Source organism: Trachypithecus francoisi, unplaced genomic scaffold (genome assembly GCF_009764315.1).
Source record: "Trachypithecus francoisi isolate TF-2019V2 unplaced genomic scaffold, Tfra_2.0 Lachesis_group3, whole genome shotgun sequence".
In the NCBI taxonomy this organism is placed as follows: domain Eukaryota; kingdom Metazoa; phylum Chordata; class Mammalia; order Primates; family Cercopithecidae; genus Trachypithecus; species Trachypithecus francoisi.
This window is the reverse complement of record NW_022681468.1, coordinates 39,214,789-39,286,877: the sequence shown is the minus strand read 5'-3', so window position 1 is coordinate 39,286,877 and position 72,089 is coordinate 39,214,789. Positions and strand designations below refer to the sequence as shown.

The 72,089-nt window shown below is 41.6% G+C and overlaps 1 long non-coding RNA gene and 2 pseudogenes across 1 annotated transcript; 1 reads left to right on the top strand and 2 right to left on the bottom strand.

Annotated features, from left to right (window-relative positions):
- Positions 1-32,999: 32,999 nt before the first annotated feature.
- On the top strand, positions 33,000-36,210 carry LOC117069459. Its single transcript, XR_004431551.1, has 3 exons — positions 33,000-34,548; positions 35,873-36,019; positions 36,116-36,210. It is a non-coding gene; the product is annotated as an uncharacterized LOC117069459 (long non-coding RNA).
- Positions 36,211-41,099: 4,889 nt separating this feature from the next.
- LOC117071016 lies at positions 41,100-45,642 on the bottom strand (annotated as a pseudogene).
- Positions 45,643-64,529: 18,887 nt separating this feature from the next.
- On the bottom strand, positions 64,530-65,601 carry LOC117069458 (annotated as a pseudogene).
- Between the last annotated feature and the right edge of the window lie 6,488 nt (positions 65,602-72,089).

Sequence of the window (72,089 nt, the reverse complement as noted above, 5' to 3'; positions counted from 1 at the left end):
TACCTGCACACCAGCATTGCCTGGAAATATTTTTCCTAAATATGTATTTCAAGGCCCCCTCCCAGATTAACTAAATCAAAATCTCACAGGACAGGGCCCAGAAATCAACATGTAATTTTAGGAAAACAACAACAACAAAAAACACTCTCGAGTAATCTTTGATGCCCAGTCAGAATGAGGGGGCCACTGGGCTCTGCCGATCAGGGCCATACGCAGAGGACACCAATAGGTAACTCATTCTTAACTCAGAGATCAAGAATCCAAATCCACCATCAGCCTTGGAGTGTATTCACCCAGGATATGTGCTTTTTCCTTTTATTTTGGGGGCGCTCTGAGTCAACTAATTCTTGAGTCTTTGAAACCCAGAGGGAGAACAATGAACGTGAACTTGTAGGAGGCAAACTAAAACAACATGCCATCTGCAACAAAATCAGCATAAATTCCCCAAATGGCATCGTGCTGCCAAGACAACTCTCCAAGGCTCCGCTCTCTGCCTCAGTAGAGTACAAGCCCTGGAGAGGTTCGATTATCCTCCACACATGTGCTCCTAGGGAGCCAGGCAAGAGAAGAGACTGGAATGTTCAACAATAAAGTTCCCAGGGTTTAGAATACAGGGAGGGGCAGGTAAGCCAGAACTCGATTGCAATTCTGTTATAGCTTTGATTGCTGATAATTGGTCAATGGTTTGGTTGTGATACTTGCATTATTAACCTAGTTGAAAAAGTAACTGATAGATGGTGCCTTTCTTAGGGACACACATCACAACTGAATATCCATTCATTCATCTGACAGATATTTATCTACCATGTGCGAAACACTGGACAAACCACACAGCCTCTGCTTTTAAGTTGCTTATGGAAAGGGAGGGGTAACATCATTGAGGGGCCACCAGTTAAGGGGTTTAAGGGAATATTGTTCAGCTCAGGAAACATAAGGTCATTTTTAGGGAGCAGATTAGACTTGACAAATTGGTTGTGTAGCTTAAGGTGACAGCAAGTACATTTGGTGGAGGAGGAAAGATGGCACAAACCACACACGGCCGCAGCGGGTGTGGGATTGGTTTGGAGAGCAGTGCTGCATTCTGTTATTTTAGCACAGAAGATTGGAGAGCTCTCAGGGTGAAAAAGGGGGAATGGGAGATTGAAGGACGGCAGGCTGAGAGGTGGGGTGGCCTGTAGACAGCATGGGTGTCCCATGCTCCTGGACATAGCCAGTGAACCTGGCCATCTTTTCCACTCACTCTGCAGAGAGCCTTGGGGTCCTTTTCCACGCTGCGCACTCCACAGCCACCAATAATGCTTTGGAGTTGGCTCATGAGGAAAACTCCTCCAAACCCTTCCCCCATGCTAAGGAATTAGCATTTTATTCTGGAGACAATGACTGGAGAAAACAGTCTTCTTTTTCCCATTTGAAGGGGTGATATAATTAGACAAGATCTTCTGGATGGTTAATCTGCCCACAGAATCTGAAAAGAACTGGGATGGGGCAGGGAATAGGTGAGCCCGGGAGGCCAGCGACGAGAGGATTGCAGCTGTTCGGTGGGAAATGAGGAAGCCCTCACTTAGGGAGGCAGCAGTGACAGAGGGAGCAGGAAGGAGAGGACAGGAGCAAGGGCCCCTTGGAGGGGAGAACTGGAGGGGCTGGGAAGCTCCTGGAATATTGGCGGCTGGGAGGTGGGAGAGATCAGATGGCTTGCATTTCATAGCTGGGATATGATGGTGCCCCAGTGGAGGAAGGGAGCTCAGGAGAAGCAGGCTTTAGGGGGATACTGGATGAATTTATTATGGAATACTGAGCTGAAGAAGCCAGCACCATGTTGGGGGATGGTCAGGAGAAGTTGGGAAGTGTGGGACCAAGATCAGCAAAGAAGAGGAGCTAGAAATGTCCCTTTGGGAGTCATGGACCTACAGGTGATGGTGGGAGTAGATAAATCATCCAGGGAAGGTCTGTAGAGGAATCAGAGGAGGAGAGCACAGGAAGGAAGGCAGAAGACAAGGGCAGCCTGTGTATTGAACCTGTCACAGGACAAATGGTGCTTGTCTTTATCCTCCTAAGTGTAGTTGTTTCCTGACTGTTTGAAAATATCTACTTTCACGCATTAAAAGACTCTGGTGAATGTAGGACCCTCTCCCCAACCCTATTAACCAAGTTCAGGAAAAGACCTAAAACCCAGGTGCCAGTTAACAAACATCCATGATTCATCTCTGTGAACACTGGCTTTTTGTTGGTATGTGGATGCAGACATGTAAACATGGCCTATGCAGATGTGCTCAAGAAATCCCCTCCTGAGTTCTGGAGCCCCGTGCATTGTTTTCCTTAAAATGCCCCTTAACTGCCCCTGTAGCCTAGATGACAGAGCAAGGGAGGGTTCTCCAGGGCCAGCCTAGTCCCTGCCAGGCGACCAGGTGGTGTTATAGGGTCAGAGGAAAGTTTCTGGTACAGAACCTTGGTGCAAAGGGCTTATTTACTCCTTGCTAGAGCATCTTCCATGGCTTGAAGACTGAAATGGGCCACACAGCCAGGCTTGATCCTGAAACATGAGGCCTCCCACAGCCACAGATGCAGAGTGCTTTGGGGCTCAGGGACCAATCAACCCCACCCAGTGTTTAACCCGGTTAGCACCTCGATGCATCCCCAAGCAGGCTGCTGAAACAGATAGCAGGAGCAACATTCTGCAGAGATGTGTGCTGAAAACAACATCCTAATAAACGCAATAGCACTATATACATTCACGGACAAAGGTAGACTCCAACACTGATTGCCCGAATTTCCTTTAAAACGCACCTTGGCCATCTTTGCAGAAACTTTCAGCATCCAGATTCCTCACTGGCCACATTCCCAGCAAGAATTCTGGTCCCTCTGTCTCCAGAAGGAAGTGGTCACCTGCACTTCCTCCCCACTGTCTGTCTTCTACGTCTTAGTCCTCTGGCTCCTCCTCCTTGCTCTGCTCTTTGCAGGATCTGCCTTGGCCTTTCTCACATTCGTCGCCTCCTTGACTGCCGGCTCCCTCTGGCCAGGCGGGGCTTCTCCTGTGCCTACAGCGGCTTCGGGGTGGCTGCTGCATGGCTGGGGCCCCCTGCTTCTTGGCAGGTGACATTCCTGCCCTCTTGGGGAGGTCATGGTGGCTTTCTCACCAGAGATGTCAACCACGCTTACTTTAGCTGGTGAAGGCACTGCCTTCATCCTTGAATTAGGCACAGGGTTTGCCCTTCTGAGGGGCTACAACATCTTCACTCCTCCCCAGCATCGACCTAGGGAGGTAGTAATGACAAAGATTTTCATGGCCATAGTAGTAGTAAGAACCAACACAGATTATACTCACCATGTGCCAGGCCCTATTCTAAGATCCTCACAAGGTGGACTCTTTAAATCCTTATGATAACCCTACAAGGTTGAATAGGCATTATTATTATCATCCTCATTTTATAGACGGGGAAACTGAAGCACAGAGAGATTAAATAACATGCTCAAGTTCCATGTAAAGCCCTGAATGCCAAGACTGAAATGTGTGAAGCTCTGGACAGATGTGGTTGCTGTTATTTCTATTATTAGTTCATGTCTGCCTCTGGTTGGCTGTGATCTTGGGAAACATGCCTTGTCTTTCTCAACCTCAGTTTCCTCCTCTGTAAAGTACAGATCATCTATTCCAATTGTACCCTCCATGCTCTTAGTTCATCTTGTTCCTGCTTTTCTGCAGAAGGAATCCTGTTTTCTCAGATATTCTCTTTCTCTGTTTTTTTTCTGGGTTTTGCAAATAAATTGTTGCTTGACTATTTTGGAAGCTTCCAGAAAGTAACTTGAAATAATGCTCTGGGGCCTTTTGTCAGCTCCCCTTTCTATGAGAGGGCTGTGGAGTCACAGCTGCCCTAGCTGTCTCTAAGAACCTTCATTAAACCAGCGTTTTGATGCTCAATCAATGTTTTCCAACCCAAATTCCCTCTGGGAGAGGAGAGGAAGAGACGAGAGAGCCTAGGTCAGTCCTCAATCACGCTTCTTCTCTCATTACATCTTGGGTCTCCAACGCATTGATTCCCCGCACCCTGGGATTTGGCAGAACAGAGGTTAGCATCAAGGACTCCCCCTTGGCCATCAAAGGATTTCCTTTTCTTGGAATAACCACAGTGACAGAGGGTGCTTTGGTTTTCTTTCCTGATCTGTTGCCATTTATAAGTGATTGAAGTTCTAAGCTTCCAGTCCCCCACTGAGACAGGCAAGCCCATGGGCTGGTCGTGTGGGTTTAATACCACTGTGCTAGCAGGATGTCCTTTGATCCCGTCCTGTAAAGTCTAGGCAAATGACCTCCCAGGGGCTCCAGGGGTCCCAGGCCAGGATGCTGAAGGACAGAGTGTTAAAAAGAGAAGTCTATCTCTGAGTACTGCAAAGCACAATGCAGCGTCCTTGCCAAAGCAACGTGGTGGAAGCCTGCCTGGTATTAATAGCAACAGCAAACATTTATGGAGCGTTTACAATGTGCCAGCTGCCATGCTAAGCACCATTTAATCCTCACAATGACCCTCAGAAGTAGGTATTATTATTATACCCCCACCAATGCTTTGTAGATGGGGACCCTGAGACTGAGAGAGGCTGAGCTACTTGCTGGATCACACAGCTATTGCCAGGCTCCCAGCACCAAGGCTCACACCCTTATCCCCTGCAGTCTGCTGCCTCCCTCCCCAGTCCTTGGTGCTAAGGGCCTCCCAGTGCAGATAAAGCCTGCAGAAGACAGCGGCTGAAGGGCTCCCTTGACCCCGTTCTCGAGTTTGCTCGTCAGGGCTGGGTCTTGGTGCTGGGGATTCAGAAGCTCTGTTATCAGTGTATGTATGGGGGATTGATCCCAGGGAAAGAATGCTTATTGATCTCACAAGAGGATTCAAGACCTCCACATGCAGATGTTACTGCACCGGGGGAATCGTTCCAGCTGCCTGCATGGTAATCCCTCCTGGCAGGTGGTCTGCCCAGGAGACCAACCGACATGGCAGATAGGGAAGTTGCTCAAAGGACATTTCCACCAGCAAACAACTCTTCTCTTCTCTAGAGATCTCTCTGCCTGGTTTATGGATACCAGTCTTTGGAATTCAGAGTACTTTCTGTTTTGATATTTATTGGAGATGGTCCAATGCATTCTTACTCACCAACTTTTATTTTCCAATATTCCTCCTTAGGCCTTAAACCTGTTGTTACAACACTGCTTTGTGAAAACCATGGTGGAATTTCTGAGATTAGTTGTTTTATTTCACACCAATACATTACAAATTCTGCATTCCAAAGAAGAAACAGAAAGGGAAATGGATTAGGAGGCAGGAAAACCTGGTGCCAGGCTCAGTTCAGCCCCAGTGAGCCTTGTGGTTTTGGGCAAGTCAGCCCAGTGAACGGGTTGGACTAGGGTTGGCCCAGATGCCGTGGCCTGGAAGAAGCTCAGCGTGGACTCCCGTCTGGGGCTGGGATGAAGAAGAGACGACTGAGGCATGTGGCTGGGGAATGAGGGGAGCAGGGCTAATGGTGGGGGAGGGGGAATTGAACAGTTCCTGACAACCGAGTACAGGTCCAGGCTGCTTCTGAGTGAGGAGATTTTCGTGGCCGAGGGTCCACCACTGAGTCCCGTTCGGAAGAAACCCACCGGGCCGATGGCAGAGGGTCCCGCTCTGAAGTATGTGGGAAATAAGGAGGAAGATCCAAGATGAACAGTGTGGATGCTCTTCTGGTCACCTTCATTTCACTTCTAAGCCTCAAAGTTGATCAAGACAATTTATTTTTAACTTCCTTGTCATGGTAGGTGGATTATAAACTACCTTCTAGAAAAGTGATTGCCAACCTAGAAATCCGAGGTTTCAGGTCCCATCAGATATTTGAATTCTCTTCAATATTTCAGAAAGTCTCTTGTAAGTTGTACGTTTACACAGATAATAACGTATTTACTAACAAAAATGCCAAGTTTCTCTGCTCTTTGGTTAAAATTATGCTATTAATTTGGTATGATGATTCATGCCTCTAATCCCAGCACTTTGAGAGGCCGAGGTTGGGGGATCACTTGAGCCCAGGAATTCGAGACCAGCCTGGGCAACACAGTGGGATCCCGTCTCTACAAAAATAAAATTTTAAAGAAAGGATTATCCTATTAGTTTAGTGCAGTGACACTGGTGATCTCATGCTAATCTGAAGAGCTGATTGGCAGCCATCTATATTTTGAATAAGTAATAAGTAGGGAAAAGGTAATGACATACACTTATTTTTCTATCATTTACACTCTGCCCTACAAAGTAGATTGGAGTGCCTGGATTACTGCTTGAAATTTTAATTGTAGAAAATTTTTCCTAACATTAAGGCCTTGGGGGAAAAACCTAACGAAAGGAGTATGAGGAAATGAAGGGTTGGAGGGCTCTTTGTAGTTCATTATCTCTCATCTAAAAGGTAGGTGGGGTCAGCAGAGGACACCTAGAGGCCATTTCATAAGGGGGGTGTGTGGGCTTAGCTTCACAGATACGCTGCCAACTTGGGGGCACAGATAACTTCCCTCTACCCTCTAATAAAGCCACTATATGCTTTGTGTTTACCTGGGTTCTTTAACTGTACCATTATGTAAATTTGCAAGAACTGACTCAACTCCCAACCCCTTTCTGAAACTATACCCTACAGACCAGAGTCATCACTTGATTTTCTGAATGGCTGTGGCCATTTCTTCTCTACCACGTTTAGCAGGTAATTAGGCACTGCCTGGGTGTCCTCACTAAGTGTCCCTAGGTTGTACATGTCTCCTGAGGCCTCATGATCATGGTCTCTCAAATCTTCAGTAGCAGAAGATCTGAAACAGTGCCATAAATACCTTAGCATGATATAACCTTTACTATTTCAAAAATGCTGTAGTGGTCATCGCCGTGCACAATCCCTACATCCATCACGTGAGTTAAGCAGGAGGATGTTAATATCCTCATTCTACAAATGAAGACATGGAGGCTCAGCAAGGTTAAGGGAACTGTAGGCAAGTGGTGGGGCTGGAATATTAACCACTGATGTCTCATTTTCTTTCTACTGTGCTGCCTTTCTAGGTATTCAATTCCAGGTGCAGTGGCTTTTAAACTTTATCACCTTACTTTGGTAGGACTGCAACAAATACATTTCTTAGAGGATTCTAGTGGGTTCTGGTTGTTTCCATTGAGTGGTATGGGGCCAGCCCAGGTAGCATTGAAAGTCATGTTGTGGATTTCTTTGTTTAGCAGACTTTATTTTTCCACCTGATACCTGGTCCAGCCAAGGACTGGAGAGCCTCTGACCCTACATTTCTGTTCTGCCAAGAGGACTGAAAACATAAAAGCCATGCTGGATGAATAGGGCTGCCCAGTAGGCAATGAGAAGCGAGGGCTTTTGAACAGGCAGCAATCTCCTTTCGCCTCACAGACCCCAACTGCTTGTTGTTTGGCTGCTTTGTTTGTCTCTGTGTCACTTTCTCATCATTTTGAAACCCTGGTGCATCCCTGAGCTCTGATGCTGGTTTCACCAAGGCAGTAGCTTCTACCCAAAGCCTCACTTCCCTTCTCAGTGAAGTCACAGGGCTGCCCTGGAAGGAGGAGACTGACGTGTCCTTCAAAGGCTACAAGTTCAGGCCCTGCCACTCCTGGGGCAGAAGCCCATTTCACCAGCCAAGAGGAGGATTTTAGCTACACCTGTAAGTTGCCTGCCAAGTCTCAATCATAGGACCCCTGACACACCAACACCCACCTGGGAGACTGAGCAAAGAATCGCTTCTTTCTGAGGCAGCCAAGTGAATAGATGGTGGGAAGCATCTGCCTGAGAAATGCATTTCTCACAGTAAATAACATTTACATGATTGTGCCTGCAAATATCACCGTGGCATTTGCTCAGTTGAATACGGTGCCTCTGCTCACCTGACCTTCCCCTGGCTCCAGGCCCACGATGCTCCTGGGGTCCAGGAACCCCACCTTAGGGAGGGATGCTCCCCTCAGCTCTGTCCTCTGAGGGAGAGACATTTCCTTCTTGACTTGGCAGACGTGTCTCTAGTACACATAGCATCTGGGTTTTGAGCTAATTTTGATCCGAGCGGTCCATGTGGAGACCATGACAGTGAGGATTTTCTTGATGACCCCTTACACTTTCTATTTTCTGCCTCTCATAAGCTGCAACCCTCATGCTGATAGGTCTTTTCCATCTATTTTTTCACTGTATTGCTATGGCACTGTGCCATGTGTGTAAGCTTCCCCGCTTTGTCTTGTGAATGTGTATTGTCTCCTTCGAAAGATGGTCAGCTCCCAGAAGAGAGACCGTATATGTTATTACACTGAGTCATTCGTATACATAAATATGCTGTGCTTATGTATTTATAAGATCTTATGAGCATAAAGAAATATATTGAAGGGTACGTATTAAGGTGTTAACATAGATTATCTGGGTGAGAGGTGGCTAATATAGATGGAAGAAGCAGGAGAATAGGAAAGGGTGGTTAAGCACAAAATTACTGCACTTACCCGCCAACTTCATGAGGAAAAAGTGTTCCTGGCACATCAGTGTGACTTTGGGGGCAAAAAAAAGAGAAAGCCAAGATGATGAATTTTTTGACCACATTTATGTGAAAATCTACATATGGATATATGTAAAGAGAGTCACAGAGTAGAATGAAGGAAGAGCAAAGGAGTACTGAGCACATAATAGACATTCAATAAATATTTGGTGAATGAATGGATGCTGTATGTGATAATTTGTAGATGTGAATTTTCAAGCAGATAATTATTGGCTAATATTAATATTACACCCGCAGTGCCCGCAGTGCCCGCAGTGCCCGCAGTGTGTTCTCGTAATCAGAATCACTAACGTTCTCTGGTTCATGGTTAGGACTATCTGCCTGAGAGAGTCCCAGTTTACTCGAAGGTTACCCTGTTCACCCACCAGAACTAGCTGGGGAGGTTGCTAAAGATGGAAATGACAGGGCCTCAACCCTGCTATACTGACTCAGCATCATGGTGAGGGAGGGAGTGGGACTTGGGAATCTGCATTTTAACAAGCGTCCCAGGTGATTTTTATGCTTATTAAAGCTTTGGAGCCATCACTCTAGGCATTGTTAGTTGCCAGAGTGATATACTGCTTTTATAATTAACTTTATTCAGACAAGGCAAAACAAAGAAACATTATTATTTACTATATTTAAAAAATCATGCCTCATTGTCTGACCTTCCTTTGTTTTATAACTGATATTTAAAAGACCTAATTCATGTGAGCTTTCTAGTGTGTAGACAGAACTTCAAAAGAATCCATCTAACTTGGCAGGAATCAAATACCTGAACCGAAATTAACTCTCTTCTCCTGTGCCAGCTTTGTGCAGTGATCTGCCCAAGTGAAAGAATCATGGGCCTTTTGTCACCCTAAAACAAATTTCCAGAAAGAAAATGAATACACAAAACATAAAAAACCTATGGTGAATAATATAACCAATATATACCCAACTTATGCTTTTTCAAATACATTTTTTCATAAAACATTATTGGAAAAATTGTATAGTCCTCAAACACATCCTCTTTCCCCCTTTCCCAAAGGCAACCACTTTACTGAATTTAGTGATTTTATTACCATCATATAGTGTTTGTAAGTTTTTACTATATATTATATTCATACACACAATTTGGTATAACACATCTTAAACTTTATCTAAACAATATCATATGCTATGCATTTCTCTGCAAATAGTTTGTTTTGTCCAATGATTTACCATGTTGACATATGTAACTCCAGCTCATTTTAACTATTATTAGTATGGCCTAGTGTGATATAGCATTGTGTAGCATAGAATGATATTAGTGTAGTGTGCTGTTGTAGGAATCTGGCACCATTTTTTTTTTTTTTTTTTTTTTTCTGAGACAGAGTCTTGCTCTGTTGCCCAGCCTGGAGTGTAGTGGTGCGATCTTGGCTCACTGCAACCTCCGCCTACCAGGTTCAAGCAATTCTCCCACCTCAGTCTCCATGTAGCTGGGAGTACAGGCGCATGCCACCATACCTGGCTAATTTTTGAATTTTAGTAGAAACGAGGTTCACCATGTTGGTCAAGCAGGTCTCAAACTCCTGACCTCAAGTGATTCTCTTGCCTCAGCCTCCCACAGTGCTGGGATTACAGGCGTGAGCCACCACACTCCTCCCACCATTTTAAATCTATTCTTCTTTATTAACATTTGTTTTCATTTTTTAAAAACTATTATGAATACTGCTGAAATGAGCTCTTTTGGTGAATTTCTCCTGGTGTATGAGAATTTTATGCACCTAGCAATAGACTTGCCTACATGTATCTCCAGCTTTAACAAATATTACCAAATCGTTCTCTAAAGAAATTGCATCAATTCATATAACTGTTTCTTGACTATTGCACCAAGTTTTCTGTGGCCTCAAATTTACGAGCAGAAAACAGACATACAAGCCAAAGAAACAAAATAGCTTTGAAAACTCAATTATTGGGAGAAAGTACCAAACTGTTCTTTTTCCAATCTGGAGGTATTTCTTCCATGTGACCACCTGCCTTCAAATACAATCAGTGCATATTGGTTAAGCCCTGCCGACTAGGCATTTGCAAGTGGAGGGCTCAAAGTACACAGGACGAGAGACTTGTCCTCTGAAGTTTAAAAACTAACTGGAAAGCTAAGACATAAACTATAGATAAAAGTTAATTATTAAATAACAATTTAACAGTAAGAGAGAAGAGATATCCCTGGGCAGTACTGATTCATCACTGAACAAGTCGAGCCTGCATTAATTCCATAGGAGTTCACAAGATGGGCAAGTCAGAGTTTCTGTGATTCTGATTTGCCACAGAATGGTTTCCTAGCAACCATTACTAGCTGAGAATCAGCTAACTCTGCTGTTTTGAACCAGACCTTTCTGTTAGAAAAATGAGTCAAATAAATGCCAGCTTAAGGTAGAATTTCACCACATAAAACTGTATTTGAAATATATGACTTTTGAACAAAGATCTAAAGTAGTTTCCTTCACCAGAACTTAACAAAGGTGGATGTGTGGAAATGGAAGTGGCACCAGATTTAGGGACTTGGGCACCTAATTTTTCTCTGGAGTAGGAGGGTAGGCAGTGGTGACTGAAGAGGCAAAAGATAGTCGACTCAAGGGAAGTGTGGGGGTGGGGGGACAACAGAACCCCACATGGGAATAATGGAATTGAATAATTCCCTAGCCACACCTGGTCCAGGAAATTTTGGAGTTCTTACAGGTACAGGGTTGGGAAATTTGTCATTTGCACATTATTCCTGGAGACTTGCTTCCTATCACCAGCTTCTACTTTGTCCCCAGAGACATTTCTACTTCTACTTTGTCTCCAAGAGACTGTGCATCATATGTTTCCTGGCACAGAAAACTCAGCCTTTGCCTGATCGTTTCTTTCTAGATCTCTCACCACTTCCTACCACCTCTGAGGATGACTGAGCGGAAGAGGAAAGACCTTGAGGCTATTGCGGGAATCAGGCCCAGGGCGGGGCTTGTTTTGAGCTTTTCGAGTACCTTACCGTGCACTTAAGTTGTTTTCATTTTTTAACTATTATGAACACTGCTGAAATGAACTTTTTGGGTGAATTTCTCCTGGTGTATGAGAATTTTGTAGACCTTGCCATGGACTTGTGTATGCGTGTCTCCAGCACCCAGTAGAACCAGACAGAGGAAGCACAATTCATCACTGACAGAGTTTCCAAAGCAAACTCTTTCAGCTCACACATGGCAGAAAGGAATTTCTTGGCCCTTCAGATAGAAACGTAGATTCCCAGAGTTCTGGAGTTGAAAGACACTTTACAGTTCAAATACATAGAATCTAAAGCAACAGACAATTCTGCCTTGTGGTTTATTACATATCTGTGCCCAATGTCTCCTGGAGAGGAAACTGCCTCCTACCTTTCCCCTTTGTACAAAAACAATGATCAGATACTCTGAGTTAAAAAAAAAAAAAAAACCTAGTCAATAAAATTGAGAATGAGATATAAGTTAAGAGATCCTAAAAAATTTTTTTTATTATTCTTAAAATCCCCTAAGGTTTTAAGTTTAGTTGAATTAAGATTAGAGTTTTGTTAATGATTGGTCACTTGAGCACAATTTTCCAGTACCGTAATTTCTATTACATATTGAATTTCATGGAAAGCCTTTAGATATCAATATTGTGCCAATATGAGAAATTTACTGACAAATTTTTTGTTTGTTTGTTTGTTTGTTTTTGAGATGGAGTCTCACTGTGTCACCCAGGCTGGAGTGCAATGGCACGGTCTCGGCTCACTGCAACTTTCACCTCCCGAGTTCAACTGATTCTCCAGGCTCAGCCTCCCGAGTTACTGGGGCTACAGGTGCGTGCCACCATGCCCGGCTATTTTTGTGTTTTTAGTAGAGACGGGGTTTCACTATGTTGACCAGGCTGGTCTTGAATTTCTGACCTTGTGATCCACCTGCCTCGGCCTCCCAAAATGCTGGGATTACAGGCTTGACAAATGTTTTGTTTCAAATGGTAGACTAAGCCATACAAGTGCATTTTAGGTGTTCCTTGACACTGTTTTTTTTTTTTTTTGATATATCAATTTTTATGAAAAGTGATTACTTTCTTTGAATGTAGTCATAAGAGTCTAGGCCCCATCAAAGTTGGTGGGTCTCCTGGTTTCTGTCACCTGAATTCAGCCTCTGTTCTGGTGGATACAGTGGTGTGTGGGATCTGTCTCATACAAGCCTGCAAAGGTTTGTTCAATATTCAGGCATTTTGTGAACCAGAAAGAGTATTCAAAATTAAATGATATAAACTCACACTTCAAAAATTACTTTTAAAACAAAGCTAATAAGTACTCAAAATTCATGACTTCCTAACGATTTGGCTATATTTTACTATTGTCTATGCTCTTGGGTTTTCTTTGTTACACCTGGTGAATCTGTCTGGAAATGCTACTATCTGTGTGCATCTCTTCCAACAGTCTGTTCGGTAACATTATGTTGATACCATGAAACCAGCTGTGGCGGGAGCATTTACACCACTAAAAATGGCAAACACTACAAATCAGGGCTTTTATGGGAGAGCCAGTTGTTAGACATTTACCAACACGCTCTTGGGGCTCATGTCACCTCTGAGGTGACACTGAATTGTGAATCCTGGCCAACATTCCTTCTGCCATCTGGCTCATGGGTTCCCAGTTCTAAGCAAAAGACAGTCAGAAAGAAGGTACTCTGTAGTCACTTCTTAAATTAAAAAAAAATAAAATACCAAAAACCTCATAAAATCCATTTCATAACTGACTGTTAGGTATCATATTTTGTTTTGTGGGATTATTCTGAGGTTTCCACCTGAAACCTCTATTCCCGTGGCTAACGGAGACATCTCTGTAAGGCTGATTTCATCCTTTTGAGTACTTCTTATTTATTTTTCATAGTGGGCCCAGCCGAATGGCTGTTCTGCCTGTTAGGGAGCTGCCTTCCGCAGCTGCTCTGATGCAACACCTTTCACCCACCCCTGGAGAACCAGAGAGCCAGAAGTACCTTTGGTTCACGCTGATTATTAGCAGCTTAGCATCTTGAGTGCTAAACATACTCCCCCCTGCTGGTTAAATCCCTTGTTTTTTCCTCTTGGTTGCACTAAGATAATCACTAAGTATTCATCACACAAGGGCAGTGTGCTAGGTTCTGCTTTGTCAGGAAAACAGGAAGTTTTTTTTTCACTGATGCTCAGAGCCAATCCAGCATGATATGGATTTAATGAGAAGCTGGAAAGAGCCCAGCAGACAGCCAGGTATATGATGAGAGACCTGTTCCCAGTCCACTGGAAGTCCAAAGCAGCTGATACTAAGGCCTGTATGACAACTGGCATTCTTGGTACACTTTTGAAGATGCTGATATATTCTTTAAAAAAAAAAAAAAAACAGAGATGAAAAACTGTACTGTCACTAAGAGTTTGGGGTTAAGTTTCTTGAGGCAGAATAGATATGGATCCAGCCATCCATTCTTGATAACTAATTAAGCAGTACAAAAACCTAGGGTCAAGTCTGCTTTGGCTCTTTGAGACTCTCTTGCCTATGGACAGGGCTCTGGGAATAGCGGGTGTGGAAGGTAAAAGAGAATCCACCTGCTATTGGCTTGCTTCCTGCAGGGTGATGCTTGTTGTAGGGGATACCAAACAACAAGAGGTCATCTTCTATGAGGAGTTTATGACACTGGATGAAACTACCATTGAAACTTTTAAAAAAAGCAACTGTTGGCCACCATGCCATCCCTGGTGATAGGGGTGAAGATGTAGATTTCGTACCTCCAGTGCATTCTACTTCCTCTAGTTTCTAAACGAGGTATCTTAGAAAAGAAAAAGGTATAAAAGGAATCACTGATAGCAACTTAGCACTTCTAGGCCCTGACTACCCTCCCCAGCTTCATACTGAGTCAAACTTCCGTGTTTCTCAGAAGGGAAAAAGAAACTAGAGCAAAGCCACAGTTTCCTGCACAGCTCCGGGAACGTGCTACCCTTGACACCTGCTGTTCTATCCCGTTTTGGGGGGCACGGGGCTGCCCAACCTCTCTGTTTCTCTGCTGCTGTTTCAGAGACTCTGTAATATGCATACTGGCTCCCCAAGAAAAGCAGAAGCAAAAGTGGTAATTTAGTTGGAAATCACATACCACGGGTTGAGTTTCATGCTGTGTTGGTCCCATAGATGCAATTAGTTACCCGAACAGCAGAAAGCTTGTTCTGTTGTTGGCAGGTACCTTGGCACATCACCCATGGAACAGATGGCTACTTGTTCCACAAATTAGATTTCCAGATGATTGCATAAAAGTGTGTCATCCAGCCACTCCTTCCTTGCCCTTCCTGCCTCTCGGACGGATTGGAATGAGTCTAGGTAACTGCACTGACCTTCTGCCAATTAGTCATTCCTCTGGGTGGGAGCACAGAGGAGACAGGGTCTGAGGGAGGCAGGGGAGTCCACTCTATGCAGACATTTAATTAATCTGCAACGTGCATATCATCTTGCCCTTTCCCTCCCACCCCCATCCCAACTTTCCCAAATGATCTATGTACTGACCTGAAGGCACCTGGTTTCCCTTTAATCAGCCTTCATGGCCAGGTTGGAAGGGTTTTCCCTGCTCCAGGTCTACTCTTCTGAGTCATAATGCTGGGATACAAAGAAGAATCCTGCCCCGTTGCTAAGGGGTCAAATAGGAGGTGACTTCTGTGGCAGAACTGCCCACCAGTCTCCTCCTGTCCCTGCACTCTCTTCCCAGAGGACTTACATTTACTCTAATCAGACAAGGGGAGTCCTTTCATCATGTCCCCTTTCTATCTCAATCTCATTGACTAAAAAGGGACCAATTCTGACTGGCCAGAAGCCAATCAGATTTCCTCTCTTGGAAAATGAAGAGGAAGGAATCAGGCTGCTGAGTGGGATCAATGCGCAGGTGCTAGGGTGAAGGTCCAGGCACGCTTGCTGCAGGGGTCTCCAAATGGGCCCAGCTCCAGGGTCTACTTGGTCACCTTCTCCTTGGATCCACTTAATCCAGACCTTTAGAATAAATATCCCATTATTTAAATTTGCACAAGTGGTTTCTGTAAGTAAAATGATTCCTCTCTGGTACAACCCTTACTCTACTTTCTTCATCAAAGGAAAGTCACAGAAACCATGTCACTGCCTTGACTATAACTAGCTGCCAAATCCTGAAATGTCAGATGCCCACCACTGTGCCAGGCAAATCATTCCTGAGCCAGCACCACAGTCAGATTCAGTCATGAATGGAGTGGGACCATATCTGGATGCCCCTCACCTGTGCTCTACCCACTAGTGTAGATCACGTTGCTTGAGTCTTAAAACCATGACATCAGTGTTTTTTCCTCCAGTTGCCAAAGGGACCATGCTGAAGGGACTGACCTTCTGTGTCTTGGGCTTACTCAGTCAGCGATGTTGGGGTCATCATACCAGTTGGGTTGGCTACTGACTGTAGTGCTTGATTGTCTTGACTTTACTATAAGGTGGTTTAAAGTAGAGAGAAGCAGGGCTTCTCATGACAGAGGTAGCTTGGGACATGGATAGTCCTCCAATGAGGAGGCAGCTGGGCTCAGGCACAGAGCTCCTGGAGGTGGGTATAGGACATGCCCTGTCAGCTGGAGAAGTCAGTCCTTTTGGTTTTATTTCTTTGGTTTGCTTGCTTTTGCTTATTTATTTTTTCAAAATTTTCAAACCAACCTGCCTGCCAGGGTGTGTGCCAGGAGCCCATTGGACTCAGTCTTTATAAAAGGGATGGTTAGCTCTGTGGGTCTAATGAAAGTGACCTTCAACATTCCCTACATAGGATGGCAAGGGAGATCAGGAACATGACTCCTCGCTCTCATTCCAGGCTCTAGACTTAGGACCTCTGAGACCAAGCTCTTGTTGGCTCAACCAGTGACCACTGTCTGTTAGCTGCTTGGAGACAGTCCTGTATGGGCCACTGGGGCACTGGGGAGCTGCTGGTCTGCCTTAAGAGGGACTCAGGTGAAGCAGCATGTCTCTTGTCATACTGTATTTGGCCAGGAGAGACTGACTGTGGGTGATGAACTTGTCTCCCTGTCTAGTGTGTTCCTTCTGTACTTGCTGATCTGTTCCTGACAGTGAAGTCCCTGCCATGAATGTGCTAGGCCAGTTCGATCAACCTCTTTGGCCAGAAATGTGTGACTTTGTTTACATAAGACAAGGCGGCCAGGTCCACCCATAGGGAAGAGGCCAAGCAAACTGCAAAATGATCATTTCCAGGTGTGTCCAGTTTTAATTCAGACCCAGCTGCCTCAAGCAATCAGGCCAGTGCCTCTGCGACACCAGGTTAGCTGAGTTTCCAGCAGGCATCAGCCCTTGTTCCCATGGTCTGTGTTCATTTATCTTCTTTAACTTCATGCTGACCTGTTGTTTTATTCCTCAAAACCCCTAGGACTTTATAACCAGATGATTCTGAAATTTAAGTAAGTATACACTTGGAAAGTGGAGAAAATGTATTAAGACTCAGACCTCAAGCAATGGCCAGGTTATAGGCTGCCACAAATCAAAAGCAGGCTTCTTGGCATTTCACACGGAGGGACTGTCTCTGATTGGGGGCAAGTGGTTTGCCCTGCTCTGCTTCTCGGGTGAGTGACCACACTTGACCTTTCTTGTTTGGGAGTGCCTTTGGCCTCATACCTGTGACTCTTTGGAATGCTGGCAATTTAGAAAGGGTTATCTCTTCAACTCACTACCTGAAAGAAAACAAAACCCTAATAGCATGATTTAAAAAAATACAACCAAGGCAAAAATACATCAAAGGACCAACAATCATTGGATCTGCAGTAGGAGTGGGGAGAAATGGTTTTGCAGGACAGTTTCCAAGCCCCAGTTCCTCCCTCTTTTTTTTTTTTTTTTGAGACAGAGTCTCGCTCTGTCACCCAGGCTGGAGTGCAGTGGCGGGATCTCAGCTCACTGCAAGCTCCGCCTCCCTGGTTTATGCCATTCTCCTGCCTCAGCCTCCCGAGTAGCTGGGACTACAGGCACCCGCCACCACACCCGGCTAGTTTTTTGTATTTTTTTTTTTAGTAGAGATGGGGTTTCACTGTGTTAGCCAGGATTGTCTCAATCTCCTGACCTCGTGATTTCCCTGTCTCGGCCTCCCAAAGTGCTGGGATTACAGGCTTGAGCCACCGCGCCCGGCCCCAGTTCCTCCCTCTTTACAGTTCTTGTCATGCAGCGCAATGCAATTCAAGACTGACATCATGTTGATATCTCTGAGACCACATGAGGCCATTTGGTGAGGCAATACCTATTGGGTGTTTGCTTTATAAAAGGCTTGGGATTAAGACCTGAGTGAGGAGAGAAAGGGATCTGAAGACCTGGTTCTTGTATTCACAGAGTTTGCGATCTTACTGGGAGATATACTGAGGTCAACAACTTAGAGGTAGTTCTTGGAAATCATAAACTACAAAATACAAGTGGCATAAGGGGCACCAGGGAGGGGAGGGACTGAAACAGTGAAAATCCACCCATCTTGTCTGGGATATTTGACAAACACATTTTTTGTTAATATACATCCAACTAAGTCCCAGATCTAGCCACATGGATGTAAATATCACAGGGGCCTTTGATGTGCTTAGCTACTCAAATGCTTAGCTACTCAAATGTTTGGCTGATCAACATCACTTGGGAATTGTCACCAGTGGGACTATTAACCAGAGCCTGGTGTTGGTTAGTCACCAGCTTCTTTTCCCTTTGAAGTCTTATGAGGTGAGAATTTATTCCTTGCCTTGCTATCACTGGATAATATCGTTGCACGCCTATATATTGCCATCACTCTTTCACCAATAATGTATGTGAAGTTAGTATTCTTGTTGGATGTAAGGGCAGTCCTATATCTGGAAGTAGGTGCATGGAAAAGAGTATATATTTGAAAGCTTATGTGCACTCACAGCATGTGAGAGGACAAATGATTCCAATAAAGTGTGAATGTTTTGATTTCCAACATTAGTCCCCATGAGGCTGTTTATTTCTTCCTATGTTCTTGGCTGGCAATCCAAGGTAACTGACACCACGTGGACATAGGCTCATTGATTCAGGTCTCACAAGCCAAGCTGCCGGGCTCCCAGGAGATTCTGCTTACTTACCCGAGGTGAATAATATGCTTTGCCTCTTATTTTTTAAGGTACACTTTCATTAAAACAGCGAATCACATGCATTTTCTAAAACTTTACTGCCGACTTTAAAAGATGGCTGGATTTTAGGGCAGTATTTAAGGAAATACACAAGAACCCATGGGCCATGTGGTGAAGCTGTTCAACAAATCTTGGCATACTGGTGAAGATACCCTGGGAAACTTGAAAGACGTAAATCTAGGTCGAGTAAAAAGATGTGCTATGTCCTACAGTGGGTATATGGAGTTTATTATCCAGAAGAGGCAGATTATACCGAAGAAGGGAATAACTTAAATCTTTAGATTGGTTCCAGGGTTGAACATCAATGAAAGGATATTGAGGAAAATGAATTTTAGATGTATATGACTATAATGTTTTTTAATGAGAAAGGATAATCTCTGTACTCTCCTCCCAGATAAAATATTCCTTGGGACCAAGTTGGGAAAAGAATGATGGGCCCATCTAATTCAACATAGGAGGTCCTTTATATGGGGCTGAAAGCAGCTCTCTTTATTAAGGTGACGTGTGACATTATGTATAACCTCGTCTGAGACAATTACGAGCCTAAAGTAAATGGAGTGGCTCTTGCTTAGTTGACTGCCGGCTCAGTAAGGATCTGCCAAGTTTGTGTAACTTAAACTACATTAAGAAAAGCCTTGGACTAGAATAGGGATAGAATAGTTCCATTGTGCCCTCCTCTAAATAGATCACTTCTGGAGTGGTCTGTTCCAGGCTCTTGAAGTGCTACTGATGTTACAACTTGGAGAAATAATACACAAACATGTATGTATGTGTGTGTGTGTGTGTGTATATATATATATATGTTTTTACCATGCTCTAGGGCTCTCAAAGAAGATACATTTTTATTTTTTATTTTTTTATTTTATTATACTTTAAGTTCTAGGGTACATGTGCATAACGTGCAGGTTTGTTACATATGTATACTTATACCATGTTGGTGAGCTGCACCCATCAACTCGTCAGCACCCATCAATTCATCATTTATATCATGTATAACTCCCCAATGCAATCCCTCCCTCCTCCCCTCTCCCCATGATAGGCCCCAGTGTGTGATGTTCCCCTTCCCGAGTCCAAGTGATCTCATTGTTCAGTTCCCACCTATGAGTGAGAACATGCGGTGTTTGGTTTTCTCTTCTTGTGATAGTTTGCTAAGAATGATGGTTTCCAGCTGCATCCATGTCCCTACAAAGGACGCAAACTCATCCTTTTTGATGGCTGCATAGTATTCCATGGTGTATATGTGCCACATTTTCTTAATCCAGTCTGTCACAGATGGACATTTGGGTTGATTCCAAGTCTTTGCTATTGTGAATAGTGCCGCAATAAACATACGTGTGCATGTCTTTGTAGTAGAATAATTTATAATCCTTTGGGTATATACCCAATAGTGGGATGGCTGGGTCATATGGTACATCTAGTTCTAGATCCTTGAGGAATTGCCATACTGTTTTCCATAATGGTTGAACTAGTTTACAATCCCACCAACAGTGTAAAAGTGTTCCTATTTCTCCACATCCTCTCCAACACCTGTTGTTTCCTGACTTCTTAATGATTGCCAATCTAACTGGTGTGAGATGGTATCTCATTGTGGTTTTGATTTGCATTTCTCTGATGGCCAGTGATGATGAGCATTTTTTCATGTGTCTGTTGGCTGTATGAAAGTCTTCTTTTGAGAAATGTCTGTTCATATCCTTTCCCCACTTTTTGATGGGGTTGTTTGTTTTTTTCTTGTATATTTGTTTGAGTTCTTTGTAGATTCTGGATATTAGCCCTTTGTCAGATGAGTAGATTGCAAAAATTTTCTCCCATTCTGTAGGTTGCCTGTTCACGCTGATGGTAGTTTCTTTGGCTGTGCAGAAGCTCTTTAGTTTAATGAGATCCCATTTGTCAATTTTGGCTTTTGCTGCCATTGCTTTTGGTGTTTTAGACATGAAGTCCTTGCCCATGCCTATGTCCTGAATGGTACTACGTAGGTTTTCTTCTAGGGTTTTTATGGTATTAGGTCTAACATTTAAGTCTCTAATCCATCTTGAATTAATCTTCGTATAAGGGGTAAGGAAAGGATCCAGTTTCAGCTTTCTACTTATGGCTAGCCAATTTTCCCAGCACCATTTATTAAATAGGGAATCCTTTCCCCATTTCTTGTTTCTCTCAGGTTTGTCAAAGATCAGATGGCTGTAGATGTGTGGTGTTATTTCTGAGGACTCTGTTCTGTTCCATTGGTCTATATCTCTGTTGTGGTACCAGTACCATGCTGTTTTGGTTACTGTAGCCTTGTAGTATAGTTTGAAGTCAGGTAGCGTGACACCTCCAGCTTTGTCCTTTTGACTTAGGATTGTCTTGGCAATGCGGGCTCTTTTTTGGTTCCATATGAACTTTGAAGCCGTTTTTTCCAATTCTGTGAAGAAAGTCATTGGTAGCTTGATGGGGATGGCATTGAATCTATAAATCACCTTGGGCAGTATGGCCATTTTCACGATATTGATTCTTCCTATCCATGAGCATGGTATGTTCTTCCATTTGTTTGTGTCCTCTTTGATTTCACTGAGCAGTGGTTTGTAGTTCTCCTTGAAGAGGTCCTTTACATCCCTTGTAAGTTGGATTCCTAGGTATTTTATTCTCTTTGAAGCAATTGTGAATGGAAGTTCATTCCTGATTTGGCTCTCTGCTTGTCTGTTACTGGTGTATAAGAATGCTTGTGATTTTTGCACATTAATTTTGTATCCTGAGACTTTGCTGAAGTTGCTTATCAGCTTAAGGAGATTTTGGGCTGAGACGATGGGGTTTTCTAAATATACAATCATGTCATCTGCAAACAGGGACAATTTGACTTCTTCTTTTCCTAACTGGATACCCTTGATTTCTTTCTCTTGCCTGATTGCCCTAGCCAGAACTTCCAACACTATGTTGAATAGGAGTGTTGAGAGAGGGCATCCCTGTCTTGTGCCAGTTTTCAAAGGGAATTTTTCCAGTTTTTGCCCATTCAGTATGATATTAGCTGTGGGTTTGTCATAAATAGCTCTTATTATTTTGAGGTACGTTCCATCAATACCGAATTTATTGAGCGTTTTTAGCATAAAGGGCTGTTGAATTTTGTCAAAAGCCTTTTCTGCATCTATTGAGATAATCATGTGGTTCTTGTCTTTGCTTCTGTTTATATGCTGGATTACGTTTATTGATTTGCGAATGTTGAACCAGCCTTGCATCCCAGGGATGAAGCCCACTTGATCATGGTGGATAAGCTTTTTGATGTGCTGCTGAATCCGGTTTGCCAGTATTTTATTGAGAATTTTTGCATCGATGTTCATCAGGGATATTGGTCTAAAATTTTCTTTTTTTGTTGTGTCTCTGCCAGGCTTTGGTATCAGGATGATGTTGGCCTCATAAAATGAGTTAGGGAGGATTGCCTCTTTTTCTATTGATTGGAATAGTTTCAGAAGGAATGGTACCAGCTCCTCCTTGTACCTCTGGTAGAATTCAGCTGTGAATCCATCTGGTCCTGGACTTTTTTTGGTGGGTAGGCTATTAATTGTTGCCTCAATTTCAGAGCCTGCTATTGGTCTATTCAGGGATTCAACTTCTTCCTGGTTTAGTCTTGGGAGAGTGTAAGTGTCCAGGAAATTATCCATTTCTTCTAGATTTTCTAGTTGATTTGCGTAGAGGCATTTATAGTATTCTCTGATGGTAGTTTGTATTTCTGTGGGGTCGGTGGTGATATCCCCTTTATTGTTTTTTATTGCGTCTATTTGATTCCTCTCTCTTTTCTTCTTTATTAGTCTTGCTAGCGGTCTGTCAATTTTGTTGATCTTTTCAAAAAACCAACTCCTGGATTCATTGATTTTTTGGAGGGTTTTTTGTGTCTCTATCTCCTTCAGTTCTGCTCTGATCTTAGTTATTCTTGCCTTCTGCTAGCTTTTGAATGTGTTTGCTCTTGCCTCTCTAGTTCTTTTAATTGTGATGTTAGAGTGTCAATTTTAGATCTTTCCTGCTTTCTCTTGTGGGCATTTAGTGCTATAAATTTCCCTCTACACACTGCTTTCAATGTGTCCCAGAGATTCTGGTATGTTGTATCTTTGTTCTCATTGGTTTCAAAGAACATCTTTATTTCTGCCTTCATTTCGTTATGTACCCAGTAGTCATTCAGGAGCAGGTTGTTCAGTTTCCATGTAGTTGAGCGGTTTTGATTGAGTTTCTTAGTCCTGAGTTCTAGTTTGATTGCACTGTGGTCCGAGAGACAGTTGTTATAATTTCTGTTCTTGTACATTTGCTGAGGAGTGCTTTACTTCCAATTATGTGGTCAATTTTGGAATAAGTGCGATGTGGTGCTGAGAAGAATGTATATTCTGTTGATTTGGGGTGGAGAGTTCTATAGATGTCTATTAGGTCCGCTTGGTGCAGAGATGAGTTCAATTCCTGGATATCCTTGTTAACTTTCTGTCTCGTTGATCTGTCTAATGTTGACAGTGGAGTGTTTTAGTCTCCCATTATTATTGTATGGGAGTCTAAGTCTCTTTGTAAGTCTCTAAGGACTTGCTTTATGAATCTGGGTGCTCCTGTATTGGGTGCATATATATTTAGGAGAGTTAGTTCTTCCTGTTGAATTGATCCCTTTACCATTATGTAATGGCCTTCTTTGTCTCTTTTGATCTTTGATGGTTTAAAGTCTGTTTTATCAGAGACTAGGATTGCAACCCCTGCTTTTTCTTGTTCTCCATTTGCTTGGTAGATCTTCCTCCATCCCTTTGTTTTGAACCTATGTATGTCTCTGCATGTGAGATGGGTCTCCTGAATACAGCAGACTGATGGATCTTGACTCTTTATCCAGTTTGCCAGTCTGTGTCTTTTAATTGGAGCATTTAGTCCATTGACATTTAAGGTTAATATTGTTATGTGTGAACTTGATCCTGTCATTATGATATTAACTGGTTATTTTGCTCGTTAGTTGATGCAGTTTCTTCCTAGCCTCGATGGTCTTTACATTTTGGCATGTTTTTGCAATGGCTGGTAGCGGTTGTTCCTTTCCATGTTTAGGGCTTCCTTCAGGGTCTCTTGTAAGGCAGGCCTGGTGGTGACAAAATCTCTAAGCATTTGCTTATCTGTAAAGGATTTTATTTCTCCTTCACTGATGAAACTTAGTTTGGCTGGATATGAAATTCTGGGTTAAAATTCTTTTCTTTAAGAACGTTGAATATTGGCCCCCACGCTCTTCTGGCTTGTAGAGTTTCTGCCGAGAGATCTGCTGTTAGTCTGATGGGCTTCCCTTTGTGGGTAACCTGACCTTTCTCTCTGGCTGCCCTTAAGATTTTTTCCTTCATTTCAACTTTGGTGAATCTGGCAATTATGTGTCTTGGAGTTGCTCTTCTGGAGGAGTATCTTTGTGGCGTTCTCTGTATTTCCTGAATTTGAATGTTGGCCTGCCCTACTAGGTTGGGGAAGTTCTCCTGGATGATATCCTGAAGAGTGTTTTCCAACTTGGTTCCATTTTCCCCCTCACTTTCAGGCACCCCAATCAGACGTAGATTTGGTCTTTTTACATAATCCCATACTTCTTGCAGGCTTTGTTCATTTCTTTTTCTTCTTTTCTCTTTTGGTTTTCTCTTCTCGCTTCATTTCATTCATTTGATCCTCAATCGCTGATACTCTTTCTTCCAGTTGATCGAGTCGGTTACTGAAGCTTGTGCATTTGTCACGTATTTCTCGTGTCATGGTTTTCATCTCTGTCATTTCGTTTATGACCTTCTCTGCATTAATTAGTCTAGCTGTCAATTCTTCCACTCTTTTTTCAAGATTTTTAGTTTCTTTGCGCTGGGTACGTAATTCCTCCTTTAGCTCTGAGAAGTTTGGTGGACTGAAGCCTTCTTCTCTCATCTCGTCAAAGTCATTCTCTGACCAGCTTTGATCCGTTGCTGGCGATGGGCTGCGCTCCTTTGCAGGGGGAGATGCGCTCTTATTTTTTGAATTTCCAGCTTCTCTGCCCTGCTTTTTCCCCATCTTTGTGGTTTTATCTGTCTCTGGTCTTTGATGATGGTGATGTACTGATGGGGTTTTGGTATAGGTGTCCTTCCTGTTTGATAGTTTTCCTTCTGACAGTCAGGACCCTCAGCTATAGGTCTGTTGGAGATTGCTTGAGGTCCACTCCTGGCCCTGTTTGCCTGGGTATCAGCAGCAGAGGTTGCCGAAGATAGAATATTGCTCTACAGCGAGTGTACCTGTCTGATTCTTCCTTTGGAAGCTTCCTCTCAGGGGTGTACTCCACTGTGTGAGGTGTGGGGTGTCAGACTGCCCCTAGTGGAGGATGTCTCCCAGCTAGGCTACTCAGGGGTCAGGGACCCACCTGAGCAGGCAGTCTGTCCGTTCTCAGATCTCAACCTCCGCGTTGGGAGATCCACGGCTCTCCCCAAAGCTGTCAGACAGAGTCGTTCACGTCTGCACAGGCCCCCGCTGCTTCCCCTGTTGGTCTTCAGCTGTGGGCTGTCCCCAGAGGTGGAGTCTACAGAGACAGGCAGGCTTCCTTGAGCTGCTATGAGCTCCACCCAGTTCGAGCTTCCCAGCGGCTTTGTTTACCTACTTAAGCCTCAGCAATGGCGGGCACCCCTCCCCCAGCTTCGCTGCTGCCTTGCGGATAGATCGCCGCAGACTGCTGTGTTAGCAATGAGGGAGGCTCCGTGGGCGTGGGACCCTCCCGGCCAGGTGTGGGATATATTCTCCTGGTGTGCCTGTTTCCTTAAAGCGCAGTATTGGGGTGAGAGTGACCCGATTTTCCAGGTGTTGTGTGTCTCAGTTCCCCTGGCTAGGAAAAGGGATTCCCTTCCCCCTTGCGCTTCCAGGTGAGGCGATGCCTCACCCTGCTTCAGTTCTCACTGGTCAGGCTGCAGCAGCTGACCAGCACCAATTTTCCGGCACTCCCTAGTGAGATGACCCCAGTACCTCAGTTGAAAATGCAGAAATCACCGGTCTTCTGTGTCGCTCGCGCTGGGAGTTGGAGACTGGAGCTGTTCCTATTTGGCCATCTTCCTTCAAACGTTTATAAAAGATGAATGTGCACTTACTGAGGATGCTCGCTTTATTTTACCAATGGGCTGCACATAAAAACAGTTGAGAGATCACTGTCTAGACTGTCTGATCCGTGTGGTCATTCTATTTTGAGTTGCAAATTAATTGTCTGAAATCCTTTCTTATGCTCCCAATCAGCTTCTTGGGAGCTTGAGTGTTAGCAGTTGCACTCTTCGATCAGAGAAGTCAGAAGATACATTTATTAACTCCCTGAGCCTCACGATAAACCCAGGATTTCATATTATCCCCATATTGCAGATGAAAAATCTTGAGGCTCAGAGAGGATAAAAAACTGAGGCCAGGAGGTAGAAATTCTAGAACTTAAACACAAGCTCTCTAGCACCAGGACTGGTGTTTTTTACACTATACCATACTGCTTCTCTGCACTGCAAAAAGCCCAAAGGCAGGTGGCCAGGACTGAGGCTTCAGAAAGTCACATTGTAGAGGGAGCTTTTGAAGAACCTGGAGATGCTTGGCCTGAAAAAAGGTTCTTTAGAGGGCCCCTGATAGCAGTTGTCAAATATTTGAAACTTGTCATATGGAAGAGGGAGGACATTTCTTTGTAACTCTCGGGGTCAGAATTAGGACTAATCGATTGGAATTATGTGTGAAGCCAGAGGGTGAATGCAGAACCATGTCTGAAAGGATTGAGAAGTGCTAGAGCTGCAGAACTGTGTCCACACAGGTCATCAAAGCAATGACTGAGAGCAACAGGAGGGCCTGGGAAGGAAAGAGCCTTCCAAGCATTTTGGCAGGTTGGGGGGAGGCCACCAGCGCACACGCACATGCACACACACGCACACACAGACACACACACACACACATGCTGATTTTCATCAGTCTGCAGCCCGCGCCAGCTCAGTTTTGATTTCCCTCCTAGTAGTTGTCTTGTTCTGGGGCCCTGTGCTGGAGGGGAACCCTGGCTGGTCAGTTTCAAAAGTTCATAGTTCAGAGCAGACCACAGATCCCTTGCACGCCCCCACTGGCTTGAGCAAAGCCCCTCCCAATAACAGCTGCTGGTCTCAGGCCTGCAGCGGTTCCCATCTGTTGGTGTTTGGAGTTCTCCCATGCTGGGTCTGTAGCTGCCCAGGACTTCCCTCTACTCCCTCACAGATACTGAGGGTGCTCAGGGCTTGGTGCTTTATCCTGACCTGCTTGTATTTGGGGTTCATGGGGATACCCCATCAGCTAGTTTGTGAAAAATGTTGTCCCTGGCCAGGTTTTTTGGTGTTGCTACTTAGTATCTGTATTTTTAGGTGGGTATTTAGGAAGATCCAAAACCTGTGTGGCCGTCGTCACCACCATCTTGCCAGAATTCTCTAGCCTCTGACTGTTGCTTCTTCAAGCTTCTCTTCTATCAGCTCTCTGGGTGGGTGCTGGGAATCTGCTGATTCCATTGTGTCCAATGGCTTCTTAGAAACTATCATTAGTGTATAAGAACACAAAACTTCTGTGAAGGGGCTCAGAGGTACAAAGTAAGTTAAGCTCTTAGAACATAAAAAAGAGAAAAATGAAAAAGATTTAAAAACAGATATCAAGAGGTGTTTTTTCCCAGTGAGTTATGATCCTGGGCCTGGCAAGATGGGCTGTTTATCCACATTTTGCATTCTTCACCCCAGTAGAGAGCAATTCTCACAGTTGGGTGTCCGGCTCAGTAATCTGTCGGTTTTGCCTGACTAAAGTCACATCATTGATTGATGCCAAATCTTGCTCAATTAAAGGTTCATTTTTCTTTTGGCTGTTGGCAAATGCAACATTGATTATGGGTTATTAGCATCCACCCCCTCAGATTTCGAATGCGCTGGGAGCGTTTGCCTGCATACCAACGACAGCAGCAGCACCTAGGGCCCTCAGCCATCTTTCTAATCTGGGCCTAAGGATACCTGCCAGTATGTCTGACTGCAGGGAAGGGATTTGCTCAGTCAGGCCCTTCCTAGGAAGATTAAAAGGAAGAAAAGGATCTTTTCCCAGTCTCCTTCCCATTCCCAACCCCCTACTCCCACCTCCAAGCCAAGAGAAATGGTGATATTTTGTCATAACATCTGGGCTCTTTTTACTTGTTGGTTCAACAAGTAAAAATTCATTTATTCGTTTATTCATCCATTACGTATTTTTGAGTGCCGGCCTGTAGGGGAAATGAGAAAAGTGCAGAGTCTATGGAAAGATGAGACCGAGTCTCATAAGCCCTGTGTGAAAATAGCATCCTTATTGCAGGAGGGCCTAAGCAGATTGTGGAAACTGAGCCCACCGCTGTGGCCACGCCTTTCCATCATACCGCTTCCTCTGCAGTTCTCTGAGGAGACAGCAGCCAGCAGCCCTGTCCTCCGATAGCCATTCAGTTCTCATTTCCCATCTTCCACCTTGGAATCTCCCTATGGAGAGCGTGTCCTCCAGCCCCTCTATTCACCCCTCGAGGCCTTAAGGCAAGTGTCATTGATGCCAAGGCTTTCCAGGAGGGATAGTAGTTTCTCTTCCCTGCAGGGCTGAGGCCTCTGCAAGGAGCCCTCTTGTGGGGTGGAGTCCATGTCTCCAAGGCTATCCCTCTAGAGTTTCCTTTGCGTTCTTGCCTCTGTTCCTGATGGGACCCACAGGTCTCTACTGTTTACCCAGTGCATTGGTTTCCTCAGGCTGCTGGAATAAATTGCCATACACTTAATGGCTTAAAATAATGCAAATTTATTATCTTATAGTTCTGGAGGTCAGATGTCTTACTGGTCTAAAATCAAGGTCTTGGCAGGGCTGTGTTCCTTCTGGAAGCTGTAGAGGAGATTCCGTTTCCTTGCCTCTTCCAGTTCCTGGAGGTTTCCTGCATTCCTTGGCTTGTGTCCCTCTGCTCCGTCTTCAAAGCCAGCAGTGTAGGATCATCTCTCCTCTCTGAGCTCTGCTTTGTCATCCTGTCTTCCGACTCTGACCCCTGCTCCCTTCTCTTGTGAGGACCCTGTGATGACACTAGATCCAGGATCATTCCCCCATCTAAATCACATCTGCAAAGACCCTTTTGCTATATAACGTAATGTTCACAGGTTCTGGGGATTAGGACATGAACATCTTTTGGGGGCTATTATCGTGTCTGCCACACCCAGCCCTCATTATCCTGACCAAGGCAGGGAGAAAGCTTCAACTCCTCAGCTTAGCTGAGACAAGCCTGACATTTGTCAAAATGATAACTATGAGAGTTAACATGTAATGAGTGCCTGCTTCAAAAATCTCAGGCTGTAGAAAAGTTTTAGACACGTGTTCTCATTTAATTCCTCTCCAACATCTCAGGTAGTTGAGGAGACTGAGGCATGAGAGTTTAAAGAGCTTACTCAATGGAATCAAACCAGGGAGCATCAGAAGCAAGCAGCATATGGCTTCCCTGGAAAGGAAGGTCACCTGGGAAGCTAGCGGAGCGGAGAGATAAAGACTTATTCCCAAATATTGCCTGCAGCAGCAGAACTTTAAGTATTTTATATGAAAGGCAGGGGATAAAACTTCTCAAATGCCTTTGTGGCCAGTGTCAATTAAGCACCATCACTCTAGGAGGTTGCTAATCAGACATTTCTGTCTAAAAAAGTAACGCTGCTAAAGTAAGCACGACTTCTCTATGAGCTACAGAATAACTGTCAAGCTTGTTAGTGGAAATTCTCGCCCCTCCTTTTCCTCGGTGGTTTGTTCAGGACTCTGCTGCAAAAATGCCTCGAGTGCTTTTTCTAGCCACAATCCCCAGACGGGTCTCTTATCTCCTTGCTTACTTTTAGCGTCGATGTGGATCTTCAGGAGTCTAATTTTTCTTTTGGAGGGGAACTAGCAAATCTTCAGAAGAACTCCGCAGTCCTATAATCCTTCTGACTGCCGGGTGAAAGATCGGCCTGGAGACAGAGTTTGCAGGAATGAAAAGGTCCCACAGCTACTTGCCCTAAAGAACATGAGCCCACGGAGAATCCAGGAAATGAAAATAAAATGCCCAGTTTTGATATAGGGCCAAAAGACAAATCTTGTGCATGGTTCAGTGTTAAATAATGTCCTTAATCCTCAGCCTTTGGGACCTGGTGTCTCCACTGAACGTCGATCAGCTCGGGTCAGAGTCTTTGCCTTGGCTGGACTGGCATTCAGTCCAGCCATATTCATATTCATCCAGGCATATTTACTGTGCCCGCTATTTGCAGGCACAGTAAATATTTGCCCTGTCAGACAGTGTCTGACTGCTCACATGTCTTGTTTAAGAGATAAATGTCAGGAATCTCTCTCTTTCTCTCTCTCTCTTTGTGTGAACGACAAGGCGGTATACAGACATCAATATCGTTCCCACTTGCCTAACAACTGTGAGACCTCAGATAAAGATGAAAATCTTCAGAGGTCTCATATCCTGATTGGGTTTGTGTCAAGTCAAAGTGAAGCCACTTCAGCCTCAGCAATATACATGCCATTGATAGCACAGCCTGTTCCAGGCCAGAAGCACTTCTGACAAGTCTGTGTTATTAAAAAGTTAAGGAAAGCAGAGAAGGGAGTACAAAGATTAGATTTTTCAAAGATGAAATTACAAAGCTAATGACACTGAGCCATCTGTTTGGAGAGGTAAGGAAATCCACAATGAGTTTAGGAGATATCAGAAGTCCACAGGAAGGATGAACCTAAGGAGAAAAAAGGAAGAAGAAAAGGAAAATAAGAACACTTCTGCCTCAGAGATATTATGTCATGATTACAGGGATCAAGGATAATTATCCATTCGAAGGAAGCACACATTAGGGTAATGTGTCATTGTTGCAAGCTAAAACCACATAATTGGAAATAACGACATCACACATTCCTAACTACACATTTATAAATATGTAGCAAGTGATCCATGGGGAAACTGAGGCAAGGTTTCCTTCCTCCCTCCCTCTCTCCCCCCCCCCTCTCTCTCTCTCTTTCTTTCTTTCTTGATGGAGTTTTGCTCTTATCACCCAGGCTGGAGTGCAATGGTGCCATCTCAGCTCACTGCAACCTCTGCCTCGTGGGTTCAAGTGATTCTCCTGCCTCAGCCTCCTGAGTAGTTGGGATTACAGGTATGTCCCACCATGCCCGGCTAATTTTTTGTGTCTTTAGTAGAGATGGGGTTTCACCGTGTTGGCCAGGCTGGTCTCAAACTCCTGAGCTCATGAGCTGCCTGCCTCAGCCTCGCAAAGTGCTGGGATTACAGGCATGAGTCACTGTGTATCTTTCTCATGTGTGTACTTATAGAAAACTAGGGGTGATGATTCTGATTGGCCATTGGGAGCTTCTCTCAGGCTGAGGAAGGGGGTGAGAAGCAGCAGGAGACTTTTCTGATTTTGGAGGGAGGGGTTTATGTGCTTACAATAATTATTCCAATTGTCACTAGGCAGGGCCACTCTGAGGAACTGGTAAATGGAGGTTCCATGAGGCTCGGGAGTATCTGTGGTGAATATTTTGCTTCCAGAATGAGTGCCCTCCCCAAACAAAAATTAGAAAATGAGCTTTATTAGAATCATCTTGTGTGCCTCTGAAACCACGGGATGAATTGTTCAGTGCTTAAGAATTTATAAACTACATTTCACAGAACACATGTCCTCATGTGGTACTCCCAGCAACCATAATGGAAAGTTTAGTCATTATTCCTGTTTGAGAGTCGAGGAAACTGAGAGCCAGGGAGTTGCATGATTACTCAAAGTTACACAGCAAAGTAAGTGTCAGAGCAAAGTAAGCATCAGGGCAGGGGAGGACATGGATTGCTTAACTCTAAGTTCTGATGTATTTCATTTGTTTTGTATTTCCATTTATTGCCCCATCTGGCCCCTTGTCCAGTTGGAACCTCTCTCTATTTCTGTCTATGGGGCAGGAAAAAGCCAGAACTTTGGTCCAGAGGCTTCATTAAGACTTTTGACTGAATGTGGAGTGAAGGTTCTGGACCTCCCTGACACTACGATGAGGATCCTCATCTGTGCTGTCTGCCTCGCCCAGGGCCTTGCCCTTCCCATTAACACCAGGCCTTCCTTAGTCTTCACAAACGTGGGCCAAAGTATATAAACATTCTAAAATCAGCAGTTGATGAGGATGTTTATTCATTCAACAGATGTTTGCAGAGCTCCACACTAGACACTGTGCCAGGCACTGGGAATCCAAGTGGTGCCTACCCTCATGAGCTTATGAATGCATCGTGCCCATCATCTGATATGAAGAACTATCTGTATCAAATAATTAAGAATTACTTGATCATAATTTGATGTTAATAGGAAACATAGGAAACATAATTACAAATGGGGAGAATAACTATGAAGGAAGAGAGTACTGTGTTAAAGCAGCATATATCAAAGAGAGCTGAATGAGGAGGAAGAGAGAAGGTAGGCACAATGTGCTCCACTTGCTCTCCAGGTCACAGCAACCTCTTCTAGTTGCTCTGACCCCTAGAGAGCCACAGTGGGTTCCCTTGCCCTCTGACTTTTGTGTGGGTTTAGCCAATGGGAGACACCAGCAGGAGATCAGAGAGTGGAAGGGGAGGGGTGGAAGTGTTTCTAGCCTGGCCTCCTCCCCGTTGGGCTACAGTTTAGCAGTGTTGTGTTCCTTTTCTGGGGGTCACAGCTGCTGTCAGGAGACCCCTCTCCTACAGTCGCATTGTCCTCCTCTTGCGCTTTCAGACCCAGGGGTGGCAACAGGGTCCAGCTGAGGGTGCTTCTCCAGCCCTTGCTGGTCTCCATTGACCCTGTCCAGACGCTGTTACATGCCCCTTCATTAAACTCCCTTCACTCGCCCTCTTGGAGTATGCTGTCTGTTTCTTGCTGGGACTGTGATCAATACTAACAGCTACCCTGAGGAAGTGACTTTTGGTTGCAAATTATCTGAGAGAAGAATTTGGGAGAGGGGAAGAGAGTGTACTAGGTAATGAAGAACACTGTTGGCCGGAGTGAGCAGGACACATTTGAGAAATGAGAATGTGGCTGAGTATAGAGTAGAAGGGCCAGAGCGGTAGAGATGAGACTTGAGAGATAGGTCAGGGCCCAGATCCTAGGTATACAGCTGTGCAAGCTGTGCACTGCACAACTTCAAGCGGAGCTCCACACAAACTGTGAGACAAATGGAGGCCCTGCAGGGGCCAGACCTTGTTGGATCTTACGAGCCATGCTAAGGATTTGGATCTAGATTCTAAGAGCAATAAAAAACCACTGAAGAATTTTAAGAAGGGTGGGATGGGAGGGGGTAGAGAGAGAGAGAGAGAGAGAGAGGAAATCAAATTTGCATTAAAAAAATACCACTCAGCTTCTGTTCATTCAGGACAGAAGGCTCTGTGAGGAGAACTGCTTAAGAAGTCAGTGTTGTTGACCAAGTGAAAGAAAATGGTGGCTTGGACAGGGATAGCAGTGAAATGGAGGGAAATAGATCAACTTAAATATTTCAAAAGCAAAACAGTGTACTTGCTGGCAAATTGGATATAGAAGGTAAGAGGGAAAGAGGTGTTGTGGGTGACTCCATATGAATTCTGTTAGCTGGTTAGATGATGGAAACCCTCTTGAGCTTGGAGAACCAAGTCAGGATCAGTTCAGGGGCAAGGCTGTGACATTGGTTGCCTTGAGGTATCCAAGGGAGTCTTCAAATCCTGAAACGCTGCTGGGAGCATAACTGAGGCAAGGACTGGAAACTGCTGGATTTAGCAACTTGGAGATCATTGGTAGCCTTGGTTTTTTTTTGGTGGAGCAAAGAGTCAGATTGGGGTGGTCTGAGGACTGAGTGAGAGGTGAGCAGATGTTGTCAGTGTGGCTGGACAACATTTTTGAGACACTTGGCTGCAACAGGGAGGAGAGAGGCTGGGTGCTAGTTGACTGATGAGGATGTGGTGAGAGACGTTTTTTCTTTAATGGGAGTACATTCTTCATGAAAATTTAATGGAAATATAGAGCTTGCACGTACAAAAGAGAAAAAGGATCACTGAAAGTAAAGATTCCTGAGAAGGAGGGGATGATGGCATCCAAAAATAGGTAAGAGAACTTGCCTCAGATTGCTTTGATTGAACTTCTTTATTATAGGAGAGGGAAAGGAAGAGAGAATGCACGTGGATGTGGGTGGATTGTAGCTCTGAATGTGTGACTCTGAAGGACTTTCCAGATGGTGATTCCTATTGTCTATATGAAACATGAGACATCATCTAGACATCACCTGCTGAGACTGAGGGGTGAATGTGAGTGGATGTGAGCATGCATGTGCGTACACAAGTGTGTATGTGTGTGTCTGAGCTCCCATGCTCATCCAGAGTTTTAAAAGAAGCCTAGAAGATTTGACATAATATAGTATTAGGTAGAAAGTTGAAATTGACAGGACCAGGAGTCAGTTCCAATCCAGTGCCAGGCTTATGGGCAGGACATCAGCATTTATCGAAGAGAGCAGAGGAGGCTGGGGCTCCTTGAGCGTGGTTTCCATCTTTTCTCTTGCACCCCACCTGCTCCTTAGGGACAGCAGATGAGGAGAGAAAAACCTAAGGATATACTTAAAATGTTACTGTGATATTTATAGTGTTGTGATGAAAATAGAAAATCTGTGGATGTGGCTTAAGTGTGGGGAAAAGAAATTGATCACTCAGGGATCCTGTGCTTCTCTGAAAAGCTGATCTGTGAAGAATTCCTTGTTAAGATGTTAACACATGGATAAGTGATGTAAATATTTCAAGACCACAAGTTGAAGGGTTAGGACTTGAATTAAGAAGGCAAGTTCATATCTGTATATAACAGTGGGATGTTTTTAATAATATGTGCCATCTGTTGGAGAGGTATTATATAATTATTGCCAAGAAGAATCTAACTCCCCGGTCCTGATGCTTCCATGAAGAAATGTTAGCTCTACTCCTTAGGAGGAAACAGCACTGGAGAGACACTGTTGATTCCAAGGTAAAATGTTAGGAAGCCCCCTTGTCTGCAGGCTAATGCCCCGTCTCTTATCTGTCTCTACTGGCTCCAAAGCTAATCTTTTAGACTCCGTTTTTTTTTCTGTATCTCACTTGTGCAGATCATGAAAAGGAGAGGGGGTGATTTATAGCCCCCCCCTCAAACCAACCCAGCCACAATTAAGGGCCTGTTAGTGCCAGGCTTGGATTTTCATACATCATCTTATTTAATCTTAAAACACCTTGCAAGGCAAGTGTTTTTAATTCCAACTTATCTCATTTAATCCTTACGACAACCTTATGGGATCTATGCTATTAACCTTAATTTAGAAACAAAGAAACTGAGGCTTAGAGATGTTAAGTAAATGAAGTCACTCTGCGGGTGAGTGGCTGGCTTCAACCCGGTGTTTTGTTGAAGGCAAACAAAGCCCAGGCTCCTTCTCTATGCCACACTGTAGCTGCCAGGGACGCATTTTTCAAGGCCAAGTCTCAACTGAAGTTGTGAGATTTGGCGGGTCTGGAAGACCTCACTGGAGGTTGTGATTAAAGTTAGAGTCCAATTCTGTACCTGTAATGATGACTTCTCCCGCCTCTCCACAGCCCCTCCTGCACAGCCCCAAACCCTTGGAGGTGATTATTGAATGGAGCAAGACCTATGCTTTGACAGTGCAGATCACAATCACACTCATTCAGAAGTGAGTTAAGACCCCTACCTACCCTGCTTTTCTTGCTTCAGCCTGGTATATCTTCCTTAGGAAACTGGCACATACCTAGAGCCCCCTTTGTGCAGAACTCAGTGACGAAGGCCATGGGGATCTACGAAAGCAATGGGAGACACAGTGGCTGCTTTGCTCAGCTTTATTTCGGGACTTTGTGTGCATTTGAAACTAACATATTTTTCCAACAACACAAGCCCCTCCCAGGTTTTCCTCCATTTGCTGACAAATAACTTCCTCAAGAACAAAGACTGGGACCCAGACCCGAGTTTTTGGCTTGGCCTACGTTGGGCCCCCAAATGCCCTGTGGTCTCCTCTCCTCACTTCCTTTTATTTCTGCGGCCTGGAGAAGGATTTGAGCTCAGTGCAATCAGGAGCCTGCTTGGCTCAGGGCCACTGGGATTTGGACCCAGTTTCCTTCTGCAATCTCTCTTGTAACTCTCCAATTGGAATTTGTTTAAATTGTCTCTAGGTTGTACTGCCTTGCTTCAAAAGACTTGTTCCATTGTGGAATAAAAAGAGTTTTCATAAAATGTAAAGGCTTATGCAAATCGTGTCCTCTCACTACCATTTCTTCCTTCCTAACCTAATCCCTGCTGCCCTTGGCTGAAGTTCAGAGGCTTTAGAGTGGCCAGAGAGGAGCAGGAATCTGAAAGCAACTGTGACCTGGATCACTGCTTACTGAGCACTTACTCTGTGCCAGGAATGGTGCCAAGCTTGTTACCTCATTATCTCATTTTCCTTCTCAATACCCTTAGGGTAAGATGTTATTCATATTCTTATTTTAATAGAGATATTAAGTAACTTGCTCAAGAATACGTAGCTTCTGAAAGGGCTATGTTCTCCTGCTGGCAGAACTGGAAATCCAAGGCCTGTGAGTGCTGTGCTTTCCGGTGAGATGTCTCCTTAGCCAAGAACAAGGATAATGGGGCTTGAGAGTAGAAGAACAACAACAACAAAAAGAAAATATGAATCACCATGATGGGACTTCCTCAAAGAGGCACAAGACTCAAGACCATATCCTGGGTAGTGAAAAGGTATGAACTCTATGGTCAGAAAACTGGGTTCAAATATTGCTTCTGGCACTTAGAACTGTGCAACTGCAGGTAAGATATTCAACCTGTTTTAGCCCATTATTATTGCCATATTGCCGTTGTTGCAATAATAATAATAACAATAATAATTTCCAACAAATCTTACTATCTAGTTTATTTTTCATCTTTTATTTCTGGTGTATATATGAATGTACGGCTCTTGGGAAATGCTGCCAAAATGATAGATATTATTCGTAATTCAATCGTTTATTCAACAAGTATTTATTGAGTGACTACATGGTTATTTTATTGATTTTTACCCCACAGTTACAGTGCTTACAGCTTAAGAACATTTCAAGTACCTGCAAGAATGTTAGAAACTTAAAATTAAATTATTAATTCCAAGATAGAAAGCAAAATTTAATAAATGCTCAATTGAGTGTCTATTAAACTAACATTATGTCAACCAGTTAACTGTTGACAATGCAATGCTTTTATAATTATATATAAATAATAAATATAATACAGTTTACACCACAAAAACAAAACAAATTTAACTTGTTGATGGATACTTTTTTAAGTTTTAAGATAAAACCATGACTGTCAAATAAATATACAAAGTGAACATATGTCAAATATTTTATTTAACTTATTAATTCATGAGGACATCAGTAAGATGTTACAAGTAGTTCAAAGGAGAATTCAAAGAGCAGAGCTATATGTAGGTCATGAAACGAATTTACAAATAAATGCAAAATTGGCTTTTTCCATAATTGTTGGAGTGGAGTGGGAATCAATTGTTCCTCCACCAGACAGAACTAATTTGCATGTTTATAGACAAAAATTGTTTGCTTTATCATTTTATTTTTATAACTTACAGAGTCATAAAATAGCTCAAAGATACGAGAGGTCTAAACCACATAGCATTAGGTAAGCCAAAGTGGTATACTCTAGACAACGCATAGTTTTCCAATAAAAACATCCAGTAATCTCTTTGGTAGCTTTTAGTGCATTTCAAAGTCTTTCATAATTTTTTTCTAACTGTCTCCTTCCCCCCCTTGTGATTACATAATCTCAAAGAAAGACTTCTTGATCACAAAATAAGGCTGATTTCAATTAGGTTTAGCCTGATTGTTTACATAGATGCAGCAAGGATGTTAATTAGCATATCGTTTCTCTTAAGTTTGCCAATCTTTGCAAATCTTGAGCTATATAGTACTGAGCAACAACTAATGCCACAAAATTAACTTATGTCTGGGAGTTTTCATAAAAATCTCAGATGGGTTTAAAAGCCTCTACTATTTACTATCTTGAGGCTAGGAAATCAATTCCAAGAAACTCTCTATACCAAATTTCACCTGCAGTAACCTATGAATTTGGGTGAAATCCGTTTTTCTTAATGGTCCCTGAATATTCTAAAGTTACTGGTCTACTAGAAAATGACCTTTCTAGCCCTCTGAAAGCTAGGGACTCTGTCAGCCAGGAACCAGGCCAGCTTTCCTGGGAGGGCTTTAGAGGCACTGATTCTCTAAGTATAACCAATTTCTGTTTCTTAAAGCAAACTGGTGGGCATATCTGATTAAATGAGCACCATTCTCAGATATGACACTTCAGACAAGGCCTTGATTTCACTATCAATTTGTTTAATTATATTCTGGTGAAAAGCAGGACCAATTCCTACCAAAATTATGCAAATAGCTATATTGCCATGAAAAGTAAGGAGGTTCTTTAAGAGTTTCTGAATTTTGGGAACTGAATGAGAATCAGATATTTCAAATCTGTTTCTTGAAAAAAAAAAATTTTTTTTTTGAGACAGTTTTACTCTGTCACCCAGGCTGGATTACAGTGGTGCAGTCCCGGCTCACTGCAACCTCCGTCTCCTGGGTTCAAGCAGTTCTCTGCCTCAGCCTCCTGAGTAGCTGGGATTCCAGGCATCTGCCACAATGCCCAGCTACTTTTTGTATTTTTAGTAGAGAGCAGGTTTCACTATCTTGGCCAGGCTGGTCTTGAACTCCTGACCTCATGATCCACCCACCTTGGTCTTCCAAAGTGCTGGGATTACAGGCATGAGCCTCTGCGCCCGGCCCCCGCTCAAAAAAAATATTTTTAATTGTACTTTAAGTTCTAGGGTACATGTGCACAACACATGTTTCTTCAATACCTATTTATTGAGAGTTTTTAACATGAAGGGGTGTTGAATTTTATTGAAAGCCTTTTCTGCATCTATTGAGATAATCATGTGGTTTTTGGTTTTGGTTCTGTTTATGTGGTGAATCATGTTTATTAATTTGTGTATGTTGAACCAACCTTGCATCCCAGGAATAAAGCTTACTTGATTGTGGTGGATAAGCTTTTTGATGAGCTGCTAGATTTGGTTTGCCAGTATTTTGCTGAGGATTTTTGCATCAATATTCATCAAAGATATTGGCATGAAGTTTTCTTTTTCGTTGTGTCTCTGCCAGGTTTTGGAATCAGGGTGAGGCTGGACTCATAGAATAAGTTAGAAAGGAGTCCCTCCTCCACAATTGTTTGAAATAGTTTTAGGAATGGTACCAGCTCTTCTTTGTAGAATCTGGTAGAATTCAGTTGTGAATTCATCTGGTCCTGGGCTTTTTTTGGTTGGTGGGCTATTACTGACTCAATTTCAGAGCTCATTATTGGTCTGTTCAGGGATTTAATATCTTTCTGGCTCAGTCTTGGGAGGATGTATGTGTCCAGGAATGTATCCATTTCTTCTAGATTTTCTAGTTTATGTGCATAGAAGTGTTCATAATATTCTCTGATGATTATTGTATTTCTGTGGACTCAGTGGCAATATCCCCTTTCTCATTTCTGATTGTATTTATTTGGATCTTCTCTCTTTTCTCCTTTATTAGTGTGTTAGTGGTCTATCCTATTAATTTTTTCAAAAAAACAGCTCCTGGATTCATTGATCTTTGAATGATTTTCTGCATCTCAGTCTTCTTCAGTTTAGATTTGATTTTGGTCATTGCTTGTCTTCTGCTAGCTTTCAGATTGGTTTGCTCTTTGTTCTCTAGTTCTTTTAGTTATGATGTTAGGTTGTTAAATAGAGATCTTCCTAACTCTTTGAGGTGGGCTTTTAGTGCTATAAATTTCCCTCTTAATACTGCCTTAGTTGTGTCCCAGAGATTCTGGTATGTTGCATCTTTGTTCTCATTAGTTTCAAAGAACTTCTTGATTTCTGCTTTAATTTCATTATTTACCCAAAGGTCATTCAGGGGCAGTTATTCAATTTCCATGTAATTGTATGGTTGTGAGTGAATTTCTTAGTCTTGATTTCTAATTTGATTGTATTGTGGTCTGAGAGGTTGTTTGTTGTGATTTCAGTTCTTTTGCATTTGCTGAGGAGTGTTTTACTTCCAATTATGTAATCTATTTTAGAGTATGTGCCATGTGATGATGTGAAGAATATATATTCTGTTGTTTTGGGGAGTTCTGTTGATGTCTGTCAGGTCCATTTCATCCAGTGCTGAGCTCAGGTCCTGAATATTTTTGTTAATTTTCTGTCTCAATAATATGTCAAATATTGTTGGTGATGTGTTAAAGTCTCCCACTATTATTGTGTGGAAGTCTAAGTCTCTTTGAAGGCCTCTAAGAGCTTGCTTTATGAATCTGGCTACTACTGTGTTAGGTGCATATATATTGAGGATAGTTAGGTATTCTTGTTGAACTGAACCCTTTACCATTATGTAATGCCCTTCTTTGTCTTTTTTTTTTTTTTTATCTTTGTTGGTTTAAAGTCTGTTTTGTCTGAAACTAGGACTGCAACCCATGTCTTTTTCTGTTTTCCATTTGCTTGGTAGATTTGTTTCCATCCCTTTATTTTTAGCCTGTGTTGTCATTACATGTGAGGTGGGTCTTTTGAAGACAGCATACCAATGGGTCTTGGTTCTTCATACAGCTTGCCATTTATGTCTTTTCATTGGGACATTTAGCCCATTTACATTCAAGGTTATTATTGATATGTGTGGATTTGATCTTGTCATCATGATGTTAGCTGGTTACTCTGCAGACTTGTTTATGTGGTTACTTTATAGTATCACTAGTCTGTGTACTTCAGTGTGTTTTTGTAGTGGCTTGTAACAGTCTTTCCATATTCAGTGCTTCCTTCAGGAGCTCTTGTAAGGTGGGTCTGGTGGTAATAAATTCCCTCAACATTTGCTTGTCCCTCAGCATTTGCTTGTATAGGAAATATAGTGATTTTTGTACATTAATTTGGTATCCTGAGACTTTACTAAAGTTGTTTAAAAACTTTACTGAAGTTGTTAACGAATCTTATTTCTTCTTGCTTATGAAGCTTTATTTGACTGGATGTGAAATTCTTGGTTGGAATTCTTTCTTTGGGAATGCTGAATATTGGCCTCCAATTTCTTCTGGTTTGTAGGTTTCTATTGAAAGGTCCCACCATTAGTCTGATAGGCTTCCTTTTGTAGGTGACCTGACCTTTCTCTCCAGCTGCCTTTAACAATTTTTCTTTTATTTCAGCCTTGGAGAATCTGATGATTATGTATCTGGGGGATGATCTTTTTGTGAAGTATCTTAGGGGGTTTTCTGCATTACCTGAATTTAAACATTGGCCTCTCTAGCTAGGTTGGGGAGGTTCTCATGAATGATATCCTGAAATATGTTTTTCAAGCTGCTTACACTCTCCCTATTTCTTTAAGGGACACAAATGAGTCATAGATTTGATCTCTTTACATAATTTCATGTTTATTGGAGGTTTTGTTTGTTCCCTTTCATTCTTTTTTCTCTATTTTTGTCTGATTGTCTATTATCAGAAAGCCAGTCTTCAAGCACTGAGATTCTTTTCTCTACTTGATCTATTCTGCTATTAACACTTGTGATTGCATTATGAAATTATTGTAGTGTGTTTTTCAGCTCTGTCAAGTAAGTTACATTCTTTTCTATATTGGCTATTTTATCTGTCAGCTACTGCATTGTTTTATCATAATTCTTAGCTTCCTTGGATTAGGTTTCAATGTACTCCTGTATCTCAATGATCTTCATTCCTGTCCATATTCTGAATTCTATTTCTGCTATTTCAATCATCTCAGCCTGGTTCAAAACCCTTACTAGAGAGGTGATATGGTTGTTTAGAGGAAAGAAGACACTCTGGCTTTTTTAGTTGTCAGGGTTCTTGTGTTGATTCTTTCTCATCTTTGTGGGCTTATGTTCCTTCCATCTTTGAGGTTGCTGACCTTTGGATTTTTGTTCTTTCCTTTATCCTATTTGATGACTTTGAGGGTTTGATTTTGGTGTAAGGTGGATTCAGCCAGCTGGCTTTGTTTCTGGAAGATTTTAGGTGGCCAACACTCAGATCCTAACTTTGAGATTGCACACTCTAACTCTGGGGGACTTGTACTGGGCCCCAAATTTGTTCTCTGGCTCCTTGAGGTTAGGAATCTACTTTGTTGGTTGGGGGTGGGGAGCAAGGTGCTCTGACACTGCTGGTCACTGCACTCTAATGGGTGGTGTCAGCCAAAGCATTTCTTAGTGCAGTGACAGCAGGATCCTTCCTCATTCACACATGCCAGCAGCATCAGTAGTGGCAGCTGTGGCAGGGTGCTCATGGTGCCGGGGTGCCTGCCTCCCTGCAGGCGTTCACCACAGTGGCAGAGGCAATGCAGCTGTTGAGGACCCTGCTGGCAAATGTGTGAGCAGTCACACTGGTGGTGGTTTTGGCTTGGGGTAGGACACTGGTGGGCACAGGTCTGTGTGACTTCTCTGTGCTCTGTAAATAGGAATTGTCTAAAATCTGTTTCATTTCAGTTTACAAAAGCAGAGTTTACTTAATTGTCATGGGTTAAAGAAGTGTGAGAAGAGAGGGAAATGGCTTTCTTATAGACTCAGAAAACAGAACATTAAAACAAAAACAACAATATTCCAGATAATCCCAATAAAATTTCCCTTATCAGTATATTCAGTCCTATAATTAATTCTTGTTCCTCTGGATGTTGGGTTAGCAATCTCATGAAGCTGTCTGCTTCTCAACTAAAAAGAGTTCTAGAAATCATGCCTTAGCCCATAGGTGCAGTCTGAAAGTTGTGTAAGTTATGTTACATCAAAAGACTGTACCCAAGAGTCTATTCTTTGAAATGTCAATAGTTTGAAGTACCTAGTATAGTCCTTTTCCAGGAAGCTTTATTTAAGACATAAACTCTGGTCTTCACTTTATAGCATCACCTCAGGGATGTATTAGAGTAAAACAAAAACCATTTGTAGGTAACAAAGACATATGGCTGTGGTTAATTTCTTCCTTTTTTTCTTTTTTTAAGGGCTGTTTTGCTTTTAATGAAGGCAGATACAAAATGCATCAATGCAAAAGAATGTTTTATGTACTCATTAACATAGTGAGTAATGTAAATTACATTTTGATAATGCAAAATACAGTATGTTTGTCAGGCCTCAAAAAAGAAACTACAGAGTTAGCTGCAACTTAAGGTAACTAGAAAGGCTCCTTAAGTTGTTTTTACCCACCACCTTTATTATAATAGTTCTAAATTATATCTGGGGAGGGGATTAAAAAATAATACAAAGCTCTTTTCAGCTGTGGTTCAAAGAACTCTAGTGAAGCTGTATGGCAGTGACATTGTAGGACCATGAAGTTACCCCAGAAGTATTTCTAATAACGTAGACAGTTAAGAAGCTTAATAGTTTCAAAGTCTGGAAAGCAGCAAAAATATCTTAGAGAATTTAAAAACATTATAAACCCCTCTTCTCTCTTACAGAGACATTTTAAAGCATGGACATAACTTTAAGGATATTGAAAAAACATCAGTAGTTTTCATTAAGCTTCAATGAACACCCCAAGGCACAAGTGTTGAAAACGGTCTGTTTACAAAAATGTCACTGTGTTGTACTTTTGGAGGTACAGGTATACTGTACTTGCGGTGAGAGGACAACTTTATTCCTAGTTAAAAGCACCAGATGTGTCAAGCTCAGCTTCCATTTACACAGGATGCACCCCAAATCCCTACGATAGTGAATGGTTCAAGTACTAGACCACATTTCCAACATCTTACCTGTTTGCTTAGTTGGTACTGAGGTTCTTTTAAACCCTGTAGGTCTGTAGAATATTTTGAAAGGCCAGAACTACCCTGAAAATAGTCTTGAAATAATATAGAGCCTTTCTAAAAGAGCTCACTGGATACTTTAATAGCATTTACATAAAGAAATAAAGACGATAGCTGAGTTTCTTTCAAGTGAAGATGAAAAATAATGTAGAACTAGCACGTAGGCTAAAATGTTTGGTAGTCGATGTCCAAAATTGCCAAGCTTGTTAATATATATTTTTGGTAATTGCTATTGGCAATTACCAAAATAATTTTTTGTGTAAAATATACAATATGTTAACAGAACAGAAAAATCATTATTTTAGACCACTAACAGAAGAAAACCCACAGCAAGAGAAGCATCTATAGGGCAATTAAAAGTTAGGGAAGTTTACTACCTTTAGAATACATCAATACATTCGATTACAGAAATATTTCATTTTTAAGACTAGAGTGCTTTAATGTACTTTTAATAACAACCCAATCTAAGGAGACTTGGAGGCTTGTGAAAAAGACTGGTCCACCAAGATGCTGCATTTCTAGTGTAGGATGGATTAATACTTCTGTAAGAAGGAAGGAACTGAATCACCTCAGCATTGCTAAACGGCGTTTTTCTTTTAAACAGTAACTCAATCTCATGACTCACTTCACTTCACTAGTACAAAATTAGGCAGGAGAAGAACTAAGTTCACTGGTCGGACCCAGAAACAATGATTTGGCAACCTGTAGTCATTCAGCTCATGATGTGTGATGATCGGCAGAAAGCTGCTCAACTCTTGCTGTCCATTCCTTCACATCTGCAGAGGAATTTGATGTAACCACTTCTCTTTATCAACTTGAAGCTACATACAGGCAAAAAGGTCACAAACTGCAGGGTGGCTGAAATGGTCTAGGAAGAAGTTATGTTCCTCCTATAGAGGTGAATTAAGTAATACTTCCTGGGCCTTCTTTCCAAGCAGCCACTTGTCTTCAGCAGAGGATAACTGGCTGAGGTTGCCTATCTTCTGTCCTGGCAGAACCCAGTCAGCTGTGTTAAACGGACACCAGGAAGTGGTCATGGGGCTTTTAAGCTTTGGTTTGCCAGCTCTGTCTTCCTTGGGACTTCCTTCTTTGTATGGCGGCCAGATAAGCCACTCTGACAAAGAGCTGTTCTTTATGACTTGGAAGGAATCAGAAATTCTAGAAGGAACCATTACCTTTAGTGCCTTTGTTCTGTTACTTGTTTTCTAGAAGGACAGAGCCACATATTCAGGGAATCTTTATGCTTCTCAGGCTCAGGTTTTTGTTCCTCAGGCATCACAGTTTTATCTTTTCCTTCTTTCTTCAGAAGCCACTTGCACAGAGCTTCCTTCTCACAGTTCTCGTCATACACACACTCTGCAAAGCTTGTGCAGGGCTCATTGGCTTTGCACATCTCTCTACCTTACATGGATCCTGATGCTTCTGGACAAGCCAATCTTCAGTAACCATGCTGGGGTGGACAATGGTTTCTTGGCCTCCAAGTGGTCATTCAGGCACTTCAGATTGCCCAGGTTTCCAATCTCCACCCCCTTGGACTTGTTGCCCTGACAGTTGGTATGGGAGTTGGTCTTGACAAGTCAATCATTCACATTGTAGGACTGGCACAAGTGCTTAAACTTCTCATTGGTTTCACGACTGCCATTCTCAAGCTTTTCCAGCTTCTGGGGTTCCTAGGGAGTCACCAACCAATCTGATAGGTCTGTTCCATCTTGATCAGGAAGCTCTTGATCTTCAGTTTCAATGGAGAAAGAACTGGTAGTGGAATGGCTATTACACTTTTGATAACTTGGTTTTTCAGGAACTTCCTGTTGCTGACTCTTGAGGAGCCAGTTTTCTAAGCCCTTTAGGTTTTCCCAGACATTACTGAAGAAATTGCAGGCTCTGATAGAAGTCTGACTATTCTCCAAGGTCTGCTTTTGGGTGAGCCAGTCCAGACAACCACTGGCAGGTTTGCTTCCAAGGAGCCATTTGCTGAGAGGGACAGCTGTGAGGCTGGATTCTGCTCTTGCATTGGGATATAGCCTCTTTTCTCCAGGAAAGGCTCAATATTTGATGAACTAGCATGAGCCATCAAGTGCTCAGGAATTTGAATGGTTTTGAGAGACCCAAATGTGGTGACAGTCTGATGCAGAGCAGTTGTGTCTGCTTCAAAGAGTAGGATGGTTGAATATTCAGTCTTAAGGGTCAAACTGCCCAGTCTCTCCAGGCACACAGAGACTTGATTGGCTAGATCTTTGTTTTGGGTACACTCTAATCAATTATTCTTAATTATAGTCACCCTACTGTGCTATCAAATGCTAGAACTTATTCCTATTATCTAACTGTATTTTTGTATCCATTAGCCAACCTCTTTTTATCTCCTCTTTCCACTCTTCTTGGCCTCTGGCAACCATCATTCCACTGTCTACTGCTATGAGATCCACTTTTTTCGCTCTCATGTATGAGTGAGAACATGGAATATTTGTCTTTCTGTGCCTGGGCTGTTTTGCTTAACATAATGTCTTCCAGTTCCATCCATGTTGCTTCAAATGACAGAATGTTATTCTTTCTTATGGCTGACTAATATCCCATTGTGTATATGTACCACATTTTCTTTATCCATTCATCTGTTGATGACACTTACCTTGCTTCCAAACTTTGGTTAGTGTGAATAGTGCTGCAATAAACACAGTAGTGCAGATATCTCTTTGATATACTGATTTCCTTTCTTGTGAACATATACCCAGCAGTGGAATTACTGGCTCATATGGTAGTTTTATTTTTAGTTTTTTGAGCAATCTCCATACTGTTTTCCATAATGGCTATACTGGTTTACATTCCCAGCAACAGTGTCTATGTATGAGTTCCCCTTTCTTCATATCATCTCCAGCATTTGTTATTTTTTGTCTTTGATAACAGTCATTCTAACTGGGATGAGATGATATCTTATTGTGGTTTTAATTTGCACTTCTCTGATGATTAGTGTTGTTGAACATTTCTTCATACACCTACTGGCTGTTTGTATGTCTTCTTTTGAGAGATGTCTATTCAGCACATTTTAAAATCTGTCTATTTTTAAATCTGATTTGTTTGCTAAGTTGTCTGAGTTCCTTGTATATTCTGAATATTAATCCCTTGTCAAGTGAATAGTTTGCAAATATTTTCTCCCATTCTGCAAGTTCTCTTTTCACTGTTGTTTTCTTTGCTATGCAGAATCTTTTTAGTTTGATATAATTTCATTTGTCTATTTTTACTTTTGTTGCTTGTGCTTTTGATGTATTTTCCATAAAATTTTTGTACACATCAATGTCTCGAAACATTTCCCCCATGTTTTCTTCTAGTAGTTTCATAATTTTGCATCTTACATGTACATCTTTAATCAATTTTGAGTTGATTTATTGTAGATGGATTATTGAGAGATAGGAGTCTAGTTTCATTTTTCTGTGTATAGATACTCAGTTTTCTCAGCACCATTTACTGAAGAGGCTATCTTTTTCCCACTGAATGTTCTCAGCACCTTTGTTGAAAATCAGTTGGTTGTAAATACATGGATTTATTTCTGGGATCTCTATTTTGTTCCATATGTATCATCTTTTTATGCCACACCATGCCCTTTTGGTTACTATAGCTTTGTAGTGTATTTTGAAGTCAAGTAGCATGTTGCCTCCAGTTTTGTTCTTTTTGCTCAGGATTGCTTTGGCTATTTGGGGTCTTTTGTGGTTCCATATAAATTTTTAAATTGCCTTTTATATTTCTGTAAACAATGCCATTGGAATTTTGAAGGAGATTGCATTGAATCTGTAGAATACTTTTGGTAGCATGGTCATTTTCACAACATTAATCCTTCCAGTCCATGAACATGGTACGTTTTTCAATTTGTATTCTCTTTAATATCTTCCATTGATGTTTTATACTTTTCCTTATAGAGATAGTTCACCTCCTTGGTTAAATTTATTTCTGGATATTTTAATTTTTTAATAGCCATTTAAAAATGTGACTGCATTCTTAATTTCTTTCTCAGCTGGTTTGCTGTTGGTGTATAGAAATGTGACTGATTTCGTATGTTGATTTTGTATCCTGAAACTTTCCTGAATTTGTTTATTAGTTCTAAGAGGTTTTCTTGGTGAAACTTTCAGGGTTTTCTATATGTAAACTTATGTTGTTTGCAAACAGGATCATTTTACTTCTTTCTTTTCAATTAAAGTGCCTGTTATTTTTTTTCTCTTGCCTAGTTGCCCTGGACTTTCACTACTATGATGAATATTTTTTTTCTCTTGCCTAATTGCATTAGGACTTTCATTACTAGGATGAAGTGGGCATCCTTGTCTTGTTCTAGGTCTTAGAGGAAAAGCTTTCAGCTTTTCCCCATTCTGTACAGCTATGGGCTTGTCATATACGACCTTTATTGTGTTGAGGTATGATCCTTCTATAACTAGTTTGTTGAGAGTTTTTTTTTTTTTAATCGTGAAGGTATGTTGAAGGTCATCAAATGTGTTTTTTACATCTAATTGAGATGATCAGTTTTTGTCCTTCATTCTATTCATGTGATGTATCACATTTATTGATTTGTGTATGTTGAATCATCCATGCATCCCTGGGTTAAATCCCACTTGATCAGGGTGGATGATCTTTTAATGTGCTCGTAGTTTTTTTTTTTTTTTTTTTTTTGAGAATTTCTGCATCTATGTTCATCAGGGATATTGGCCTATAGTTTTCTTTTCCGATTGTATATTTGTCTGGTTTTGGTATCATGATAATGCTGACCTCATACATTGAGTTTGAAATAATTCTCTCCTCTTCAATTTTCTGCAAGAGTTTGAGAAGAATTAGTATTAGTTCTTTAAATGTTTAGTAGAATTCAGCAGTGAGGCCATCAGGTCCTGGGCTTGCTTTCATGGGAGACATTTTATTACTGATTCAATCTCATTACTTTTAATTGATCTGTTCAAGTTTTCTATTTCTTCTTGGTTCAGTCTTGGTAGGTTGTTTGTGACCCAGAATTTATCCATTTCTGCTAGGTTTTCCAATTCTCTGACATATAGTTGTTCATATAGTCTCAAGTTATCGTTTGTTATTTCTGTGGTGTCAGTTGTGAGGTCTTCTCTTTCATTCCTGATTTTATTTATTTGGGTCTTTTCTCTTTTTTTTTTTTTTTTTTTTGAGACGGAGTCTCGCTCTGTCACCCGAGCTGGAGTACAGTGGCCGGATCTCAGCTCAGTGCAAGTTCTGCCTCCCGGGTTTACGCCATTCTCCTGCCTCAGCCTCCGGAGTAGCTGGGACTACAGGCACCCGCCACCTCTCCCGGCTAATTTTTTTGTATTTTTAGTAGAGATGGGGTTTCACCATGTTAGCCATGATGGTCTCGATCTCCTGACCTCGTGATCCACCCGTCTCTTTTTTTCTTGGATAGTCTAGTTAATGGATTGTTGATTTTATTTATTTTTCAAGAAATTAACTTTTCATTTTATTGATCTTGTGTATTTTTTGTCTCAATTTTGTTCACTTCTAAGCCTCTGATTTTTATTATTTCTTTTCTTCTACTAACTTTGGGTTTGCTTTGTTTTTGCTTTTCTGCTTCCTTGAGATGTAGATTAGCTTGTTTATTTGAAATCTATGGCATTTACTGCTATAAACTTCCCTCTTAATACTGCTTTTGCTATATTCCATAGGCTTTGGTATGTTGTGTTTCTATTTTCATGATTCATGACATTTTAAAATTTCCTTCTTAATTTCTTCATTGACTCATCTGTCTAGTTGGTCCTCTTGCTTACATTCTTCTATTTTATATTTTTAAACATATTCCATGGGTAAGACTGATGTATATCTCCAGTTGAGAATTAATGATCTAGAATCCTCTAGATTCAAATTAAAGAAGTAAGGTTTTGGCTAAGTTAGCATTTCAAATAATAACTGAGTTTACAACTAATAATACTATACGCTATACTGCTATTGTCGAATATCAGGCAAAACATTGCCAGGATACTAATAAATACAGAAAAACTTGAAAGAAACCATTTCTTAAGAGTTTTGATCAGTGTTTTCCCTGAGGTGAAAACATAGGCTAAAAAAGTAAGAACATTGACAAATCCTCAGGGACTTCCCACAAATCATACAATTTCTGAAGTATTCATTTAACTTATACAGATTTCATCTGGGGCAGGCTGAATGTCTCTTCCGATATCTCTTCCCATGAAACTCACATCAAACAAACCCACTTATTTCTAATACTTCTCTTTTTATAAAGTAAAAGAGAAAACCTTGTCATTTTTTTTTCCCCAGGAGCTTTCTGGGAAATCTCAAAGATGGTTTCAGGTGTTAAAAATATCTTGAAAGTTTTATGGTTTTTTTCTACATTTAGGATGCTATATGGGGAAGGCAATTTTTTTTTTTAATACTTTAAGTTCTAGGGTACATGTGCATAACGTGCAGGTTTGTTACATATGTATACTTGTGCCATGGAAGGCAAAATTTTTAAAAGTTGTCAGAAAAGTGTAGACACTTGCTTAAGAGAGGCTATGGATACCAAAGAAGCAATATTTGGTTACCTATTTAATTAAAGTGACAATAAAACATTTAAAAATGTATACTAACAGCAATGGAGTTAGAAAAAACTCTTATCTCTTTCATAAATGAGGATTTTTTTCTCTTTAAATAACCAAAGACATTATAAAGTCATCGTAAAAGACAGCAAATTATTCTGGTAAGACACAGAATGTTTTCTCTCTAGGCAGAAAGAATTCTTCACTTTAATTTTGTAAAGTAAGCATAGTATTCTTCACAGAAAGTGAAGAATTACCATTCATATTGTAAACAAAGGCATTCATCAGTAAACTAGGGAAGCAAACCCATCAAAATAGAATGAACTTTCCTAAGATTTTAACACATTTCATCACTTCTTTTCAGACCGAGCTATCATCCACAAAGGCCAAGCTGAATCCACATTCCAAGTGGGGTCTTTCCTTATGCTCTTTCGTATTCTGGGACAAACTGACACCCGACATAAGGACCCATCTCAGGTCCAAAAGATCAAAACAAAATTTTAAAATAATTCTATCACATTACTTATATAAACATGCAATTTGTTCATCACTGCTATTCTCAAATTAGACAATAAACCAATATTTTAAAAATTCTCAGCTCTAATTTCTAATATGATATCGATAGTTATAATCTACATACATAGATAACCTTTGAGATCTGTAACAAGTCCCAAGGGTGTAAAATGGTTTGGAGACCCAAAAATTGGAGGACAGCTGCTCTTTTTCCATGAAATATCAAAACACATATACAGTTGGATCTCCCTGTCACTATTGCTTCTTAGTGGCAACCACTCATTAATCATAACTTTTAAACAAAGTAACTAACTTCTCATTTACAGAGAAAAGTGAGTGTGGGATGGATAATTGAGAACTTCCTGCAATACACAAGCATTACAGCAAACTAGAAAAGCTTGAAATAATTTTCTACAGCCATGCACATCTCTTTTACATGTTCTTAAAGTGGCAAAATTGAACATGTTCATTAACATTACTCATAGATATAGCCCCTCTAGAGCTTATAATTAATTTATTATATGGTACAGTAGTCTATCTTGCTTAGAAATTATGTGGATATTCTCTACATATCTAATAAATAACTCAATTTAATACCAATTCAAGGTTTTTCAGCTATCTAAGGATCTTGGAAATTATCTTTAAGTTGGCAGGCTACGAAACATAATTATTCTTGAAATAAAGTTTTGGAAATCATGAATCAATTTTGTTGGACACAAATTTATATTATGTACAAATAATGTTTGTGTGTTTGATCAGTAACCTGATAACTATAGGACAAAGCAAAGCCAAGTAGAATAAAATGTATGCTTCTATTATACTCAACACAGATAAATCAGAGAAGACATAACCGTTTTATTAAACCAAACATATTAAACTACAAGTGCTCCTTGATTTATGATGGAGTTATGTCCTAATAAACCCATTGTAAATGGAAAGTACTGTAAGCCAAAAACACTTCCAATGTATCATACTTTCTTTTTTCTTTCTTTCTTTCTTTTTTTTTTTTGAGACAGGGTCTTGCTGTATTGCCCAGGCTGAGTGCAGTGGTGCAATCATCTCACTGCAGCCTTGACCTCCTGGGCTCAGTGGATCCTCCCACCTTAGCCTCCTGAGTAGCTGGGACTGCAGGCACATGCCACCATGCCTGGCTAATTTTTGTATTTTTTGTAGATATGGGGCTTGTCCATATTGCTCAGGCTAGTTTTGAGCTCTAGGGCTCAATCTGCCCACCTTGGCCTCCCAAACTGCTGGGATTACAGGCATGAGCCACAGCACTCAGCCAATATTTTCAATTTGAGATGAGTTTATTTGGATGTAACTCCATTGAAACTGAGGAATGTACTGAATGAATATCACTTTTGTACCATTGTAAAGTTGAAAAATCCCAAATCAAACCACGGTAAATCAGGAACTGTCTGTAGCCTTATGTGCCAAAGATTTGCTGTAATTATGTGAACTTGGGCAGGGTGCAGTGACTCACACCTATAATCTCAGTGTTTTGGGAGGCCAGAACAGAAGGATGGCTTGAGCTCAGGTGTTCAAGTCTGCAGAGGGCTATGATTATGTCACTGAACTCCAACCTGGGTGACAGAATGGGACCCTGTCTCTCAAAGAAAAAAAAAAAAATAAGATGGAAGGTGGTCAGGGTGGCTCCTGCCTGTAATCCTAGCACTTTGGGAAGTTGAGGCAGGAGGATGGCTTGAGGCCAGCAGTTCGAGAGCAGCCTAAGCAACATAGAGAGACCTATTTTTACTAAATATTAAAACAGGTAGTCTCCACCTCTGGGGACAGCGCACAGCTGAAGTCCAATAGGGGAAGCAGCGGGAGCCGGTGCAGACGCGAACGACTCTGTCTGACAGCTTTGGGGAGAGCCGTGGATCTCCCAACACGGAGGTTGAGATCTGAGAACGGACACACTGCCTGCTCAGGTGGGTCCCTGACCCCTGAGTAGCCTAGCTGGGAGACATCCCCCACTAGGGGCAGTCTGACACCCCACACCTCACAGGGTGGAGTCACCCCTGAGAGGAAACTTCCAAAGAAAGAATCAGACAGGTACACTCGCTGTTCAGCAATATTCTATGTTCGGCAACCTCTGCTGCTGATACCCAGGCAAACAGGGTCTGGACTGGACCTCAAGCAATCTCCAACAGACCAACAGACAGTCCTTCTGACTGTCAGACGGAAAACGATCAAACAGGAAGGACACCTATACCAAAACCCCATCAGTACGTCACCATCATCAAAGACCAGAGACAGATAAAACCACAAAGATGGGGAAGAAGCAGGGCAGAAAAGCTGGAAATTCAAAAAATAAGAGTGCATCTCCCCCTGCAAAGGAGCGCAGCCCATCGCCAGCAACGGATCAAAGCTGGTCAGAGAATGACTTTGACGAGATGAGAGAAGAAGGCTTCAGTCCATCAAACCTCTCAGAGCTAAAGGAGGAATTACGTACCCAGCGCAAAGAAACTAAAAATCTTGAAAAAAGAGTGGAAGAATTGACAGCTAGACTAATTAATGCAGAGAAGATCATAAACGAAATGACAGAGATGAAAACCATGACACGAGAAATACGTGACAAATGCACAAGCTTCAGTAACCGACTCGATCAACTGGAAGAAAGAGTATCAGCGATTGAGGATCAAATGAATGAAATGAAGCGAGAAGAGAAACCAAAAGAAAAAAGAAGAAAAAGAAATGAACAAAGCCTGCAAGAAGTATGGGATTATGTAAAAAGACCAAATCTACGTCTGATTGGGGTGCCTGAAAGTGAGGGGGAAAATGGAACCAAGTTGGAAAACACTCTTCAGGAGATCATCCAGGAGAACTTCCCCAACCTAGTAGGACAGGCCAACATTCAAATTCAGGAAATACAGAGAACGCCACAAAGATACTCCTCCAGAAGAGCAACTCCAAGACACATAATTGCCAGATTCACCAAAGTTGAAATGAAGGAAAAAATCTTAAGGGCAGCCAGAGAGAAAGGTCGGGTTACCCACAAAGGGAAGCCTATCAGACTAACAGGAGATCTCTCGGCAGAAACTCTACAAGCCAGAAGAGAGTGGGGCCCAATATTCAACGTTCTTAAAGAAAAGAATTTTAAACCGAGAATTTCATATCCAGCCAAACTAAGTTTCATCAGTGAAGGAGAAATAAAATCCTTTACAGATAAGCAAATGCTTAGAGATTTTGTCACCACCAGGCTGCCTTACAAGAGACCCTGAAGGAAGCCCTAAACATGGAAAGGAACAACCGCTACCAGCCATTGCAAAAACATGCCAAAATGTAAAGACCATCGAGGCTAGGAAGAAACTGCATCAACTAACGAGCAAAATAACCAGTTAATATCATAATGACAGGATCAAGTTCACACATAACAATATTAACCTTAAATGTCAATGGACTAAATGCTCCAATTAAAAGACACAGACTGGCAAACTGGATCAAGAGTCAAGACCCATTAGTCTGCTGTATTCAGGAGACCCATCTCACATGCAGAGACATACATAGGTTCAAAATAAAGGGATGGAGGAAGATCTACCAAGCAAATGGAGAACAAAAAAAAGCAGGGGTTGCAATCCTAGTCTCTGATAAAACAGACTTTAAGCCATCAAAGATCAAAAGAGACAAAGAAGGCCATTACATAATGGTAAAGGGATCAATTCAACAGGAAGAGCTAACTCTCCTAAATATATATGCACCCAATACAGGAGCACCCAGATTCATAAAGCAAGTCCTTAGAGACCTACAAAGAGACTTAGACTCCCCTACAATAATAATGGGAGACTTCAACACTCCACTGTCAACATTAGACAGATCAACGAGACAGAAAGTTAACAAGGATATCCAGGAATTGAACTCATCTCTGCACCAAGCGGACCTAATAGACATCTATAGAACTCTCCACCCCAAATCAACAGAATATACATTCTTCTCAGCACCACATCGCACTTATTCCAAAATTGACCACATAATTGGAAGTAAAGCACTCCTCAGCAAATGTACAAGAACAGAAATTATAACAAACTGTCTCTCGGACCACAGTGCAATCAAACTAGAACTCAGGACTAAGAAACTCAATCAAAATCGCTCAACTACATGGAAACTGAACAACCTGCTCCTGAATGACTACTGGGTACATAACGAAATGAAGGCAGAAATAAAGATGTTCTTTGAAACCAATGAGAACAAAGATACAACATACCAGAATCTCTGGGACACATTGAAAGCAGTGTGTAGAGGGAAATTTATAGCACTAAATGCCCACAAGAGAAAGCAGGAAAGATCTAAAATTGACACTCTAACATCACAATTAAAAGAACTAGAGAGGCAAGAGCAAACACATTCAAAAGCTAGCAGAAGGCAAGAAATAACTAAGATCAAAGCAGAACTGAAGGAGATAGAGACACAAAAAACCTTCCGAAAAATCAATGAATCCAGGAGTTGGTTTTTTGAAAAGATCAACAAAATTGACAGACCGCTAGCAAGACTAATAAAGAAGAAAAGAGAGAGGAATCAAATAGACGCAATAAAAAATGATAAAGGGGATATCACCACCGACCCCACAGAAATACAAACAACCATCAGAGAATACTATAAATGCCTCTACGCAAATCAACTAGAAAATCTAGAAGAAATGGATAATTTCCTGGACACTTACACTCTCCCAAGACTAAACCAGGAAGAAGTTGAATCCCTGAATAGACCAATAGCAGGCTCTGAAATTGAGGCAACAATTAATAGCCTACCCACCAAAAAAAGTCCAGGGCCAGATGGATTCACAGCTGAATTCTACCAGAGGTACAAGGAGGAGCTGGTACCATTCCTTCTGAAACTATTCCAATCAATAGAAAAAGAGGGAATCCTCCCTAACTCATTTTATGAGGCCAACATCATCCTGATACCAAAGCCTGGCAGAGACACAACAAAAAAAGAAAATTTTAGACCAATATCCCTGATGAACATCGATGCAAAAATTCTCAATAAAATACTGGCAAACCGGATTCGGCAGCACATCAAAAAGCTTATCCACCATGATCAAGTGGGCTTCATCCCTGGGATGCAAGGCTGGTTCAACATTCGCAAATCAATAAACGTAATCCAGCATATAAACAGAACCAAGACAAGAACCACATGATTATCTCAATAGATGCAGAAAAGGCTTTTGACAAAATTCAACAGCCCTTTATGCTAAAAACGCTCAATAAATTCGGTATTGATGGAACGTACCTCAAAATAAGAAGAGCTATTTATGACAAACCCACAGCTATAACATCATACTGAATGGGCAAAAACTGGAAAAATTCCCTTTGAAAACTGGCACAAGACAGGGATGCCCTCTCTCACCACTCCTATTCAACATAGTGTTGGAAGTTCTGGCTAGGGCAATCAGGCAAGAGAAAGAAATCAAGGGTATCCAGTTAGGAAAAGAAGAAGTCAAATTGTCCCTGTTTGCAGATGACATGATTGTATATTTAGAAAACCCCATCGTCTCAGCCCAAAATCTCCTTAAGCTGATAAGCAACTTCAGCAAAGTCTCAGGATACAAAATTAATGTGCAAAAATCACAAGCATTCTTATACACCAGTAACAGACAAGCAGAGAGCCAAATCAGGAATGAACTTCCATTCACAATTGCTTCAAAGAGAATAAAATACCTAGGAATCCAACTTACAAGGGATGTAAAGGACCTCTTCAAGGAGAACTACAAACCACTGCTCAGTGAAATCAAAGAGGACACAAACAAATGGAAGAACATACCATGCTCATGGATAGGAAGAATCAATATCGTGAAAATGGCCATACTGCCCAAAGTGATTTATAGATTCAATGCCATCCCCATCAAGCTACCAATGACTTTCTTCACAGAATTGGAAAAAACGGCTTCAAAGTTCATACGGAACCAAAAAAGAGCCCGCATTGCCAAGACAATCCTAAGTCAAAAGGGCAAAGCTGGAGGCGTCACGCTACCTGACTTCAAACTATACTACAAGGCTACAGTAACCAAAACAGCATGGTACTGGTACCAAAACAGAGATATAGACCAATGGAACAGAACAGAGTCCTCAGAAATAATACCACACATCTACAGCCATCTGATCTTTGACAAACCTGAGAGAAACAAGAAATGGGGAAAGGATTCTCTATTTAATAAATGGTGCTGGGAAAATTGGCTAGCCATAAGTAGAAAGCTGAAACTGGATCCTTTCCTTACCCCTTATACGAAGATTAATTCAAGATGGATTAGAGACTTAAATGTTAGACCTAATACCATAAAAACCCTAGAAGAAAATCTAGGTAGTACCATTCAGGACATAGACATGGGCAAGGACTTCATGTCTAAAACACCAAAAGCAACGGCAGCAAAAGCCAAAATTGACAAATGGGATCTCATTAAACTAAAGAGCTTCTGCACAGCAAAAGAAAGTACCATCAGAGTGAACAGGCAACCTACAGAATGGGAGAAAATTTTTGCAACCTACTCATCTGACAAAGGGCTAATATCCAGAATCTACAAAGAACTCAAACAAATATACAAGAAAAAAACAAACCACCCCATCAAAAAGTGGGGAAAGGATATGAACAGGCATTTCTCAAGACATCCATACAGCCAACAGACACATGAAAAAATGCTCATCATCACTGGCCATCAGAGAAATGCAAATCAAAACCACAATGAGATACCATCTCACACCAGTTAGAACGGCAATCATTAAGAAGTCAGGAAACAACAGGTGTTGGAGAGGATGTGGAGAAATAGGAACACTTTTACACTGTTGGTGGGATTGTAAACTAGTTCAACCATTATGGAAAACAGTATGGCAATTCCTCAAGGATCTAGAACTAGATGTACCATATGACCCAGCCATCCCACTACTGGGTATATACCCAAAGGATTATAAATTACTTTACTACAAAGACACATGCACAGGTATGTTTATTGCGGCACTATTCACAATAGCAAAGACTTGGAATCAACCCAAATGTCCATCTGTGACAGACTGGATTAAGAAAATGTGGCACATATACACCATGGAATACTATGCAGCCATCAAAAAGGATGAGTTTGCGTCCTTTGTAGGGACATGGATGCAGCTGGAAACCATCATTCTTAGCAAACTATCACAAGAAGAGAAACCAAACACCGCATGTTCTCACTCATAGGTGGAAACTGAACAATGAGATCACTTGGACTCGGGAAGGGGAACATCACACACGGGGGCCTATCATGGGGAAGGGGGAGGAGGGAGGGATTGCATTGGGGAGTTATACATGATATAAATGATGAATTGATGGGTGCTGATGAGTTGATGGGTGCAGCATACCAACATGGCATAAGTATACATATGTAACCTGCACGTTATGCACATGTACCCTAGAACTTAAAGTATAATAAAAAATAAAATAAAATAAATAAATAAATATTAAAACAAAACTGGATGTAGTTGGCATGCACGTGTAGTCCCAGGTACTCAGGAGGCTGAGATGGGAAGATCACTTGAACCCAGTGGTGAGGCTGGAGTGAGCCATGGTTGTGCTGCTGCACTCCAGCCTGAGGGACAGAGCAAGACCCTGTTTCAAAAAAAAAAAAATAATTACTTGGATTCTTAAAGGGTTTCTGAATTTGTTTCTGCAAGCCTATTTTAGTGTAGTACATTTAAAGTATTAGAAATCCAGTCTCCTCAGTTTATTAAAATTTTAGGAATATTCAATTTATAAAAGCACTTATTTATGTCTTTAAGTCAATCAGAATAGAGCTTCTTTAAGAAACCAAAATTTAATTTATTAATACTCTCTTGACGTAGGAAAAGATTTTATACCAACACAACAAGCGTTAAAGGCTTGAATTGCAGAAATAGGTGTCTAGCCACAAAGGAGCTTAGAGCTTCAATTCTACAGTTTTAGCCTCAGGTTAAGAGACAGGAGGCACAGAAACACAAAAACTCACTGGCACAGATATCAAAGGGCTACTCTCCTTCCCGATGGGCACAAACGTCTTTGAGCTCAAAATAGACAAATTGATAAACAAATAAGACTAACCAACCAGATTCTCTGTCATCTTTTAACAGAAAACAGATTTATATAACATATTAATCCATTTATAGAAACCATTAAATGATCTGACTGTAAAACCAAATTCCTGCTTGTTGTTGCCACCACTGGGGGATGACTTCTCAGCCACATGCAAAAGAAACAAACGAAACAAAACAAAACAAAACAAAACACAGAATTGGTGGAGATGGGGGAAAAAAAAAAACTAGAGAAACAGTCAACAATGTTCTATTGCTACCCGTACTAGTCAGGGTTCTCTAGAGGGACAGGACTAATAGGATAGATGTATATATGAAAGGGAGTTTATTAAGGAGAATTGACTCACATGATCACAAGATGAAGTCCCACAATAGGCCGTCTGCAAGCTGAGGAGCAAGGAAGCCAGTCCAAGTCCCAAAACCTCAAAAGGAGGGAAGCCGGCAGGGCGCGGTGGCTCACGCCTGTAATCCCAACACTTTGGGAGGCTGAGGTGGGTGGATCACGAGGTCAAGCGATCAAGACCATCCTGGCCAACATGGTGAAACCCCGTGGCGCGTGCCTGTAGTCCCAGTTACTTGGAAGTCTGAGGCAGGAGAATCACTTGAACCCGGGAGGCGGAGCTTGCAGTGAGCCGAGATCGTGCCACTGCACTCCAGCCTGGTGAGAGAGAGAGAGAGACTCCCTCTCAAAAAAAAAAAAAAAGTTGGGAAACTGATAGTTCAGCCTTCAGGCTGTGGCCACCGAGAGCCTCTGGCAAACCACAGGTCTAAGTCAAACAAGAGTCCAAAAGCTGAGGGACTTGGAGTCCCATGTTCGAGGGCAAGAAGCATCCAGCACGGAAGAAAGATGAAGCCCAGTAGACTCAGCCAGTCTAGCCTTTCCACATTCCTCTGCCTGCTTTTATCCTAGCTGTGCTGGCTGCTGATTAGATGGTGTCCACCCAGATTGAGAGTGGGTCTGCCTCTCCCAGTCCACTGATTCAAGTGTTAATCTCCTTTGGCAACAGCCTCAGTGACACACCCGGGAACAATACTTTGCATTCTTCAATCCAATCAAACTGACACTCAATATTAACCATTACACCACCTCAGGTTCCTCTCCAGGAGCCAAGAATTTACATACTGGCGCTTCAGCTTCCTGGAGATGCATTTCTCTTCTCCGGGAGTGCAGTTTCTCTTGGTCTGTCAGGTGAGTCCACTCTGCACATCGCTGGAAGATGTCTAAAGCTGCTAAAAAAAATTTTTTTAAAAAAGGTAAACATAACTTATACAAACATAAAATGAACATGTCAATAATTTTATTTAACTAAATACAAGAAATAGTATGATGTTATGATGGATTCAAAAGAGATTTCAAAGAGCAGAGACACATGCAGGCATGCAGGGGAGGAAAAATGACTTTTCCTTTTACTGGTCTTAGAGTTGTAGGCTGGGACCCTTGTAACAAAAGACAGGAACAACAGAAATGCTAACACATTTATTTAATATAAGTTTTTTGTAACACTGGGGACTTCTTCAGGAAAGAAAACCCTAAAGAAACAGCTGAACCTGTGTTTTGATGCCAGGTTTGATGAAGAGGGGAAAGTTGTAGCCGAATGTGGTAGGACAAAGGGAATGAGTAAATTAGGGGAAACTTAGCAAGGCCTGTTCACTCACACTCCTCCCGGTGTCCCTCCATCTTCAGAGGTAAGAATACTTCTTTCCTGCAGATGTAGGTAGGGAGGGCACCTCTCACATGAAAGGTTTATGATCTCCTTCATGGGAGCAGGGCAGGGGAAAGTCAGAGAGATCTTTCTGTACATTCTATTTCTCAAATTCCTTCAGCTGTAAAATAGTACGCCAAGGTGGGTGGCATATTTTGGGGTAATGTGCCCTGAACTCGGAGTTACATGTAAGTTACACTTACATGAATTTACAAATAAATGTAAAATCTGCTTTTTCCATAGTGAGAGGGGGAAGGGAAATCAATTGTCTCCCCACCTGACAAAATGTGTTTTCATGTTTATAGATCAGGATGATTTGCATTGCCACCAGCTATCTACAATTTACAGAGTTGTAAAATAGCTCAAAGACTATGAAAGAGGAAAACCCCATACAGTAGAAAACCTAAAGGGGTGTGCTTTAGACCACATATAGATTTCCATTGAAGATATACTCTTGTCTTTCTGTTTGTTTGTTTTGGTACATTTCAAAGTCTTTTACAAACAAGGCTCAAAAGTATAATTATAAAAATCACACCAATTTTATAGCAAAACAGTAATATTAAATGTGGGCCACAGGCACATTTTACTATCTTTGATTTGATGTGAAATGGAATATTAAAAAGAAAGTGAAAGTGCCTAGAATCTATGAAGGTCCCCTTGCTGTTTAGTAGGTGATAGCACCATGTTAAACGATTGGGGGATCACTGAGAAGAGGGGAGATTTGGGCCAAACCTTCATGGGACGTACATCCCATTTCATCATGGTGTACAAAAACAAAGAAAAAACAATTTTTAATTAGGTACTGATATGCAATCAGTAAAATAAATTGAGTTCAGTAAAAGAGGATGGTGCCGAGGAAATGTAACTGACTAAATAAGGTGGTATAGAAGATATTGTTGGTTGCTGACTTACTATGCTTCACCACTTTTTTGAGATCTGGCCCTTAATTTTTTTTCTGGTGTAGAGGGGCTTAAAGTGTGCACGGAAGGAAGGCCCTTCCCCTAGTCCCAGGCTATGGTCAAAGCCCATCACGGTAATTCTATTCTCCGTGTCTTTCTCTCCATTACTGCTGAAATTACTCTGTTTCTGGTACTAATATCTCTCTTTAGTGTTACCATTCTCCAAATCATTTTCTTTCTGTTAACCTGTTTAATTATGAGGTTAATTACAAATTAATTCATTTAAAATTAATTGTGAAAACACATACACACACACAGTGAAAAGCATATAAAACGGAAAGTAAAAAACAGCTTTTAATAAAATGACCATCCATGTAACTATCATGCAGGGAATAGACTAGGAAATTGTGAGCATCCTCCAGTCTGCCCACGTGTCTTCGCCTGATTGTGGCCCCTTTCTTATTTCCAGAGACAATCACTACCTTGATACTGTGCTAATTCCATCTAGCCTTTTCGTCAGGGTTCTACCACCTATATATTCATCTGAAAATTTTGCAGTTATGGCTGTTCTGAACTTAAGTTGCTTCCTTCACTCAACACTGTATTTGTGAGATTCATTCATGTTGCTGGAAAAATTAATTTTGCTAAGTTTTGCTTAGCAAAACTAATTTGCTAAGTTTCGTTGCTATATAGCAGTGTTCTCAAAACTTTTTGCTCTCAGAACCCCTTTGCACTGTTAAAAATTATTGGGAAACGCAAGTACCTTTTGTTTATATGGGTTATATTTATCAGTGTTTAGTGCATTAGAAATTAAAATGGAAATCTAAAAATATTTTTTGATTCGTTAGAAATAACATTAAAACTTCAAAAAGGTATTGGATATATGATAAATCTAGAATTACTGTATAATCCAGCAATTCCACTCCTGGAAACTGGGAACACAAACAGATGCTTGTGCACCAATGTTTATTGCAGCATTTTCCACAGTAGCCAAAAGGAGCAAACAACCCAAATGTCCATCAATGCAATGCTAAATACCGTCAAAATGTGGTATATACATATAATGGAGAATTATTCAGCCATAAATGAGAATGAACTTCTGCTGCAGCATGGATGAATGTGAAAAACAGTATGCTAGGTGAAATAAACCAGATACAAAAGGACAAATATTGTATAATTACATTATACAAAATGTGTAGAATAGGCAAATTCATAGAGACAGAAAGTAGATTAAAGGTTTCCAGGACTTAGGAGAGGGAAGGAATGGGAGTTATTACTTCAAGAACACAGTGTTTTGGTTTATGGTGATATAAATAGACACCATTGAATTGCGCACTTAAAAACTCTTAAAATGGCAAATTTTATGTTATATATATTTTAGCATAATCAAACAGGAACAAAAATAATGATAATAAAACCATTACTGTTAACAGTAATGAGGCAGAGCCCTCATGAATCAGATTAGTGCCCTTATAAAAGGGCTTAAGGGAGCTCCCTTGCCCCTTCCCCCATGTGAGGACTCAGGGAGAAGACACCATCTGTGAACCAGAAAGCAACTCTTCACCAGACACCAAATCTCCCAGCGCCTTGATCTTGGACTTCTCAGCCTCCAGAAATCAGAGAAATGTTTCTGTTTTTATATGCTACCTAACGTAACGGTATTTTGTTATAGAAGCAATCTGAACTGTCTTAGTCTTACAACAATAAGTTATATATTTTCATGAAAAATAACTGTAGTTTCCAAAATAAGAAATTAATTAGAAGAGTGGCATTGTTTTTCATGTTTTTAATGTGTGGTTTAAGAGAAGACAGTTGAATTTACATTGGATTTTGCATTGATGTGTTGTAATACTTTGGTTTGGTTGAAGTATCTGAAGGAAATCTAGTTTCACACAATTATGCAATTGGAAAAGGGAGTAGTTGAATAGATTTTGAAGGTAATTGTGGGCATTCTTTGATATTATGCCAGCATTTGATAAATAGTAGTTTCTTAAGAATTTTTTGATTGTGGAATCTGAAACCATATAGTTTTGTCTATCTTGCTCTTTGAGTGGATCTTAAGTTACTTAAGTATGATTTTATAATATTATGCATTGGTCATTTCGAATACGTTGGCTCATGAATTATACATATCTTCTGAATGTTGATATATTTTATTATGCAATATTTTAAAAATTCCAACAGTTAAAATTGCCACCAATCTCATCTGAAGATTCTTTAAGTTTTGGAAAACTCATAGTGGTGGGACTAGTTTTCAAAAATTCTAATTTTCGTGTGAAAGCTCAGATTTCATAATTGGCAACAAATCCTGTCACTTTTTTCCCCAGGCTTACTTTGTTAATGTTTGAGAAAATATCTGCCAGATTCCTCAGTCTGAATAACTACTGCTGATATCAGTTTGTTTTTTCAAATACAAACTGCTGTGTCATTTTAAAAAATTGATAGTTTAGCTCACAACTCAAATATTTGCACAAGTGCCTTTTCTTCAAGGCAGCCATTATACTTTGGAATGCAGCAAAAGTGCTTTATGTATACTTTGTATTTCATCACACAGAATATTTAAAAATATACTAACTCTTCTGGAGAAAAATTTGGCAATACCTAGCGAAACAACATATTCTCTCACTTTTGATTCAGGAATTCTACCTCTAGGAAATACCTTGAAGACACACCTCCAAGAACACAAAAATTCATGATATACTCTGGATGTTTTGTGCCTTCCAAATTTCGTGTTGAAATGTGCCCTCCAGCGTTGGAGGCAGGCCTAGTGGGAGGTGTTTTGGTCATGGAGACGGATCACTCATGAATGGCTTGGTGCAGTCCTCACAGTAATGAGTTAGCTCTCACTCTATGAGTTCATGTAAGATACGGTTGTTTAAAACAGCCTAGCACCTTCTTCGTCTCTCTCTTGATCTCTCTCTTCCCCTCACCTTCCAAGATTATTGTAAGCTTCCTTACGCCCTTACCAGAAGCAGATGTGGCACTAGGCTTCACGTACAGCCTGTAGAACTGTGAACCAAATAAATCTTTTTTCTTCATAAATTACCCAGTCTCCAGTATTCCTTTTTAGCAATGAATATGTAGATGTTTATTTGTTGCAGCATTATTTAGAATTGCAAAGTACTGGAAACAACCTAAATGCCCATACATAGAGAATTGGTTGAATAAACTATATGACATCTACAAAATGGAGCATTATATAGCTGTATAGAAGAATAAAGAAGATCTGTAAGAACCAATTTGGAATGATTTCCAGAATATACTGTTAAGAGAAAAAAAGCAAAGAACAAATGAATATCTATAGTATGCTATTCCTTATATAAGAAAAAAAGGATAAAACACACATATCTGCTTGTTTGCACAAAAAAATTCAGGAAGGATAAATGAGATTATCCTAGGGGTGGGTGGGAAGTAATGGGAATGGGGCTGTGCTGATAGTGATGAAGAGGAATGACTTTTTGCAGGGGGGAGGGGGACATACCAAATTTCTTTATTTGAAGGAATGGTACAAATCCAAGAACTTAAGTGGATGTTTTGGTAAAACTCATAGAAAAGGTAAAGGAAACCCCAACATCCATGCACTGCCTTGGTGACCAGGGAAGTCACCCATGGCTATGGGAAAATTAGCCTAAAGCTTAGCTCTCATTATTGCTCTCTGCCAGGGTGAGCTTGTCAAAGAGATAGTCGGCCAAGCCAGATTCAGGGGCTCCCGTCTTGTGTGAGTTGGTAACATGGTCACCCAATTCTTTGATGGATTTCACCTGCTCATTCAGGTAACATGTCTCAATGAAGTCAACACAGTGGGGGTCATTTTTGTCAGTGGCCAGTTTGTACCGTTCTGGTAGTGACTGATTCACGTTTTTTCTTTTTTTGTCAAGTGTAATGCACCCTCCATTGCATTCAGCCCACTCTCCCAGTCATTACAGTATGGTTTCTTGATATCCTGAAGGAAGATTCAGCCACCTTGCTGGTTCTGTAGCTTCGTCAGTTTCTCGGCATGTTCCCTCTCTTCATGAGATTGGTGAAGAAAGTACTTGGCAAAGTTCTTCAAAGCCACATCATCACAGTCAAAGTAGTAAGATATGGACAGGAAGAGATAGGAGGCATAGAGCTCTGGGTTGATCTGGCAGTTGATGGCAGCCTCTGTGTCCTGGTGGTGAGGCAGGAGAATAGGGTCTGGAGGCTGGGAACCTAAGGCCGATTTGTGCTGATGTACTAGAACTGAATCAAAAGGAAAACCCCACCTCTCCATGCCCAAGTAACAAAAAGATCAGAGGCTGCTCCCTTTGTGCTGCCTTGCAGATGAAAAATGGAAAGTACCGTTGTAACTTCACTTCAGCTGCTCGTCCTCTCCCGCAACCAATCAGAGTGGTTGGGGGCCAAATCTTCCTTTACATAGGGTGTAACCAAGTAGCCAATGGGAAACCTCTAGAGAGTATTTAAACCCCAGAAAACTCTGTAACCAGCACTCTTGAACCACTTGCTCCAGTCTGCTCCTGCTCTCTGTGGAGTGTACTTTTGTCTCAGTAAATCTGTCCTTTCCTTGCTTCATCCTTTAGTTGCTTTGCTTGTGCATTTTGTCCAATTATTTGTTCAAAATGCCAAGAATCTGGATGACTCCCAGTCAGGACCCTCCAACAGTATGGTAGTAGTGCTGGCTCACTCGCAAGGGGGATGTGGTCATCATGGAGGCTAAGGAGAGGTGGAGGCGACTGTGTGGCACTGGCGTGGCAGGGGCCTTGGGGCTGTCTGAGGGCTCAGTGAGGAGGCTGCAGAGGGCTGACTGTGAGCCATGGGGGTGGGGTGGGGAGGTGGGGGTGGAGGACCAGCACCGGGTTACATCCAAACACTGTTGAAGCAGGAAACCTCGTGGACTCCCAGTGAAGAAAGTCTAGATACATTGTTGAGTACACTGTTTTGTATAGCCTTGACTCTTAGAATCAGCATCTTACACTTACACCCAAATATAAACAAACGCTTCAAAGCAAACAGTATGTAAGGAGAATCAAAATGAAATAAAAACCAGAACAAGCGAATTTTTTTTTTTTTTTCAGATGGAGTTTCGCTCTTGTTGCCCAGGCTGGAGTGCAATGGTGTGATCTTGGCTCACTGCAACCTCCACCTCCTGGGTTCAAGTGACTCTCCTGCCTCAGCCTCCCAAGTAGCTGGGATTACAGGCACACGCCACCACACCCGGCTAATTTTTGTATTTTTAGTAGAGATGGGATTTCATCATATTGGTCAGGCTGGTGTCGAACTCCTGATCTCAGGTGATCCGCCCACCTTGGCCTCCCAAAGTGCTGGGATTACAGGCATGAGCCACTGTGCCTGGCTGCGAATTTTTTTAAAAAATGAAAAACCTTGAAGAGGATGGGGAAGGAAAGAACTGACCTAAGTTATTTTGAAAAACAGTTACTTTGATTAGATCTTATATGATGAAAGACACAAGAACCTGCACACGGGGCATAGGTGAGCAGTTCTGTAACTACTATATGTTTATACTAGGAACAAATAAGTACAGATAATGAGAACCAGATTTCTCACTGTTTGCGAAAGAAGCCACAAATAAGGAAAGGAGAAATCCTGGAATAAGCTTTGTGTTGTTGGACTGGAATCAGACGTATTGGTGTGAACTCATGTTTTTTTCAATGGATACACAGGTATAGAATGTGTGTGTGTGTGTGTGTGTGTGTGTGGTTTACACGTGATCTTAGCCAAAAGGCCGAGAAGCGATTGTGTGTGTGGTTTAATTCTAACTGCCCACTGAATGGAACTTAATAGCAATGAACATGCCTGATTTCCAGACCTTGGTTTCTCCAGTAAAAGGAACCAGAGTTCCACAGGAAAAATGGTAGATTCCAAGGTTTGGGCACAGAAAATACAGAATGAGCTTGGAACATCATATGGTACCAGAAAAGAAGGAAGTGTTTCAAAAGGATAGGGATATGTCAAAACGACACAGGAACCCATCTGAAGGAGCAACCAATGGTCAAATCTAAACAATTTGAGCAAGAAAAAAATAATAGTACAATTGAGTTATAACCTATAGACTGAAACAAATATCCATGAGTCCATACTGATCTAAATAAATAATTGAATAAGTAAATAGGAGAGAAGAGATAGCTTTTCCTTACACAGTATTTCCACATCTAGTAATTCAAGGCTACAATCCTTGAATTTCTAGTTGTGGTAGACAGAAAAATGTCCCCCACTCCTCAAAGATGTCCATGCTCTAATCAACATGTTACCTTACATGGCAAAGGGATTTTACAGACGCGATTAAGTTAAGGCCTTTGAGATAAGGAGATTATCCTGAATTATCTGTGTGGGCCTAAGGTAATCACAACCATTCTTGGAATTAATGTTGCACATTTAGGGAACTCTTCAAAAAAATAAAAAATAACAGATTGCATAACTAACAGACTAATGAAGGAGGCCAGTGGAATGGTAACAAACAAAAACTTGATTAATCCTAAAGAGGGCAAAAGAGAACAGAAAAAGAAACAGAAAACAGATAGGACAAAATAGAAAGGTAGCAAAATTAGAAAAATGGTAGTTTTCAACCCAAGACATGGAATGAAGTGAATAAAGCAAGAGGCTGAACTCTACATCATTTAAGAAATTATTTTAGGCCATGCATGGTAGCTCATGCCTATAATCCTAGCATTTTGGGAGACTGAGGTGGGCAGATCACCTGAGGTCAGGAGTTTGAGACCAGCCTGACCAACATGGAGAAACCCCGTCTCTACTAAAAATACAAAAATTAGCTGGGCATGGTTGCGGCACCTGTAATCCCAGCTACTCAGGAGGCTGAGGCTGGAGAATAGATTGAACCCAGAAGGTAGAGGTTGCAGTGAGCCAAGGTTATACTATTGCACTCTAGCCTGGGTGACAAGAGCGAAAATCTGTCAAAAAAAAAAAAAAAAGAAAGAAATTATTTTAATAGGTTTGAAATTCTGTGAATATCTCTGGAAGAATACACAGTGTTTCCCTAGGGGCTCAGATGAGAGGAGGCCTTCTCTTTTATTATTTACCTTTATTTGAAATTTTGACCATGTGAATGTATTACATTCCCATTGTAAAAATGTTAATTAAAATAAATATTTGTTGAATGAGTATACTGGATATGAAAATTCATAGAACAGACTTATCTTTTTGGCTTATATTTAGATTTTCTGGTCCTTTCCCCTCCACCTAATTTTCTCTCTTCTAATTCTCTCTTCCTTTTTCCTTTTAACATTTTGTGCCCAATGAGGGGTTACAATGGCTTACAGCAAATATTGCAATTTAAGAAACATAATACACTCCACCCTTTATCTGGACTGTGCCGTGGCCCCCTGGCTCTGGAACAGAATCTATCCAGGGATTTTTCCAGGACTCTGACCTCCTGGAACTGGCTGTCAAGACCTAAGAAGACTGATGATGAAACCAGTCCTCTGGCCACCTTAGCCATAGCCACTACAGCGTGAAGAAGTGCCCCTACTTCCCCAGGAGCCTTCTTCACAGAATGGGAAATCCAGAGAATCTAGTTTTCACTTTAAGAAGTTGGCAGACAAGACCAGCTTAGGCAATATGGACAAATCCTGTCTCTACAGAAAATACAAAAATTAGCCAGGCATGGTAATACATATCTGTAGTCCCAGCTACTTGGGAGGCTGAGGTGGGAGGATTGCTTGAGCCCAGGAGGTCAAGGCTGCAGTGAGCCATGATTGTGCCATGGCACTCCAGCCTGGGCGACAGAGGAAGACCCTGTCTCCAAAAGAAAAGAAAATAAATTAGCAGAGGAATGAATTCAGAAGCTGCTGCCCTCAATCCAGGTCAACTGTGTGTTTCTAGGATGTTGACCATGTTTCCCTGGCTGTCAGGAGCAGCTGTGGTTGGGAGCCTGCTGTGCTAGGATGATGTCTCTGGGAGCATTACTCAGCAACTGCAAAAGTGTGCAGTAATAGACAACAAGGAGACAGAAGTGAGGGTTTCCCGAACAGGTACCGGAAAACATCCTGTACAGCCTCAGAAATGCTTTTCCGTAGCTGATCCCTGGTGGCTTAGCACAGGAGGCTGCCTCACCAAGGAGTGGGCTGCGTCTCAGAGCAGGCAGAAAACACCCAGGCAGAAAATGGCTTCCTCTTACTTTAAGCTTGAAATGCTCCTGGTTTGCAGGGGTTGGTCTCTGGTGATCTTTAAGACCAAACTTAAATATCTGTATATATGAAATTTTTTCATTCAACAAGCTTTTAGTGGCTGTGTACTGTAAGCCAGTACCATGGGCTTTGATTTATCAGTGTTTGGATAAGGATAGGAAGAAAAAGCATTATCAGGGAGGAGAGAGTTTTATAACCTCAGCTTCTCACCAGTAGGCAAGCAATATGGCAGTAAGACAAGGAGGAGTCCCAGAATTAATCGCTCTCATTTCTTTTCTGTGAGACCAGTTATTATAAACCAGGGATGGGCAAACTACCTCCTATGGCCAAATCTGACTCACAAACAAATCCAGCTCATGGTCAATCTAGTTCACTGCATCCTTTTATGAATAAAATTTTATTGAACTGCAGCCACATACATTTGCTTACATATTGTCTATGGCTGCATTCACACTAAAATGGCAGAGTTGAATAGTTGAAATCACAACTGTATGGCTCCCAAAGCCTAAGATATTTATTCCCCAGCCACTGATGGAAAAAGTTTACTGAGTCCTGGCTGGGCGCGGTGGCTCACACCTGTAATCCCAGCAGTTTGGGAGGCCAAGGTGGGTGCATCACAAGGTCAGGAGATCTAGACCATACTGGCTAACATGGTGAAACCCCGTCTCTACTGAAAATACAAAAAATTAGCCGGGTGTGGTGGTGGGCGCCTGTAGTCCCAGCTACTCGGGAGGCTGAGGCAGGAGAATGGTGTGAACCCAGGAGACAGAGCTTGCAGTGAGCCACGATCACGCCACTGCACTCCAGCCTGGGCAACAGTGCAAGACTCCATCTCAAAAACAAACAAACAAACAAAAAACCAAAAAACAAAAACAAAAACAAATTTACTGAGTCCTGTTATGAGCTTACATAGAGCAAGGATGGGTTCAATATGTCATCTGAACACATCCAGAACTAAACATTTCTTAGTAGGGATTGGTAGGCAGGAGAAACTTAGGGCCACATAGACTGGTGGCCAGTTTAGGATTGAACCTTGGCATAACTTAGTGTGTACTTTTTCTAGAAGAGCTCATGCTTTACAGCTGTACACACGAGGCAGAATGAATGATGCAATTCAGCAGTGATTAAAGGCGGAGCAGGTTCCTTCCACATCTGCTCTTCTTGGGCAACTGAATAGCAGTCACTGAGAAAGGGGATGGAAAATGTCATGGATTCAGGCCCATGGGGGCAGCAATTAGAAGCACTGGATGTGATGAACACCTAGCTACTACGTGAATGGATCATAAAACAAAATGTTGAACGAAAAAAGTAGGAAAGAAAATGAGATCTACAATGCCAAACCGTTTATGTCGATTACAAATATATGCATGCAAATCAACAGTTTGCATCTTTTATACCACTTTATAAGCACAAAGATACACATTGAACACATTAAAATTGCCTTGTGAGGGAAGACAAAGGGAATGGCTTTGGGAACTAAGAGTGAATCAATTAATAAATAAGATAATGGATAATGGAGAGGCCTCTCATGGACAGATGATGATACTGTGATAAAGTGGTGATAACAACTGAGGACTTTAACTGACAGCACCTAAAGTCCAAGGACAACAAAGTAACAACTGGGAAGAAAGGAAGGAAGGAAGGAAGAAAGGAAGGTAAGGGAAGGAGGGAGAGAGGGAGAGATGGGAGAAAAGAAGGGAGGGAGATAAAAGGAAGGAAAGAAGGAAGGGAGGAAGGGAGAGAGGGCGACGGAAAAGAGGGAGAGAGAAGGAAGGAAGAAAGGATAGAAAGGAGAAAGGGAGGGAGGGTGAGGGACAGAAGGAGGGAGAAGGAAGAAAAGAAGGAAAGAAGGGAGTGAGGAAGAAGGAGGGAAGAAAGGAGGAAACAAGGCTGGAAGAATCTGGAGACATACACTGCTTCTGTTATAGCTTTGACAGCTCCATGGGTTTGGGACCCGTGATGACCTGTAAGGACTCAGCCTGCAAACAATTCAGTGTCTTAATGGAGGCAGTGGTGGTAGTGATGGTGATGTGTATGTGTGTGTGTGTTTGTGTATATGTGTGTGGCATAAGCAGGGTAGGGGTCAGAGCTGGGAAACCAAAGCCAAATGAGTTCAGTCTAGGGCAAGGTAGGATGTGAGAGTCCCAGGAAAGTTAAGATTCAAGCCCCAGTTGGAACTGACAGCCCAGTCAACCTGCTGCTCTGGCGATGGTGGGTGAGTGTGATGTGGATTGGGGAGGGCTTTTGTGCTTTGGACACTCACATGGGCATGTTGAGAGTGAGCTCTAATATAACACTAGCTTCTGCGTGGCCCAAGGACTGAGCAGAAGCCTCGGGCAACAACGGGTTAAAGGACTTCAGAGACAATCACCAGAGTCTGTAGGTGAATGTTCTCATCCTGTGCTTAATTTCCACAACTTGGTTTAATAATTTCTGTTCTAACGCTTATGGGGTTGTTTTGCTGGTCAAATGAGATGGCTATGCATAAAAGAACCATGGAAAAATAAAGTACCCCTTATTTCAGTTATTAATATATTTAAGCAGTGTCTTAGAATATAATTTCTTCTTCCTATCCACCCATCAGCCCAGTTTGCTGGATAGAAAGAAAAAAAGGGAGCTGTAGTAAAAATTCCAAGAAGCCATTTTACTCCAAAAGATGTGAGAAAAAACATAATAGCTTTTATGTTACTTTAGTTACCTTTTTCAAAAGGAACATGTATTATTACACATAATTTTGTCTTTAAACTTCAAAAACTAAATTAGCCCTTTTCCAAGGTTTTCAAACGTTTCTGAGGTGCATCTCAGAACTGGCCAACCTACTGTTAACGTCAATCATGCTGTCCTAGCTGCTGACACTAGAACTTTGTCCAGTCATAATATATCAGCGCCGGAAAAGA